This window comes from Triticum urartu, chromosome 2A (assembly GCF_056163025.1).
Source record: "Triticum urartu cultivar PI428250 chromosome 2A, HENAU_Tu73, whole genome shotgun sequence".
NCBI lineage: Eukaryota > Viridiplantae > Streptophyta > Magnoliopsida > Poales > Poaceae > Triticum > Triticum urartu.
The window spans coordinates 103800673-103870169 of record NC_141874.1 but is presented as its reverse complement, the minus strand read 5'-3'; the positions used below and the strand labels follow the sequence as shown (position 1 = coordinate 103870169).

The following is a 69497-nucleotide window of genomic DNA, read 5'->3' as shown; positions in this document are numbered from 1 at the left end:
GCATATATACAGAGAGAAGTGATATCGACCACCTCTCCTTCTCCGAGAGATTAGTCGAACAACAAGTTCTCGTATATCTATCTGACACTACCGGCTACACATATACAATAATTATCTCTTACAAATATAATCATACGGACTCAGGGTCCACATAGAATTCTCCGTCTTCAGGGATCACGTGGTCAAGAAAGAATGCCGCCAATTCCTCTTGAATTGCTCGCATGCGAGCTGGTGCTAGGAGTTCATCCCGCTTCCGAAACATCTAATTTGAAGAAGGGGGTCAATACATATATATATATATATATATATATAAATGAATGAAACTCAACACAAATGATGGTAATAAAATAAAATTGTGAATGTTGTTATTTACGTACTTCATATTATTCGTTAGAGTACCCGCCCCGCTCACAGGTCGTGTGGCGGATGGACTCGCAGATGTAGTATCCACAGAAATCATTCCCTTGTTCCTGCCACAACCACTTTACAAGAAATAGAGGTCAATCAAACTTATAAGCAAGAATGCTAAATGGTATTGATGAAACTAGCACTTGAATCACTAGGAGATGCACGGAACATGCTACTATAGTACTTACTTTCGGGTGTCTAAATTCCAGCTCCTTCGGCAGTCCCGGAACTGTTTTGGTGAATTTTCTCCAAACCCTACCGGACAAAGAAAACAATTACTTGATATCAGGAAATGAACAAAATTGCTGATATGGTGGATAATGATCGATTTAACTTACTTCTTGAGGATTTCAGTCATGTCCGCATACTCCTTGGGATCTTTTCGTTTAGAGTCCAAGACGGTTACTACTCCCTGCTCAAGCTTAATCTCTAGGAGAATATAGTGGAAACTGCACACACATGCATAACTCATGAATTACATTACTATAACCTTGACTAATATATAAGGGCAACCGAATACGCACAAGACAGTAACACTCACCTGAAGTTGTAAGGAAAGAGTATTATATCTTTGTTTTGATTTATTACGAACGATCGTAGCGAGCTGGCCTCGGTAGCTGCGGGATGAAGTTTAACCTGAGTTGCATCTATGAGATATGTGTTAATGAACCCAATATCACCGACTTGTCTATTCTTCAATTCGGCGATCTTCAATCTGCATAATATAGTGAGGATGATTATAAATACATGCAATGAAAGAGCTAAGCTATATAGAGAAACTTAATGACAGAAGTAGTACTACTTACAGACAGTAGCAGGCGACCGTTGTTTTATCGAGGTCCAATTGATTGAAAAACTGATAGAACTCCTCAAATGGAACAGGCAACAGATCAATTCCAACGAGGTCATGCTCCTTTTTAACTTTCACATACAAAGTACTCCTCCCCCCAGAGTCTCTGCAGATTTTCAAGTACCAATCATGCAATCTTCGCATCATCGTTGATAGAGATCTTTCATCTTTGACGAGAGGCTTCCCGTACTCGTATCTTTGTATCCGCACCTCCATGGGTTCATAATGTACTTCGTCGGGAAGGTAATCTGCAAGATTGCTATAACCGGGCACCATCCTCGGATCATTATCGACGTTGTGGCTAGGCACCTTGAGCGGGGGGCACGATTGCTTCGCTTGTTCGCCGAGCTGGGCAATTTGTTTCCCAGCTCGTCGTTCTTTCAGCCTTTGATCACTGACAGTACTTCCCGACCACTCCGCTTCGGCAAATTCCTTTCCAATAATGCGGTCATAGTTTCCTTTCGGCGGATCAGACTTCGGTGGTTTTGTCAGGGCAGCCAGAGTGCGCTTCACTTTCACCCGATCTACCTTCTCCTCCGGAGGTGGATGTTTCTTTGCTTTCACCCCTTCAAAGAAGTTCCTCACTTCTTCTCGAGCGATCTCGGTGTTCTCCTCCAGGGTCCTCTCATATGGTAACTTCTCTGGAGTCTTCAGAGAAGGACCGAATCTGTATGTCCTCCCGCCTCTGGTTGTACTGCTAGACGCCGACCGAGCAGATGGAGCGGTTGTCTTCTTTACTTGCTTAAGCGGCGGAGGAGAAGGACTACGACGCGCCGGAGCAGCTGGAGCGGCGGCAGGTCTCTTCCGCCCTTGCTGACGAGGCGGAGAAGGAGGAGGTTGGCTGCTCGGGCGCGTCGGCGCAGGCGGAGAAGGAGGCGGAGTGCCGCCACGCGCCGGAGAAGGAGCCGGCCGAGGGCCCTGATCGTCACTCGCCGGAGGAGGAGGCGGTGGAGGCGTAGTGCCCTGACTCGCCGGAGGAGGAGGAGGAGGAGGCGGTGGCGTCCAGTTCGGAAGGTTGATGAGCTCCTTCCGCCATAGGCATGGAGTCTTCAAAGCAGACCCCAGCCGAGTCTCCCCTTCACCGGTAGGGTGGTCAAGCTGGAGGTCCTCAAATCCCTCCGTTATCTCATCCACCATCACCCTAGCATATCCTTCTGGAATCGGCCGGCAGTGAAAAGTTGTGCTGGGTTCAGTAGGATAAACAGAGCCAACAGCCGCCTTGACCTTCAAATTCATCCATTGCGTCATAAGGTGGCAATTTAGACTCCGTTATAGCATCCACGGGATAGCTGGCAGGAGCCGTCAAGGCATGTCCAGCTGAAGCAGCTCGGTGGAAGCCACGCTGCTTCTGCGCTGAGATGGCGGGGTAGCTTCGGGGGAGGCTTCGGCAGTACGTTTGCTGCGATTTGCTTCTCGTTCCTCTATCGCGTCTACCGTTGCTTGCAGCGCCTGTATTTGGGTCTGCTGCACTTTTTTCCTCCTCTCATGGGATTTGTAACCGCCTGCGTCCGGAAACCCAACCTTCCACGGAATGGAGCCTGGCGTGCCTCGTGTCCGTCCAGGGTGCTCAGGATTCCCGAGGGCCATTGTGAGCTCGTCGTTCTCTCTGTCTGGAAAGAACATCCCTTCCTGCGCTGCTTCGATATACTGCTTAATCTTACTGACTGGTATGTCCATTTGATCGTTCGTCCAAATGCACTTCCCTGTTACAGGGTCCAGTGTTCCGCCAGCCCCGAAGAACCAAGTCCGGCAACGGTCTGGCCAGTTAATTGTCTCTGGTTCGATCCCTTTATGAACCAGATCATTCTCAGTCTTGGACCACTTAGGCCGGGCTACGAGGTAGCCACCTGACCCCGTGCGATGGTGAAGCTTCTTCTTCGCAGCATTTTACATGTTTGTCGCCGACATCTTCTTACTCTTTTCTGATGTCTTGTGGGCCACAAATGCGGGCCAGTGATCTCTGATCTTCTCATATCTGCCCTTGAATTCTGGTGTCTCATTATTTTTGACAAACTTATTCAGCTCTTTCTTCCACCTCCTGAATAGTTCTGCCATCCTCTTCAGAGCAAAAGACTTGATTAATTTCTCTTTAACTGGGTTCTCTGGATTATCCTCAGGCGGTAGGGTGAAATTTGACTTTAGCTCAGTCCAAAGATCATTTTTCTGCATATCATTGACATAAGACACCTCAGGGTCTTCTGTAGCCGGCTTAAACCATTGCTGGATGCTTATCGGGATCTTGTCCCTAACCAGAACCCCGCACTGAGCAACAAATGCGCTCTTTGTCCGGAGGGGTTCAATAGGTTGGCCGTCGGGCGCGATTGCTATGATCTCAAACTTTTCATCCGAGCTCAACTTTTTCTTCGGGCCTCGTCTCTTTACCGAAGTTGTGCTCGATTCGGAGGGCTAGAAAAAAGAACAAAGACTTAATTAATATGTGTACATACCAAAACAATGAATGCATCAATCAGCTAGTCAGCATAGGCTTAACTAATATATATACCTGGCCGGACTCGGTTCGGTCACCGGAGCCGTCATCACGGTCTCCTTCTTGCACCGGCATTGGGTCACCGGAGCCGTCCTCATGTTCTTCTTCTTGCACCGGCATTAGGTCACCGTAGCCAGCTTGTTCACCCTCTCCTTCCAGACCATCGGTTTCGTTGAGAAACAACGAGATGGCATCACTTCCTTCTGCGATTATGTCCCTCAACAACGCTTCTTTTGTTGCTTCGTCTAGGACGGTGTCCATAGTTTCTACAAATATTTACAACATGGCAATTATTATTCAAACATGACAGATGGATATATTAGTACCAAACGTAGAACTAGCTACCTAATCATAGTAAGCTATCGGGAGGGGGTATATATCGACAACGACGATACTACATCTATGTCCCTCGACGACCCTCGTTCCCGATAAAAAAAAGAGGAAGAAGAAGAAAAATAAGAGGAGAAGATCTCCTCTATTCTTTCTTCTCCTCTTTTTTTTCTTCTTCCTCTTCTTTTTTTATCCTCTTCTTCCTCTCATGTTCGATAGGATCGCCGAGGGGTCGGGAGGTTGCCTAGTGTCAAGGGATTGAACAAAACCATGTCTTCATCATTAGGCGAAAGTAACATGTGCATGATGGTACGAAGCTCTTCAAAGTTGTTCTGGAACGGAGTCCCAGATAGGATAATTCGCTTTTTGATACAAAGTTCAGCAAGAGCCTTCCGAATATCGCTATTTGGAAGGCCTTTGCTGAATTCGTACCAAAAGGCAGATTATTCTATCCGGGACTCCATTCCAAAACAACTTTGCAGAACTTCGTACCAACATACCCTGGTTACTTCCGGCTAATGATGAAGGCATGGATTTCTTCAATACTTTGACACTAGGAAACCTCTCTCTACTTCCGGCTAAGAAGAAGAAGAAGAAGAAGAAGAAGAAGAAGAAGAAGAAGAAGAAGAAGAAGAAGAAGAAGAAGAAGAAGAAGAAGAAGAAGAAGAAGAAGAAGAAGAAAAAAAAGAGGAGAAGAAGAAAGGAATAGTGGAGAAAATAGAATATATTCTATTTTCTCTTCTTCTCCACTATTCCTTTCTTCTTCTCCTCTTCTTTTTCTTCTTTTTTCTTCTTCTTATTTATTTATCCTCTTCTTTTCGGTAGAGGAAACCCTAAATAGCTAGCAAGTATCGTGGGTGTGAGATACATGTGGCCTTCGGTGTCAGACACTACATCCACGTCCCACAAGTGACGTGGGCGTCGAAGCCCGCGCCACTTGTGGGATGTGGGTGTAGTGTCCGACACCGACGGTACATGTATCTCACACCGACGATACTTTCTATTTAGGGTTTCTCCTCTACCGCTCCTCGACCTCTCGATGACCCTCGTTCCCGATAAAAAAAAAGAGGAAGAAGAAGAAGAAAAAAGAAGAAAAGAAAGAATAGAGGAGAAGACTTCCTCTTCTTCCTCTCCTCTTCTTCTCCCTCTTCTTCCCCTTCTTCCTCGCCTCTCTCATGAATGTCCGACGTTCTCGACCCCCCCCATGTGTCGAAGAAAAAAAAGAAGAAAAAAAAAGAAGAGAAGAAGAAAGGAATAGAGGAGAAAAGAGAAAATAGAATATATATTCTAATTTTCTCTTCTTCTCCTCTATTCCTTTCTTCTTCTCCTCTTCCTTTTCTTCCTCTCCTCGTCTTCTCCTTCTTCTTCTCCTTCTTTCTCTACTTATTTTCCTTTTCCTTATTTTACTTTTTCCTCTCCACTAACATCATCATATATATGAAAAAATGCATATATGAAAAAAAAACATCATCATATATATCATCAACAGAAAAAAGACATCATCATATCATCAACAGAAAAAAACATCATCAACATCATCATATCATCAAAGGAAAAAAACATCATAAACATCATCATCTTATTTAGTTCTCTCGACCCCTCGTCCCTCTCTCATGTTGTCGGGGAGGGGCTATATCGACCTCTCCGCTCATGTTGAAATTATCGGGGAGGGGGTATATCGACCCCCACCCCCCTCATCATGCATATATAGCTACCACATACATATATACATTGAAAAAAATTATATATATGCAACAAAAACATTAATACACAAATGAACAAAAAAATACATATATGAACAAAAACATGATGTGAAAAAAACATTAATGTAATAAATCTAATAAGAAATTAATCTAATAAAAAACATGCTTTGAGCCGGATGGGCGCGGCGGCTCACAGCGGGGGCTCTGGTGATGGCGACGGCGGGGAAGGCAGGGGCGATGATGGCGACGGCGTCGGCGGGCGGGGGCGGGCCGCGGGAAGGGGCTAGGGCGTGGGGCAGGGGCCGGCGCGGCGACGACGTGGTCGGCGGCAGGGCGGCGCGACGACGGCACCGGAGGCAGGGGCGGCGCGGCGACGGCGTCGGAGGTAGGGGCGGCACGGCGACGGCGTCGGGGGCAGGGGCGGCGCGGCGACGGCGTCGGAGGCAGGGGCGATGATGGCGACGGCGACGAGGAGCAGCGCTGGGGCGTCGGGCACGAACTGACGGTGAAGTTGTAAAATTTTCACAAGTCCAGCTTATATACCAAAAGCATTGGTCCCGGTTGGTGCTACGACCCGGGACTAATGCACCCCTTTAGTCCCGGTTGGTGCCACCAACCGGGACCAAAGGCCAATTTTCGGCAGCCCAAAGGGCGGGAAGCGGCGGCCTTTGGTCCTGGTTGGTGGCACCAACCGGGACTAAAGGGGTGCAATGGTCACGGTTGGTGCCACGAACCGTGACTAATGCCCCCTTTAGTCCCGGTTGGTGCCACCAACCGGGACCAATGCCCTTGTGCTGCCAGCGCCCAAAAGTTTAGTCCCACATCGCTAGCTGAAGGGCACCGGCACTGGTTTATAAGCGCTGTTGTGCCTCCCCATTCGAGCTCCTCTCTAATGCAGGCTTTCGGGCCTAAACTTGCTACTGCCTGTGGGCCTATTGGGCCTCCGCGGGCCTGAATCCTGGCCCATGTAGGGTTTCTAGTCATATTCAGGCCGTGGAGGCCCAGTAGGTGGCATTTTTTTTTGGTTTTTTCTTTTTTGTTTCTACATTTTTGGTTTTTTATTTTTTTATTTCTACTTAAAACTAAATACTTACAGTTTTTTAGTGATTTCTTTTTGCTTTTAGGTCACAAAAATTATAAACTTTCTGTTAGTGCCATTAGTTTTAAATTTTGAATAGTTTAAATTTGAATTTTTAAAAATTTGTGTGAATCACTAGTTTATGAATAACTTTACTATAAAAATAGAAAAAAAAAATTCTTTGCTATTTATTTTTTATTTATACTTACAATTAAATACTTATAGTTTGATTTTAGGTCACAAAAAATATATTCTTTTTGCTATTGAAGAATATTATAGTTTTATTTTAGTTGATCATAACATAATATTTTAATTGATTGTTTTTATTTTCATAAAAGTTTTGTAGTTCATTCTGTTTGCTATTAATTCATTCTTTGAGCTAAATGACTCTGAAATTGGAAAGCATTTCAAAATGAACTCTGAAAAGGTTGAAAGTTGGCATGGTATCATCATTTCACCCACATAGCATGTTCCAAAAAGTAGAGAGGGTTACGACAAAAACTTGATGCACTTCGTGTACAAAATGGACAATCACTTTCGAAGTATCAAAGTTCCGAACCATAAGACATCAAAGTTGGGATGGTATCATAATTTCACCCACATAGCATTTGCTTATTGCGGGAGAAAGTCTTCACTTTTTCTTCGCTTGTGTCATTTGCTTATTGCGCCGTAACCATGGATAATCTTCATTGTTTATCAGGATGCTTGGGTCAGCCTTGACATTGAAGGGAGGAATTTCATGAAACTTTTCATAATCTTCAGACATGTCTGTCTTGCCGTCCACTCCCAGGATGTCCCTTTTTCCTGAAAGAACTATGTGGCGCTTTGGCTCATCGTATGATGTATTCGCTTCCTTATCTTTTCTTTTTCTCGGTTTGGTAGACATGTCCTTCACATAGATAACCTGTGCCACATCATTGGCTAGGACGAACGGTTCGTCAGTGTGCCCAAGATTTTTCAGATCCACTGTTGTCATTCCGTACTGTGGGTCTACCTGTACCCCGCCGCCTAACAGATTGACCCATTTGCACTTAAACAAAGGGACCTTAAAATCAGGTCCGTAGTCAAGTTCCCATATGTCCACTATGTAACCATAATATGTGTCCTTTCCGCTCTCGGTTGCTGCATCAAAGAGGACACCGCTGTTTTGGTTGGTGCTCTTTTGATCTTGGGCGATCGTGTAAAATGTATTCCCATTTATCTCGTATCCTTTGTAAGTCAATACAGTCAAAGATGGTCCCCTGGACAACAAGTACAACTCATCACAAACAGTGTTGTCACCTCTGAGACATGTTTCCAACCAACTGCTGAAAGTCGTGATGTGTTCACATGTAATCCAGTCGTCGCACTGCTCCGGGTGTTTGGAGCGCAGACTGTTCTTGTGTTCATCGACATACGGGGTCACCAAGGTAGAGTTCTGTAGAACTGTGTAGTGTGCTTGAGACCAAGAATATCCGTCCCTGCATATTATTGAGTCTCTTCCAAGAGTGCCTTTTCCAGTCAGTGTCCCCTCATACCGCGATTTAGGGAGACCTATCTTGTTAAGGCCAGGAATGAAGTCAACACAAAACCCGATAACATCCTCTGTTTGATGGCCCATGGAGATGCTTCCTTCTGGCCTAGCACGGTTACGGACATATTTCTTTAGGACTCCCATGAACCTCTCAAAGGGGAACATATTGTGTAGAAATACGGGCCCCAGGATGACAATCTCGTCGACTAGATGAACTAGGATGTGCGTCATGATATTGAAGAAGGATGGTGGGAACACCAGCTCGAAACTGACAAGACATTGCGCCACATCACTCCTTAGCCTTGGTACGATTTCTGGATCGATCACCTTCTGAGAGATTGCATTGAGGAATGCACATAGCTTCACAATGGCTAATCGGACGTTTTCCGGTAGAAGCCCCCTCAATGCAACCGGAAGCAGTTGCGTCATAATCACGTGGCAGTCATGAGACTTTAGGTTCTGAAACTTTTTCTCTGACATATTTATTATTCCCTTTATATTCGACGAGAAGCCAGTCGTGACCTTCATACTGAGCAGGCATTCAAAGAAGATTTCTTTCTCTTCTTTCGTAAGAGCGTAGCTGGCAGGACCTTTATACTGCTTCGAAGGCATGCCATCTTTTTCGTGCAAACGTTGCAGGTCCTCTCGTGCCTCAGGTGTATCTTTTGTCTTCCCATACACGCCCAAGAAGCCTAGCAGGTTCACGCAAAGGTTCTTCGTCACGTGCATCACGTCGATTGAGGAGCGGACCTCTAGGTCTTTCCAGTAGGGTAGGTCCCAAAATATAGATTTCTTCTTCCACATGGGTGCGTGTCCCTCAGCGTCATTCGGAACAGCTAGTCCACCAGGACCCTTTCCAAAGATTACGTAGTGTAAATCATTGACCATAGCAAGCACGTGATCACCGGTGCGCATGGCGGGCTTCTTCCGGTGATCTGCCTCGCCTTTGAAATGCTTGCCTTTCTTTCAACATTGATGGTTGGTCGGAAGAAATCGACGATGGCCCAGGTACACATTCTTCCTGCATTTGTCCAGGTATATACTTTCAGTGTCATCTAAACAGTGCGTGCATGCGTGGTATCCTTTGTTTGTCTGTCCTGAAAGGTTACTGAGAGCGGGCCAATCGTTGATGGTCACGAACAGCAACGCCTTAAGGTTAAATTCCTCCTGTCTGTGCTCATCCCACGTACGTACACCGTTTCTATTCCACAGCTATAAAAGTTCTTCAACTAATGGCCTTAGGTACACATCAATTTCGTTGCCAGGTTGCTTAGGGCCTTGGATGAGAACTGGCATCATAATGAACTTCCGCTTCATGCACATCCAAGGAGGAAGGTTATACATACATAGAGTCACGGGCCAGGTGCTGTGATTGCTGCTCTGCTCCCCGAAAGGATTAATGCCATCCGCGCTTAAAGCAAACCATACATTCCTTGGGTCCTTTGCAAACTCATCCCAGTACTTTCTATCGATTTTTCTCCACTGCGACCCGTCAGCGGGTGCTCTCAACTTCCCATCTTTCTTTCGGTTCTCACTGTGCCATCGCATCAACTTGGCATGCTCTTCGTTTCTGAACAGACGTTTCAACCATGGTATTATAGGAGCATACCACATCACCTTCGCAGCAACCCTCTTCCTGAGGGGCTCACCGTCAACATCACCAGGGTCATCTCGTCTGATCTTATACCGCAACGCACCACATACCGGGCATGCGTTCAGATCCTTGTATGCACCACGGTAGAGGATGCAGTCATTAGGGCATTCATGTATCTTCTCCACCTCCAATCCTAGAGGGCATACGACCTTCTTTGTTGCGTATGTACTGTCGGGCAATTCGTTATGCTTTGGAAGCTTCTTCTTCAATATTTTCAGTAGCTTCTCAAATCCTTTGTCAGCCACAGCATTATCTGCCTTCCACTGCAGCAATTCCAGTCCGGTACCGAGCTTTGTGTTGCCATCTTCACAATTGGGGTATAACCCTTTTTTGTGATCCTCTAACATGCGATCGAACTTCAGCTTCTCCTTTTGACTAATGCATTGCGTCCTTGCATCGACAATGACCCGGCGGAGATCATCATCATCGGGCACATCGTCTGGTTCCTCTTGATCTTCAGCAGCTTCACCCATGGCAGCATCATTGGGCACATCGTCTGGTTCCTCTTGATCTTCACCAGCTCCCCCCGTTGCAGCATCACCGTATTCAGGGGGCACATAGTTGTCATCGTACTCTTCTTCTTCGCCGTCTCCCATCATAACCCCTATTTCTCCGTGCCTCGTCCAAACATTATAGTGTGGCATGAAACCCTTGTAAAGCAGGTGGGAGTGAAGGATTTTCCGGTTAGAGTAAGACCTCGTATTCCCACATTCAGTGCATGGACAACACATAAAACCATTCTGCTTGTTTGCCTCAGCCGCATCGAGAAACTCATGCACGCCCTTAATGTACTCGCGGGTGTGTCTGTCACCGTACATCCATTGCCGGTTCATCTGCGTGCATTATATATAATTAAGTGTCCAAATTAATAGAAGTTCATCATCATCGAGAGGAGAAAGCTTAAGTAGTGTGGCTCGGGCATTCCATCGAACACCTCATGTGCATAGGAGGTGAGCTAGAGCACCACAAAGCCCTCTCCCCCTCGGCCAGAAAAAACAGAGCACTGTGCTCTGCTCTTGCGCGAGGGGGTATATATAGGCACCTCATTGGTCCCGGTTGATGACATGAACCGGGACTAAAGGGAAGCCTTTGGTCCCGGTTCAAGCCACCAACCGGGACCAATGGTGGTGGGCCAGGAGCGAGGCCCATTGGTCCCGGTTCGTCCCACCAACCGGGACCAAAAGGTCCAGACGAACCGGGACCAATGGCCCACGTGGCCCGGCCGGCCCCTGGGCTCACGAACCGGGACCAATGCCCACATTGGTCCCGGTTCTAGACTGAACCGGGACTAATGGGCTGAGCCGGCCTGGACCATAGCCCTGTTTTCTACTAGTGGTTGTAGGGAGGGTACCCTTCCTGTCCATAGCTCGTACGGTGTTTTGGGCACCGACTTGCTTGGTACTCTATTGAGAATGTGAATGGCAGTTTTAAGCGCCTCCATCCATAATCCCAATGGCAAGTTGGAATAACTCATCATGCTGTGCACCATATCCATAAGTGTACGATTGCGCCTTTCAGCTACTCCATTTTGCTGAGGTTCACCCGGCATTGAATACTGGGCAACTATGCCAGTCTCCTGTAAGAACTTTGCAAAAGGTCCAGGGACTTGGCCATATGGAGTGTGTTGACCGTAGTACTCTCCCCCACGGTCGGACCTTACTATCTTTATTCTTTTATCATGCTAATTTTCAACTTCAGCTTTGAATATTTTAAATTTATCCAATGCTTCAGATCTTTCTTTGATTGGATAAATATAACCATAGCGAGAGTAATCATCTGTGAATGTTATGAACGAGTCATATCCATCCACATTTTTCACCGGAAATGGTCCACAAATGTCGGTGTGGATGATTTCTAGTGTGCTTGAGCTATGGATTGCACCTTTTTTGATTTGTTTTATATACTTTCCTTTAATGCAATCTACACGTTGTTCTAAGTTTGAGAATTCTAACTGTGTAAGAATTTCACTTTTGACTAATCTTTCTATTCTCCCCTTCGAAATATGGCCCAAGCGACAGTGCCATAATTTCGATGAGTCGAATGTTCTCTTTCTTTTCTTTTGTTCTTTATTCGACGCAGAAACATGTTCATTCACATTGCATACAGAATGCACTTTTTCACGAAGTGATAACAGATAAAGCTCATCATGTAGTAAAGCATTACCAACATAAGCATTATTATACCAGATGGCACACTTGCCATGTCCAAAATAACACTCATAATTTTCTTTGTCCAAACATGAAACGCTAATTAAGTTTCTATTACATGAAGGAACATAAAGAACATCTCTAAGTAGAAGCTTGAATCCATCAGCTAACTCCAAGGAGATGTCGCCGACAGCTTCAACTTCTGCTTTTATTCCATTGGCTACTTCAATGCCTCCTTCTCTTCTTAGCGTAGTCCGGGTCGAATGGAATCCCTATAAACAATTTGCAACATGAACAGTTGCCCCTGAGTCAATCCACCAAGTATATTTCGAAAACTGTGTGTACAAGGATTCATTTACTAAGGAAACAATGTTGTTACCTTGCTTTGCCATTAAGGACTTCAGCCAAACAGGGCAGTCTTTCTTGTAATGCCCGGTCTGCTTACAGTGGAGACAAGTGTCTTTGTCCACTGGGAAAGATTGTTGCTGACGCTGATACTGATAGGGAGCTTTTCCTTGTGGCTTTGAAGGAGAACTTTTGTTGTTTTGATTGTAGTTCTTTTTCTTATGATCCTTCACATAGTTGAGTGTTCCACCATGTGAAGCTTTTAGTCTGTCCTCTTCTTGGACACACATAGCAATTGTCTTTTCTATGTCCCATGTTCCAGGTGACATATTATAATTCACAACAAAAGTTTCAAACTCCTTTGGTAGTGAAGCCATGACAAGGTGGAGCAGGAGCTTTGGTTTGATCTCCAGATCCTCGTCCATAGGCTTTAACTTTGCTGCCATATTGCTCATCCTCAGGATGTGCTCTCTTATTCCACCACATGTGTATTGTTCTGTCACAAGTTGTTTTAACACCTGGGTGGCATATATCTTTGAAGAGCCAGTGAACTGGCTCTTTATCTTTGTCAGCAACTCAGCTGCTGAAGTGCACTCTGCAATGGAGCCCACAATGGTGCTCTCAATGGTATTCTTTATAAAGGCCATGCATTTTTTATTTGCATTGACCCACTTTTGGTTGGCTATGATGTAGGACATCTCCAAAGGAGCATAATCCCCTTTCCTTTTAGCCCATGCAGCATCATCCTCAGTAGTCTCTCTTACTGGCTCTGTAGGTCTGACCGGTTGTGGTTCATCTAGAACCCAGTCCAGATCAGCACAAACAAATGCCAGTTCAACTTTCTTCCTCCACTCAGTGTGGTTGTCACCTCTGAGTGTCGGAACTTCTTTTAAGCAACTCATCAAGTGAAAGCCTCCTGAAATCACAATTTAAGTGACATCAATATAACAATCATATGCATTAATCTAACGTTGGTCAAATTAAACATATAATTGTCTATGCAATTAAATCTATATTACCGTTGGCAAAATATTAGAAATAAATGCACCTTTAAATTTCAATAATAAAACATGATCATGTTATTAAACAACGTTGGTCATAAAAAATAACATAATCATATTCATTTTAATAATCACTTTAACATGCTCTTAAAAACTTAATACTATATAAACTTTTATTTTCTGTGTAAAAGAGCATTAATTATGTATTTACGCAGCGGAAAAACATGAATAAAAATTCACGAACTTTTTACTTTTTACGGAAACTTTTCTATGACCGAATAAAAATCATGAACTTTTTTAGTTCTACAGAAACTTTTACTTTATAAAATACATGAACTTTTCTTTTTCTGGAAATTTTCTATTCTTTAAAAAACAGAAAATAGCAGTAGCACAGCGCCGGCCTGCTCGCGCACTGTGCGCACCTGTCCTGGCCAAAAACGGCCCAGCGCGCGCGGTGGCGCCCGCAGCTGGCGGCCTCGGCCCAGCCTGGACTGCTGCCAGTCCTTCCCTCTCGGCCCAATAGGCCCGCGGAGGGCTTAGGTTTTCAACCGGGACCGTCGAACGGGATCGGACGATCGCCCGTGCTTCTCTGTCGAACAAAACGAGCCAGCGCCCGCGGGAGGGGGAAACCCTAGTCATTTTCTTCTCCTCCCCCACGCCGCTCTCTGCATCTCTTGCACCATTCCTTTCTCTCTCAGCGGTGAGGCAGAGAAGATCTGCAGCGCTCCGGCCGGCCGCCCCGGCCGCCGGCGACGGCGGCGAGAGCCACCGTGCCGCGCGCGCCTCTCCCTTTCTTTTTTTTCTTTTCCCCCTTTTCTTGCTCCTGTGGCAGAGAGAGAGAGAGCGACGCGGCTGGGCCTCCTCTGCTCCCCTGTAGCCGGGTTGGGGCTCCGTCGGCGACGGCGTGCAGCCACCGCACCGCGCGAGAGCCACCTTCCCTTTTCCCCTTCCATTCCATGAGAGAGAGAAAAAACAGAGAGGCTACCCCTTTTTCTTTTCAGCGAGAGGAAGAGCGCGGCCAGATCGCGTCGTGGCTATCCTCCTCGTCGGTCGCGCGTCCTCCCTAGCGGTGAGCGCGCCGCCGCCGAGGGATTTGGCCGCGGTGCTAACCCCCTGCTTTTTTGTGTGTGTCTTTCTCCTTTCTTTTTCGCGAGCAATTGCTAGCTCCGGTGGTTCTTCGTCCCCGCACCTCGGCTTGCCGATGCGTGTGGGGATCGAGAGGAACAGGCGCGGCCGTGCGGTGGCGCTCTTTGCCGGTGAGGCCCAAGGCCAAAATCCGGTGGTTTACTTTGCCCTGTCTAGGGTTCTTGGGGGTAGGGATCTCCTTTTCTTTTCTGTTTTATCTTTTTACCGAAAAACATCTAACCAAGATGGCCTGATACCATGGTTAGATCCACTGGATCGATGTAGGCTAGATCTTTCTGGTCACCTACCTTCCTTGGGTGCGGATGAGCTCGATCCAGAGCCGGCCATGGTGAAGTAGAGGCCGGTGGTAGCAGAGAGATCGAGATGGAGAGGTGGCAGTGGTGCTTCCCGTGAGCACTGCGATTGCCCTAGATCGGAAGGGGATATCGGTGGGGAGTCTGGCGGCGCGGTGAACCTCGTACGTGCGCCCCGGCCCCCACCTCTTTATATATCGCAGGTCACAGGGGCCCACCAACCATAGAACGGCTGGGCGCCCTCGATCAGGGCACGAATAGATCAGGGCCCGATGGGCCGTTGAGCCCGCTCGGTGGAGAGATCAACCTAACACAAACCACTTATAAGCTGCATTAAACTGAGACTGGAGAAAATTTTGTAGTGGAAATGGCACTACACTATTCAGTTGACTCAAAAGAAAATCATAATGAGGATGTGTGCACCTAGAACATTGCTCATCAACCAATTGAGCAGACTCTATATGGCTTTTAGTGGAAATCCCACCTTTTTTCTTCAGAAAATACATACCCAAAGAACAGAAGAATTCAACAAGTTTGGCATATGAAAGCAACCATCTATTCATCCATAAATGTTTTCTTGGAACGGCCCGCCATCACGGCTGCATTTGCCAATAAATGTCAGAGGTGCATGCTAATTGATAGTCAATCAAAGCAATTCCAGAGCAGAGCTCGAACTTACAGTAAGCAGAGGTCGATGATTATAGGCTGAGTTCAAAAGTTGTACTGTTCTCATAAAAAATAATACTGTAACAGGCAGGTCCGTGAGGAAGAATGTCCAAAAAAACTGTTAAAAATGATTCTGAGCCTGAATAGTACATGAACATATGCCCAAAATGTAGTTCACCTCTTTGCAATGGTTACAAAAGAAATAAAGCTCAGTAGTTTTTCTTCTAGAACTCCAGTTCCTATGGATCAATCAAGTAAATGAACACCACTCAACAAAGCATATGCACTCGTGTTCATTGTCACTGAAAAATAAAAAAAGGAAAAGTGAGATAGTACTTAGTGTGGCGGCAGGTGTCCAGAAAAGAGCAATCTGCTAGATTTGTATCAGTATGTAGAGCAATAATAAGGCGAAAGTGAACTTGCTCCAAATGAAAGAAAAAGTTGGACCTAATTATCATTAATAGCTAAAAATATCTACTGAAACCAAACTGATAATTAGGTCAGCAATGTATGAAGAAAATTTTACATAAAGACCTTAAATAGAAAGTGAACTGTTTCAAGCATAGTATGAAGAAAATTTTACATAAAGACCTTAAATAGAAAAAAAAAACCAAACTGGTATTATATTTGCATCTCTGAACTGAATAAACATTTAACAACTATATTATTTTTCAGTTCAAAGACATGTGTTAGATAATGTCCATCAGTAGTCAGAACAGGTCACTAAGAACACCTCAATTTTGCACCATCGAGAAGCATACAGAGATCTTCTTGTCCAGGAAGCTCGTCCTCGTGCACCATCACTTCCTCACTTGGCAGAACAAATTAATCCAGCAAGTTAGTGATCCTAAAAGATTAGCACCACAATCTTTGAGGCAATAACACAAGCACCTGGTGCAGCGGAGAGTGTTGTGCGCGTGGGTCGCCTGCTCGTGGAGGTGTCGAAAAGCCAACGGGGAGCGCGCCAGTTCTGTGTGGTGGCAGCGGGGAGGTCCGGCGAGGAGAGCAGGGAGGGAGGCGATGAGGCCCGGCGATGTCGGCATCTGGGAGGTTGTTGGCGATGTTGGTCGGGAAGGGACGCGACGTGCGGGCAGCAATGGGGTGCCAGGCGGCTGTTGGAGGTGGATGGCGAGGCTCCGGCCGCCGTCCTTCGGGGAGCCTTGGTCGGCCAACGACGGATCTGGCGACCTGGTCTCCCACATCCATGGAGGCCACCAAGCAGAGAAGGACGGTATCGATGGGCCACTCCCTAGACCTCTCGGCGCCCGGCGCCCTCAGGAGTAGGGGCGGCGACCGGAGCAGTCGTCGGCATGGGAGTGGCGGCGGCCGGCGCGGGAGGCAGGCCGGCGAGGGAGGGGAGGCGTGCGGCCAGCGCGGGAGGCGGGGGCGGCGAGGGACGCTTGCGGCCGGCGTGGGAGGAAGGAGGAGCGGAGAGGTCCTGCGGGCGTGGGCGTAGTGCGCAACGGTTTTTTTCCGAAAGGGTGTGTGGGTTAATGATCGTGGCTTAAGCGTGGCTTGTTGCGTTAAACACGGAGATATTTTAGACCCTTGGATTTAGTAAATAGACGGTTCGGATTATTTGGATCCGCCTCTCTCTTCTTTTTATAGGGATAGTAGATGCGTGGTTGGCCGTATGTGTGGTTGTGCAATGTGTATATTGTGTAGCACGTACGCGTTGTCGTGATGTACCATGGGACATAGAGACGACCATTTAGATACATACACTATTGGATGAAGCCTAAGGCCCTGTTTGTTTTGGATTCCGGGACCAGATTCAGCTTTGCCAGTGAAGCCGAATCTAAAATCTGAAACAAACAACTATTTGGAATCAGCTTTTCCAATGAGGCTAAATCTGGACTTTGATTATTTTTAGTGCAATTTCCAGAAGCACCTCAAAGTGTACTCAGCTTTGCCATTGAAGCGAATCCACGGCTGATTAAAATCTAAGCGAAGCTGAAACAAACAGGGCCTTATTGGCATGTTATATATGGACGATTTGTACTATTTTATATCCGAATTTTGATGAAGTCCGTCGTGTTTGTACGAATTTTGTCATGTTAATTTATATGCGGTTTCAATTATATACGACCAGTGTTAGATGGCTGGCTCTCGCATTCGTGTTTGTCGACTGGTCCCCTCTTTTTTTGAAAAGGGGATATATTAATATCACGAATATACCAATTAGACCCGGCTTCTGTGCCAACAAGAAGTCACAAAGATACCTAGGATGCACACAACCCGAAAAGAAAAGGAAAAGGAAAAAATGGCCTCGCCAAAGTGATCATCTCCTTTGAACATCACACACAACCACCACCAAAGACAACACCCGAAAAATATAAAAGGCCTTCAAATGTGATGCCTTCAAGAAGGAAATCCGAAAAATATAAAAGGCCTTCAAATGTGATGCCTTCAAGAAGGAAATAGTACACAAGCGCCGTCGTCGCCCGATCCAAGATCATATGTTTTCACCCTGGAGAAAGACTGGGCTCTCAAAACAATACCTTCAACAAGGCAATTGCGAGGCACAAACCAATGAAGGCCAGACCTTAGATTTTCATCGTGAAAGTCATGACTCGGCACCCGAGGAGCACCACCAAAAATGAAATCTTCACGTGCTGCCGCCCCCACTTGACACTATTGCTACTGGAAGTTATCAAACATCTGGCTGACTCCATCGCCTACAAGGCCCCATCCGCCTTACTGATTCTCCGATCTTAGCCATCAAGACTTTCTCCGCTGCTGTCTGTGCCATGGAAATCGAGATGCCAACATGTCCCATGGTGTCAACAAACAACAGAGCTTCGCGACACGCCCTCCCGGAGCCATGTAGGCTGATATGGACATGCACGACCAGATACTATATGGTCCAGATATCCTTGGGCAAGATCTTCGGCAGTAGTTCTGGAACACGTCGACAGCTGGATCGAGGAGGATCGATCATGTTGGTCGTTGTCGTGATGCGACAAGAGTACAAGGACCACCACCACACCGCGGCCTCCATCATCTTGACGCCATCGCCGCCATGACGGAGGACACCGACCCTCGCTGCTCACAGCCCGCGACCCCAAGTGCCAGATCTAACGGAACCAGCACCAGCCGCCCCGCCATCATGCCCCGCTGCCCTGCCCCGCCACCTTCGCCACGCAGCCGTCGCCGCATCCAAGGCCCGCCCGTTCGAGACGTTGCGACAACGCCCTGCGGGAGCGTCGTGCTCCACGCCCGCTCGCCACATCCCGCGCCGTAGCCACCAAGGAAGGAGGGATAAGGGCCCTACCGCCAACTGGGCTTCGCTGGCGGCACCCTCTGGCAGCAGCTGGGGGAGGGGAGGGGGCGGCAGCGGCCGTTAGGGTTTCGCCCAAACGCCCGCGGAAGCGACCTGGGCGATCTCGTATCCTACTTAAATTGAAGGAGAATTTCACTTGAGCCGTGGGCGGTACTAAACACCAGTGAAAACACGAGGCAGATGAGAGATTCTTCCCCGTTACGTACTCCCTACATTTCATAATGTAGTGCTTCCTCTATCCCCGTGCTTCAACTTTGACCGTAAATTTAACTATCAAGACCGATTGCGACGGGAGCAAAAATTATATCAGTGAATTCGTATTCGAAAGAAATTTTCAATTATATAATTTTTTCGTCCACCTCAGTTAGTCTCGTTAGTTAAATTTATGGTCAAAGTTAAACCTCGAGAAACGTGAACGCACTATATTTTAGAATGGAGGGAGTAGTTCTAATCCAATCATTCATCCAAACCTTCATGTGCAGAGGCGAAAACTAAATTGTTAAACCGGCCGATCGTGAAACACGAGCCGTCGGCGGAATGTTTAATCCCTGCGTGCGGCTGCAGGTGCCCACAAAGTCCTTTAGGTTGCACCTGCTAAAACCATCCGATTTTATGATCAAGCTGGTAGCCTGGTGGTACTTACTAGTAGTAATATAACACTTCTGCATATAGGCAGTGTGCTGGACGGCTGGCGCCTTTAGACTTTCCACCTAATGGCGCCTATAAACTGCGTAGAATGGAAAAGTAACAGGTGAAACACCATTGGGGCACGGAAGTAAACTAAACCACCCATCCTCTTCCAAAGCCGTATCATTAAGGCCTTGTATAATGCAAGGCGTTTAGAGAAGGTGCTTAGATAAATAAGTCTTGTGTTTTTATACTAGTGCTTATCTATATATTAGACGTTTAATTATATGTCTTTTCAGTAGAAAAAATAGACACCGATGCTTTAAAAAAAATCAGTTTACTTTTTTAAGCATCTCCCTAAGCATCTAGCATTGTACAAGGCGTAATGCAATCAATTAAGCGGGTGATGCGATAGTAGCTGAATGAAAAGGCAGGTCGGATGGGCCAAAGAAGTAGGAGTAATATACTACGACGAGCAATAGGAAGGAAGGAAGGCAGTCGCTTGAATTAATCCATTCTTTGCACTCCTTCCCACACCAGTATCAATACCCGCTCTAGTTCGATACTCCGCTTTCCATTCCACATGATAAGCCGAACGGACAGTAAATCTCCCAAACTTGCATAATTGCCATGCTATGAAATCTGTTTGCTCTTGGGATGGAAGCGGAATTTGCATAATCCTTGTAACGTCAATTGGCCAAAAATTGTCATGTACCAATCACATTCGGTATGGAAATTACTTTGGGATTTGAGTATCCCCCCAAAATCCATATTTTTATTTGGAGAGCTCTACACGGAATTGTGCCTTGTTACTGTAATTTAGCGAACAAACACATTAAAACTCCAGTGACTTATCCGGTGTGCAAGGTAGTTCCTGAAGACCTTAAGCACATGTTATTTATCTGTGGCAGAGCTAGAGAGGTATGGGAGGAACTCGGCCTAGGCGCGAATGTGGCCGCAATTGCTGAGCACCATAGGTCTGGTTCATTGATACTTGATGAGATAATATGCTCCAATTTACCTGGTGGTGTCTCGTTCCAGGGAGAAAATGTAGTGGAATTGGCTATGGTTGCGTGTTGGTATATCTGGTGGGAATGACGTCAAGTGTCCCATGATAAAGAGATTGGTATGCCAGCACGATCGTCTCTACAGATTAGGGGTATCGTTGCTAACTGGGTAGCAGAAAAGAAGCTAGTTCCTTCACGACAGACTAGATGGTCTAGACCAGCATCAGGCTGTATAAAGCTTAATGTTGATGCTTCATATCATGTTGACTCAGGTGCAGGGGCAAGTGGTGCTATTTTACGAGATTCGAAGGGAGGTTTTGTTGCAGCGGCCATGGAATATAAACCGAATGCAATGGACGCTCCAACGATGGAGGCGTTTGCGCTATTATTGGGACTACGACTTGCTGAGTAGATGGGCATTTTTTCTTTGTCCATTGAGAGTGATTCTATGGAGATTGTTCAAGCTATCCAGAATCCAGATGATTACCGGGCGTCAGGTACAGTAATTACTGACGATTGTCGAAGGTTGATGAGTTTTTTCGGCAAGGCGACAATAAATCATTGTGTGCGTGATGTAAACGAGTGCGCTCATACTATTGCTCGTTTTAGTTTCTTAGGTCAGGAGTCAAGGGTGTGGCTTGATAAACCTCCTGATTTCCTGATTCCGCTTATTGTAAAGGATATGATTATGAATTAATTAAAGTCGCCGAAGTTCAAAAAAAAAATCCATTCTTTGCACTCGAAGCAAGCAAGCAAGCAATCAGATTAAAATAGCAAAAAGAAAAGATAGTGTGCGATGGATCGATCTGGACGGCCATCTTCTTTCCTTTCTACTAGAACGCGGACGGGATTGATCTGCTTAATTTGCGTAGAGCCGCATCACACGGCGGGGCCGGGACGGGATCGGGATCGGCGGTCGCTTTCGGGGAACGGAACCCAACGGCGGCAGCGGTGTCCGCGCTCCGGATTCCAGCGCTGTTTTTCGTCGCTGTCTTATCCGGGCGTGCGTGCGTACGCGCGTGCGTAATAATCTGCGCGGGCTGCGGCACATTGTGGCATCCATCGAACGAACGACCGACCGAGATGGCGAGAAAAACTGTAGGCTCGTCGTCGTCAGCAGCGCTTATCGGGAGGACTGGATAGAGGATAACTGGGTCGGTTCTCCTGTGGACCATTCGTTCTCTTCTTCTACAGAATTTCACGCGCAGCTCTCCTCTGCATGGTAATGGTAGCATCACATGGCTTGTGAGGACTGCCAGCTGACAGATAGAAGTACAGAACTTACCGTGCCTGTCAAAGAGGTTCAGTTCAGTCACTCGCACAGATCCAGCTCCCCGGATCGATATCGAGGGAATATTACCAGGGATGATACTGTATGAGTGCCAGCCAGATTCGGGTCATCGGTGTCCAGATCCAAATCGAGCTGGTCCCCTGCCTATCCTTCCTGGGAGAAAAAGCTTTTACAATGGTGTTCCGCCGCACCGCACCGCACCGCCGAGCTCTCCCTCAACGATTTGCTCTGTTTCCCTTGCCGCGTCCATCGTTTCGTTGATTCTCCTTGGGCATCTTCCTCCTCCGCACTTCCGCGGGCCCATGAGCTGGCAGTAAAGCTACCGTGCTGGTTCGACTGCGCCCCACGTATACGGCGCATCTTAAAAAACACAACCAGGTTCTCGGAGAGCCACACGACACAAGACATCTTAAAAACACAAGCAGGTTCTCGGAGAGCCACGCGAACTCAGAGTAGAACGTGTGCCGCCACCGCCGCTCCATCACCAAAGCCGACCTAACACCTGTCCTACAGTCAGAAAATCGTCGTGTTAAGGTCCAGGTGAACAAACATCCCGAGCCGCCATCGCAGAAGACTTGTGTAGACAAAAAGTCCTAGAGCCAAACCATGCCCTAAACAAAACTCTCATCGACTTCGCAATCAATGGCGGAGTTTAGTGGGGGCCAACCTGGGCCATGCCCCCCCCCCCTCCCCAGCTCAAAGGAAATCAAGCCAATATCCCTGTCTATTAAGCTTATTTTTCACTAAACATCAGTTGAAAATAATTATGTTTGCCCCCCCCCCCCCCCCCCCCCTCAAGCCCATGCCCCCCTTCCCCCATATTTTTGGCTCAAGCTCCGCCACTGTTCGCAACGATGATGGTGAAAGCAGCGCAGCGATAGAGCGGGAGCACGAATCACTAGAGAGCGACCTGTCACGTTAGGGAGACACCAAGTGAAAAAAATGATACCATAGTCTCATTGTTGTCAGGAAAACAATAAGAACGTCACCCCAATGGCTGATCACAACACCACCACGGCAAAGAACATGGAGAAGAAGACCATCACCTCAATAGCAATGCACCGACACATGCAAGCACCTGCCCAAATCCAAAGGACCCGAGACGATGTAGACACCGCCTCTTAAGGACCCGAGACGATGTAGACACCGCCTCTTAGATCCAACATCGATAGACAACAGAACCACAACTTTGGTGAAAGATTTGAAACAGAAACTTATTTAACAGTGCCATATCCACCGTCGTCGACGAAGCCATAGACAGCCGAAAATCTAAGTAAGATAGTAGACTACTGGAGACAAGCGGACACAAAGTACATGCTCCCTTCCTCCTGTCGCCATCAGAGTAGCCGGTGGAGGCGAGCGAACCTCCAAGATGTGCGGTCCGAGGCATTGTAACTTGTTTGTTTGAATAACACAGTTGAAACATATTTGTGGATATTTGTGAGTATTGTTCCTTCATAAATTTTACTTGTTTTCTCCATGATGTGATAGAAGGATGTGTATTGCAGCAGTAAATTTGTATACCCACAAGTATTGTTTACTTGTATACCCACACGTGTCAAATCATCGTATAATTTCATGTTAAATGTAGAAATATTTTCTTTGAATATTTCAGATAACATGCACATCCCAAAAACAATTTATTTTTTGTAGAAATATCACATAAAAACAATATACGCATGCATGGAGAACACAAATTTTCTGGTACATACAAGATCAAATCAAAGTAGTTAAGATGCAACAAATACCAAACATATGAGTTACTAGGGAAAGGTATTCCATTTTCTCACAACCTTTGATTACAGAATTACAATGAAGTTTCCAAAACGTCTGAGTAATTAGAGGAAGGTACACCATTTATTCACAAACTTTGGGTGATATTTACAAATCTACAGTAAATATTTAGCAACATATGAGTGACTAGATGAAATTATAATATTTTACCACAACCTTGGAAGAATAACTATAACACGACACTAAAATTTTCAAAAATCTCGGAAAATTACCATCTTAACTCGTGCTTTTTATATTGCAATACATGAAAATTATTTGTTAAATTAATGTGAAATTTTGTAAGTTAAAACCTCTTTAATGGAAGTTAGAAATGTCATTTCCAGTTTATCATGAATCGAGGATTTCCAGAGTATATTACGTTTTTTTGAGACAGAGTATATTAGGTTTTTCAAAACATTTCCCAGTGAGTATATAGGCAGGAGATAAAAGACATGAGGACTAGTTGCATGAGTTATACGAGCGAGAGGAGATATACTACAAGCAGAGATCAAGAGTGGACTGGTTACAATACGACGATCAAAACACTCAGTACTTCCAGAACAGAGCCTCGCATAGGAAGATGAAAAATACGGTTAAGGCGTTACGTAGGGAGGATGGAACTAAATGTACTGATGATGATGGCATGTGTGTGATGGCTGCAAACTTTTATGAGAAGTTGTTCACATCCGAGGGGTCAAGGGATGTGGACAAGATTTTGCAACACATTGAGACGACCGTAACGGATGAGATGAATGCTAGATTGTCAGCACCGTTCACAGATGTGAAAATTGAGAAAGCATTATTTCAGATGGGACCAACGAAAGCTCCAGGCCCGGATGGATTCCCGGCGATGTTTTACCAACAACACTGGTCGTTGGTGAAAGAGGAGGTGTGTGCAGCTATTCGTGATTTCTTGGCGGGGAGGACGACACCGGAAGGTCTTAACGACACCGTGATTGTGATGATTCCCAAGGTGGCTTCACCGGAGATGCTGGCTCAGTTCCGACCCATTAGTTTGTGCAATATATTGTATAAGATCGCGTCAAAAACATTGGCAAACAGGCTCAAGTAGGTGTTGCCAATGCTGATAGCGGAGGAGCAAAGTACGTTCATCCCAGGGAGGTTAATAACGGATAACGTGTTGGTGGCCTATGAGTGCGTTCATGCAATTAGGAAGAGGAAGAGGAGGAAACCACTTTGCGCGATTAAGCTTGATATGATGAAGGCATATGACAGGGTGGAGTGGACTTTTCTCGACCAGGTGATGACACAGTATGGCTTCTCTACTCACTGGAGAGAGATGATCATGAGGTGTGTCAGGACAGCAAGTTTTTTGGTTTAGCTGAATGGTGGTCTCTCACACAGATTTCTCCCATCTAGAGGACTCAGGCAGGGGATCCTTTGTCACCCTACCTTTTTCTCTTTTGTGTCGAGGGATTCTCAGCTTTGTTGAAACACGCCCAGGAGGAAAAGAGGATCAAGGGTGTCTCGTTTGGGAGCACTGACCCCACGGTCACTCATTTGCTTTTCGCTGACGATAGTATTGTGTTCTTGGAAGGGTCTCAAGATAACTATCTTTGCCTACGTGCTATCTTGCAGGATTATGAGGGGGCTTCAGGACAGAAAGTAAACTTGGATAAATCAGCAATATTTTTTGGGAATGGGTGTGATGAGGATGAAAAGGTGGCTCTCAAGCAAACTTTGCGCATCTCTTCGGAGGCGCTCAGCGAGCGATATTAAATCACAATTTACTAAAGGGAAGGTGTCAGGTTGGGAAATCGTTGGGAAATCCAAGAAGGGAACTTTCCAGTATGTCAAGGAGAGCGCTAAAGGGAAGGTGTCAGGTTGGAAGGGACAAGGACTAACCAAGATGGCCAGGGAGGTTTTGATCAAGTCAGGGCTTCAGTCTACTCCAACTCTCACCATGAGCTGTTTTCAACTCACTAAGAAAATGTGCGGGAACCTGTCATCTATATCTTCAAACTTCTGGTGGGGTGAGGAGAACGGTGAGAAGAGAGTACACTGGATTGCATGGGATAAGATGTGCACGAGGAAGAAAGAAGGGGGGCTTGGATTCAGGGACCCGGAAATGTTTAACCAAGCCTTGCTTGCAAAATAAGCTTGGAGGTTGCTTCAGGTGCCAAACTCTTTGTGCGCAAGAGTACTCAAAGCTAGATATTACCCAGATAGCTCTATTTTTAATGCTACTTGTCCGAGTGGGGGGGTCCTTTACATCCAGGAGCATAATTCACGACCGGGAACTGCTGTTAGAAGGGCTTATTTGGCGCATTGGTGATGGATCCAGAATCCGGATTCACCACGATAACTGGATCCCGCGGAAGGGCAGCCTGAAGCCACTGGCCAGGTTTTTGTCCCGGGTATAACTAGAGTTGGTGACCTGCTGAATGCAACGGGCACGGGCTGGGATATGGCGAAGGTGCAACATATGTTTCCTCCCGGTGAAGCATGCGATATCAGGAAGATAACAGTAGGGGGGCCGATGGTGGAGGATTATCTCGCTTGGAATTATACGAAGAACGGGGAGTTCACGGTCAGATCAGCTTACCATCTTGGTATGGCGCTGAGGAAGGCTAAAAGCGGGAATCCTGGGTCCTCTTCATCGGGGGCGAGCCATAAAGCGTGGATGAATCTATGGGATACAGTGGCGCCGGGCAGGATGAAGATCCACACGTGGCGTCTGATCCGTAATGGGCTTGCGGTGGGCTCGGAGTTGCATAGGCGCAAGATCAAACCGGGAGTGTTTTGTGTTGTGTGTGGAAGGGAGGAGACAAACTTACACATGTTTTGGCGATGCCCTCATTCGGCAAAATTCTGGACCTTGGTGTGCTCGGAGTTGGGAACACCAGTGGCGATCCGCCGGAGTCAGTTCGTTCCCAGAGTGCACTATCCCAATGGCTCATGTCCTGGTTTGGTGATGCGTTGGACGATGCCCGAGCGATCACGGTGCAGGGCCTGTATGCGCCGTGGATGGCAAGAAACAACACACGTGAAGGGACGAGGATCGAGGAGGCGAGTGACATGGTTACGATGATCAAGAGGCTCATGGAGGAGTGGCAGCAGGTGCATGGTAAGGACAGCAAGACCCCTCGATCTATACCAATACAGAAGTGGAGCGCTCCTGATCATGGCTGGATTAAGGCTAATGTTGATGGTGCAACTACCAAAGAAGGAGAGAAGGGGGACGCGGGGGGGGGGGGGGTGGTTTTCCGGAATGCAGACAGAGCCTTCATTGCTGCGGCGTGTCAGAGCTACCCTAATGGTGGTGATCCAGCATTGGCGGAGCTTCAAGCATGCAGGAGAGCTGCCCAGATGGCTGGAGATCTTAACCTTGCAAAGGTACATATTGAGATGGACTGCCAAGATGTGGCACGGAAGCTGCCGAGTGAAAATGATGATCTTTCCACGTTGGGGCCAATGATTAAGGAGGTGAAAAATCTGCTAGCGACGCTGGAATGGAAGGTGACATGAGTTCGGAGGACAGCCAATGGAGCTGCGCATTTACTAGCAAAGGAAGGAGTAGCGAATAATCGTAGTATGGTCTGGGTGCATGATCCTCCAGAATGTATTTTGCAGATAGAAATCCCTGCCTTTTATGACTGAATAAAGTCGAACTAAGTTTCAAAAAAAAAACATTTCGCAGTGAGAGAAGCCCAACGGCGATGGGTGGGCCGTACACACGAATGAGAGCCTCGGGCCATAGCATCAGCACGGGCCGGCTGTGACGTCTCGACCTAACAGGACCAGCCCGTCCGGCCCACACAATGCCGCCGCCGTCTCTCCTAGCGGCCCGTGCTCATATACCACGCTGCCACGGCTCTCCCCCCCGTTCCCCATTCTCTCGGAAGTCGAGCTCCCAAACCCTAGCTCCCACCGCAGCGGCCACCGCCCCCCGGCCCCCGCCCCCTCCCGGTTCGCCGCCCGCTTCCTTCTCCCGCACCAGCGATCCCTCTCCCCTGCCCGGCCGCTCGCTGAATCATCCGCGCGTTTGATCTGCAGGTGCGCGCTTGCTGCTGCAGACGAGAAGCGGCTGAGGCGAAGAAGAGGAATCGACCATGGCGACCCGTAAGCTCCCCGTCCCTTTCTCCAGTGCGAGTTTTGTCCCCCACGAATTCAGTGGCATCGGAAGGGGCGGCTGTGGCTGTCGAATCCTCTCGGTTTTTTCACTGTTCGGATTGACTGATTGGTTGGTCGCCGCGGCTGCGGTGCGCGTTTAGGGGATGTTATGGAGTGTCGATTTCGTGGCTAGATGTTGAGAACAGTTGGTATTTAGGCAGCATATTAGAGATGTTGTAGGTTGGTCCTTTCGAAAGGATTCTCAACTGTCTGGATATGATTTATTCTTCGGTATCTAGGATTTAGAGTTCGAATTAATGTTTAGATTAGCTTTGAGTTTGTGATGAGCAGCTGTTTGTTGCGCACTCTGATGAGAGATTGCAGTTAAGTTAACCACATCCCCATTTCATATACAAGTGGTGCTGTTGTGCTCTGAGAATATGAAATCGTGATGTTTAATCATGTGGTACACCTCCAAGTGGATGCTCTTGTGCCTGTGATAAGTGTTAGAAGTTCCTATGTGATTTTTCAGTACAAGTCATTACCCTTCTAGTCTGAGTTGCTGTACTGTTTGTGGCAACTCTGCTTCTTGTAGCCTTTGGGTTTTGACCTTGTTCTTTGCTATGTGGTTTCTGTAGGTATCCAGTTTGAGAACAACTGTGAAGTTGGTGTTTTCTCCAAGCTCACAAATGCCTACTGTCTGGTTGCAATTGGAGGATCAGAGAATTTCTACAGGTTAGCAATGGATGTTTTCTTTGGTTTAGCTCTTTGGACTTTTGGTGGAAGCAGAGGAATAACCAGCTCTAACTGATTGATCTTTTGAATACCTATGCAGTACATTTGAGTCTGAGCTTGCAGATGTCATTCCTGTGGTCAAGACCTCTATCGGTGGCACTAGAATAATTGGTCGCCTCTGCGTTGGTTAGCATTTGAACTTATATTCAGTCATTTGAGCTATTCACTCACTTGTAGTGTACTTACCACCACCTTGATGACCCCAGGAAACAAGAATGGACTTCTCTTGCCACACACAACCACTGATCAAGGTACTCTGTTACAGTACCTCAATCTACGATGCAATTGTTTGCATAATTCTGTTATGTCTTGTGTGTTGTTGACTTGTTACGTACTGCACAGTGCTCTTATGGTTTAATATGCTTTGAATACGAAGTTGCTTTCTACCAGCATGCACTTTCAAGTTGATTTTAGTACTTCAGGACTGTTGATACTATTGGAATTACATAGAAGTTGCTTAGAGATTTGGTATGTATATAGAGGCTGGTTTCTTCAGGCACTTGTAATGTATCAGTTCTTAGAAATCTTGCAACTAGAGAGGCATGATTTCTGTAGGCAAGTGATATTATGATTTTCGTGATGCTTATTATGTTTATGGGATTTCAAAATTTTCTAGAGCTTCAGCATCTGAGGAACTGCATACCTGATCAAGTGGTTGTTCAGCGCATCGATGAAAGGCTGTCTGCCCTTGGCAATTGCATATCCTGCAATGACCATGTTGCGCTCACACACCCTGACCTTGACAAGGTATGCCTATACATCCCTAGTGATGTCTGTTTGCTGACCCTGTGCCTTTCCTAGCTTACCTTCAACTAAACTATCTCCTGTTTGGTTCCCCAGGCAACTGAGGAGCTTATTGCAGATGTGCTTGGGGTTGAGGTGTTCCGTCAGACGATTGCAGGAAATATCCTTGTTGGCAGCTACTGTGCATTCTCTAACAGGGGTGGACTGGTATGTTGTTGCTGCATTTGCATACCTCTGATCTACATGTTTCTGCAAAAATTGGTTAAGTTGTTAATGTGCAATTCCTTTGTGGCACAGGTCCATCCTCACACATCCATTGAAGATCTTGATGAGCTGTCCACACTCCTCCAAGTCCCTCTTGTCGCTGGAACCGTGAACCGTGGTAGCGAGGTCATTGCTGCGGGCATGACGGTGAACGACTGGACCGCCTTCTGTGGCTCAGACACCACGGCTACCGAGCTGTCCGTCATTGAGAGCGTCTTCAAGTTGAGAGAAGGCCAGCCCACGGCGATCGTCGATGACATGAGGAAGTCGCTGATTGACAGCTATGTCTAAATGATCAAAGGGCATGCGGTGCGGTGTGGTTGGTTCTTGAGCTGTACTCTTGGTTGACAGTAGCAAAAAAAACGTGCCTGTCTAAGCTGTTACTTCTGTCTGTCTTCTGAATCTGGAACTACACACTTATATGCTTTGTACTCGTAAAGCTTACGGTATTGGAAGACGTGCTCTTGCGCTTTTGTGATATTAGAATCTTATAACTGCGAGTGATGTTGGTTTTATATTCGAGCATTGCCCAACTTTGGCTACATCTACATTGACGATTCATGCATTGTTGTTTTTGCAATTGGAAAAACATCTTGCTCCGTTACATAAAAAATATGCACAGGTCCTCAGCTGTGTGATGGCAGATCAAAATGATAATCGGCACATGCCTTTTGCTCGCTTATTGTATACGGGTACAAAACCATTACACATACGTAGTGGAAATAAAACAGCACAGTACACCTTTACCATAATAATCAACACATGGGCCGAGAACTTGGTATATTGTAGACTGAATTAGGACGCTCCGCCGATGCGGCCCTGCTTGGCGGCGGTGACGGTGATCTTCATCCCGGCCTGGCAGTCGCCGGGGACGCTGGAGATGAAGTAGTTCGGGCCGAGGGCGAGCGTGACGCGGTCGGCCCCGGACTTATACACCTTGGCGCCGCTCGGCGCGGCGCACGCCCGGTACCCCTCCGCCGACACGGCCACCACGTCGTGCGCCGTCGGGTCGTAATTGAACACTGCATGCACACGTACCCAAATCCGCATGCATCAACCACCAATTTTCATGCAGCAGACATCGATCCATGTATGTATGTATGTATGTATGCATGTCCTATCTCTAGTTACATCTAGAAACAGAGGATGTACGTACCAAGGACGTCGCGGCCCTTGAAGCGCTTGCCGTTGGGCCAGGAGCCGGCGCTGACGGACCAGCCGCCGCCGTCGCCGACGGTGAACTCCGCCGACTCCGCCACCCCCGCGTGGAGGAACGCGCAGACGAGCAGCACGCCCACCACCACCGCCATGTTGCCGCCTGCAATTCCCCGCGCCGCCATTGCTAGCTAGCTACCGAATACCGATCAGTCACTAGCTCGAGTAGAAACAGAGCAGATTGTCAAGTGTGGACTGTGAAGGGTACGGTGGCTGTTGCTACAATGGCGTCGCCGGCGTGGTTTTATAGGCTCGCCGGAGTGCAGACGTGAGTACGTGTGAGGCCAAGTGTGCGGAAAGGAGTGTGGAAATCAAGTACTGCCGGCAATATACTACGACCCCGCATATGTTTTTCCTTTCTGAAAGCGTAAAGTGGAAAGGAATTTAAGGGTTGGACCGGCCGCCGACGATCAACCGACAATAATTGAGTTAGGCTAGTCATGGTGGGGTAACTTAGTTAGTAACTTAATACATCCCGAAACAATTTTGCTTATGTGGCAAGTATTTAATGAGGAGAGAGGTGCTTGGAGTAACATAATATGTTACTGTAACATAGCGCTTCCCGAGGTAAAATGAGTCTATAAGTCAATAAATGAAACCAACTATGACACTACTACTAAGATACTTTGCACTATGGGGTAGTAACTTAGACTAGTGTCATGCATATGACACTAGTCTAAGTTACTCCCCACTATGACCAGCCTTAGAAGAATGCCTTGTTCCATGGAAGCATGCAAGGCGTGGAGAAAAACGAAAAGTGGCGTCCTGGACCCATGTATAAGTATATAGTAATAACTAGATTAGACCATACTCTCGCACGTTGCTGCGGGATTTAGTTGCAATCTATTGTTGTGAGATTTGATGGTATGAAATATGAATGTTTATTATTATTATTATTATTATTATTATTATTAATATATTAACTAAAACTAATAATACATATTTGCATTTGATAATTTTATAGTTAGTTTTTATTGAGTATAAGTCGCATAATATAATGAAAAACCTTTTCACATATCGTGTCGTGGTGAGCTTTTGTTGTGGTGGGATTTGTCCATGTTGAGTCGAATAGAAGTAATGGGGATCAACTGATAATGATCATCAATGTTGAGGTGGGCTTTTAATGAGATGGCATGTGTTCATGTTGAGATAAATAAAAAGAAGTGGGGATCAGCTACTTAGGCACTTTGTATAGGTCATATGCAGCTACTGAGATAAATAAATGAATTATGGAACAAAGGATTCCATATAAAACATAAAAGAGTAAAATGCATCGTAAGTCCTAAAATTATTGGTAATGTGTCAGTTTAGTCCTATAACTTTGAAACTGCAGCTTGGGTCCTAAAACTATTGAAGTGTGTCAGTTTAGTCCTATAACTCCATAACTGCAGTTTTTGGTCCCAAAACTATTAAATGTGTGCCAGTTTAGTCCTATAACTTCAAAACTGCAGTTTTGGGTCCCAAAACTATGCAAGTTTGTTCGTCTCAGGTCCTAAGCTTTCATGGCCAGCATCTATGGTACTCCCTCCGTCACGGTTTAGAAGGCGCACTTGAAAATTCTCTGGGATCTAGGTGGTTATCTATTGGTTGTGAGATGGGTTAAAAAATAGCATTCACACTACGCATGCATATAGAAATAGTATATCGGAGTACTAATTAGCCACTAGAAATAAATGCAATACGCCCTAAACCTTGTCTATTGTGGAAACGCACGCAAATTTAACTGTGCCTTCTAAACTGTAACAGAGGGAGTACATTTTTTCAAAAGAGCACTTTATATGTGTTTACTCCCCCAAAAGTGGTCCATACGCTTCAACATCATAGTGTGTGTTGTAACTTGCATGCCCTCCACCTTCGCGCCCATGAGCTACAAGGCAACCTCGCTAAGAGGTTTTGGCGTGGATGCCGAGGAGACCCCGAGCCGGTCAGCATGGAGGATGACATCCCTCTCCCTGGGCGCGGCCACTGAAGAGACATCAAGCCAATCAGGATGGAGGACGTCACCCCCCCCCCCCCCCCCCCCCCCCCCCCCCCCTCCCCCTCTCATGGCATTGTCCTTGCCCCTATACCCTTGCTGTAGAGTTGGTCGTGCATGTTGTTGCTTGTGCACAAGCATGGCCACACTGGGAAATAGTCACTAGTGCGGGACGACGCAGAAGTTAACCTGGTAGGTCCATTGGGTCAACGTCGCAACAATTCAAGCATCTCCAAGCGACACAACGGTAGGTCAATGCTAGCTATGCAAGCTTAGGACCTGAGATGAACAAACTTATATAGTTTTGGAATCCCAAACAGCAGTTTAAAAGTTATAGGACTAAACTGGCACGCTTCCAATAGTTTTAGGACCTAAAACTGCAATTTCAAAGTTATTGGACTAAACTGACACATTTTCAATGTTTCAGATACATTTTACTCGAAATAAAAAGCACACCAGATTCAGTAAATGGTACGAGACCACTATATAAAGCTCCGTGGAAAAAAAATGCCACTTCATAGATATATCGAGGATCTGCGCGCAGGTGTCAGAGTAAATAAATGGGTAAAGCAATCAGCAATGCTGAGGGTCCATCACACACATAAATGGGGAAAGAAATGATGTGCCTGAATCTCATCCAGAGTAACAGTCAATCACACACTTAAAAGAGATCTAACGGAGAAACAGTCAATCACACACTAAAGAGAGTGCCAATGTGACTCTGGTTTGTCCCACTCTACCAGGGAAGATTGGTAAGTTGCTTGTCTTGGCATTCTGAAATGCAATTCATGGCTAGTTCTCTTAGCTGTTCTTCCACGGTCTCCATGGGAAGGGAACCATCGACGACCTTCATGACAGAAAAAGAAATGCAGTAAGCCATTGAGGTTCACATGAAAAACGGTTGCAAAAGAATCTACGGCAGGGTTCCTCAGTTTGTTCTTCCATAAATTCTAGACATGTATACTGCTTCACTTCAACTTGCACCTCCTTGACTATATACCTCACATGGACTCTGAGTTGCGAGCAAACGTGGCAAAGCAAATACAGGGCCCTATGTCAGCACGTTTTTGTGTGGCATAAGTTACCTTCCATGTCGAATCACGGAGTGAATAGTAATGCTCAGCAACTCTCTTTTGGAACTCAACTCTTTCGTATCTTTCACCCCCATAGCCTCCTCTTTCGGCCGCTTTCTGAAACAGGAATTTCAGATTTACCTTTATGAAATTCGGATTACCCGAGTAATCAACTGCAGAGAAGGGTACTTTTTGCTACAGATTCTAAGTGTGCAAAGAATATGCTCAACTACAGATTTTTCATGTTTCCTACCTTAAGCAGAATGACATACAACTGACACATATTGTTTGTTTCGTCACTGAATATAGATGAACATCTTAGGTGCATCACCATCACTGAGTTTTATCTGTATGGTTGTTTGATATAGGATTATGGGCATATGGTGGCCATCATCACCCAGTATGAGGGAACTGAACCATTCAAAGGTACAAAAGCATGAAATAAGCATTGCAAGCAATGCATAACCTAAATATTAGTTGCTTTGAACCCATAGAAAGAATTAGGAGCAATGCAGTACCTCTGGTTGTACATCAAGATATATTACAAGATCTGGAGCTAGCAGTCCAACCTCAGGGGCCTGCAATATTAAAAAATAGGCAATACTTGTCAGCATTTCACACATAAGAAGGCGCATGCCTCAAGCTTGTTAAACAGGTATCTGGCTGACCTTGCACCACCCAATATCAAGTCCTTTAGCAGCAGAAAATGCCACTCCAGAATAAGAGTAGCGGTCAACGATGAGTGTGGTTCCACCAAGTAGCTTGCTCTCCATCAAACTTCTGTACATGACAAACCCAACAAACAGCTCCATATTCAGAACCATACCAACATCTGAACTATTGCACACAGTGTGCATACTACAGATCACATAGGCACCACCCAAGAATTTCTTTCGACCTGAATACCTATTAGACTGCATAAACTGAGATTTCACAACACCAACAAACCTTTTCTCCCAGCGGTTCGCGCTGAATAGCAAATGGATGGTCCGGTCATCGAGCTGCGACTCGTTGGAAAGGTACGCGGAGATCATCTTCCCGACGCTGGTGTCTCTGTCCGGGAAGCGCCACCCTTCGGTTGCGCAGCCCTTCCCTTCCAGAAAGGACAGCAGCCGGGCGCACTGCGACGACTTGCCGCTCCTGTCCAGCCCTTCCAGGACTATGAGCGCGCCGCGGCCGCCCTTGCCGCCGCCGTTGTCCATCCTCGCACCCTGGAACGCGGCCCTGCGCTGCGGGAACAAGCCGAGGCCACGTGGAGCCGCGATGCTGGCGGCGCCCCTGCGAGGAAGATCGCACGCACACAGTAAGCTCAAGGTTGTATGCACGCGGACTGTGGTTGAGGGGAGCTTCAGTCTTGGAGCCTCACCTGCTCCAAGAAGCTGCTCTCCCGGCGAGCCGAACCAACGCAGTCATGCACAGGCGAGTACACCTACGATTCCGCCCTCTATCAGTGCTGTTCCAGGCCTCGACGCTCTATTCTTACAAGCGCGATGGTGTGGAGGGGGGAAAGAGGAGATGAGAGGAGATCTTACCTGGGCCGGGTAGCGGCGGACGGCTGTCTCCGGTGGATGGCGGCGGCGCCGACGGCGAGAGGAAGGGGGCGAGACGAAGGGCGGGTTGGTGGAGACCGGAGACTCGGGTCTTCTCTACATCTTATGGGCCGGGCCCACCTTGCAGCCTCTCTCTTTCGGATATCACGGCCCGGCCCAGCCCAATCACTAGCCTCATCCGTCCAGGGCTTAAGCTTTCGCCTAGGGTTTAACCGAGCCGCTCGCCGCTGCTCCTCCCTCGACCAAGAAGCAAATTGGCCATGGCGACCCAGGCGCGCGAGCTCCCGCCCAAGCCTGAGCTGCCCCGGGACAACGGCGACGACTACGAGGACGACGAGGATGAGGAAGAGGAGGAGGGGTGGGACGACTGGGAGTCGGACGGCGACGACGCGGCGGGCGGCGGCGGCGGCCTCCTCTGCCTGTTCTGCAGCGCGCGGTTCGACTCCGACGGCCCCCTCTTCGCGCACTGCGGCTCCGAGCACGGGTTCGATTTCCACAAGCTCGTTCGGGAGCTCGGGCTGGATTTCTACGGTTGCATCAAGCTCATCAATTTTGTGCGCTCCAAGGTGCGCCTCCTCTCCCCCCTTGCTTCCATGACCGCGCCGAGCAGCTTCTCAGCTCGATTGTTTCACTATCGATTACGCACAGCGCGAAGTTAATTGCTGTGCTAAAACTTTTGTGGTCGTATGAGGTTACCAGTGTCAGGAACCAATCCACTAGTTCCATTTCATGGTTGACTTAGATAGAAATTCTGGTGAATTTTGTGCTTGTTTGCTGCATTCCATGGCTTATGGGCCTTATGATTGATATATAGGCTGCGTCTATAGCAATTTTGTTGAATTTTGTGCTTGTTTGCTGCATTCCATGACTTATGGGTCCTTTGGTATGTAGGTTGCAGAGAATAAGTGTTGGAGCTGCCCAGAGATTTCCCAACTTGAGGGGAAGGTTCCATGGGCGGAGGACTCATACCTGAAGCCATTCATGGAAGATGACTCGCTGCTGCACAGTTTGTCCATCTTTGATGATGAAGATGACGAGGACTGTGAGATGCCAGTGGAAACAGGGGAGTGTTCAGCGGGCAATGGGAGGTCAGGTGAACTGCAGGGGAATGGTCTAAACACCATTATCGACGATTGTTCTGACATCAGTGCTAGGTTTGAGAAAGCAGTTACTACTGAAAGTAATGGTGGAGATAACAATGGGTCTCTTTCAGAGGAACAGACTGATAGGCAGCTGAAGATTACACGTGCTAGTGTTACTGCCAAGGAAATTAAAAAAGTGGATGACAACTACTTTGGGTCTTATAGTTCATTTGGCATTCATAGGGAGATGCTGGGCGACAAAGTACGTGAACTCTTGTCATATGTGATTAATAGGTTCCTTCAACATATGCGTGTTGCTTTGATTTCACATATGGGCTATTATGATTCACAATATCATCTAACTCTCCCACTGTGCCCAACCTTTTCAGGTAAGAACAGACGCTTACAGAGATGCCCTTTTGGACAACCCTAGCCTCATGAATGGAGCAACTGTACTGGATGTTGGTTGTGGTACAGGAATTTTAAGGTATGTAATGTAGGATGCGAAATGCTTTTGCAATCGTGGTTTACTTTGTCTTACCATGACGCCTGATGCTTGGTGGCAGTCTCGGGTTCAGCCCAGGCACACTGCGCATAAACTACTGAGAAAGAAAAACACTGGTAATAATTATGATTTGTACAAGTAAAAGTAAAATAATCACTTCTTTTGCAATAAATAAATAATAATAATCGCTTGACTAGGTCCAGTATGCTCAATAGCTTGTTAGCGAGAGTTCTGATTTGGTTTAAATTTCTAAATGCAATATTCGATTCGAACTGATTGCATGTGGTCTAGTGCTCATATCATCAAAGTGCAAGGCTGGTCTTTAACTGATATCATTATTCTTAATAGTGAATTGTCATTCTGTCCCTGCCTTTGGGCTGTTGCTGACAGATTCTTCTCATAGTCTTTTTGCAGCGAAGGCTGGTGCATCTAGAGTTGTTGCGGTTGATGGGAGTGCAAAGATGTCTTCTGTGGCTACACAAGTATGCTTTTCCCAATCATAATGCCAAACTTCTGGTCTCTTTGTACCATGATTTCTGTCTCACAGTTATAGAACAAATGCAGGTGACAAAAAATAATGGTTTATTATATGACGAGAATGCGCAAACAAAACAAAAAGGTAGCCCTCAAGTGATAAGTGTTGTGCATACCAAGGCTGAAGAGCTAGACCATAAAATAGTAGTTCCACCCAATGGCTTTGATGTGTTAGTAAGTGAGTGGATGGGATACTGCCTATTGTATGAATCCATGCTCAGTTCAGTCATATATGCACGCGATCATTTCCTAAAACCTGGTGGTGCTATTCTCCCGGATACTGCAACAATTGTAAGTTTGTAGCAATGCTTGCCTATATTGTTTGTCTCCAGTTTCTGCAGTTGATAACTTGTTTCTTCTGTTCCATAGCTTGGTGCTGGTTTTGGGAGGGGTGGAACTAGCTTACCATTTTGGGAAAATGTGTATGGCTTTGATATGTCATGTATTGGCAAAGAAGTAACAGGGAGTTCGGCTCGATTTCCTGTAGTTGATGTACTTGATTCTAAGGATATTGTGACAGATACTGCTGTACTCCATGTAAGTCCTAGGAACTCTGAATACTTATTTCACTTCTCAATCTTCCTCATTTTTGCTGAAGATGATTGCTATATGGAGCTAAAGAAGTTAGTTTTTATAGACTTATGGATATAAATTCTATATTTCACTACTAAGTGTAATTCACAGAGTCAATGTACTCAAAGGCTCCTGATAAAAATAAATGTACCAAAGAATCAATAATTACAATATTTGATCCACTGTGCTCAGATGTCCTAACAATGCAGGTATTTGTAATCTAACATCTTGGTTTCCTTATTGTATATGCAGTATTTTGATCTGGCAACTATGAAGGAAAGTGAAATGGATTTCACCGCGAGCTTGGAGCTAAGGCTTCCTGAAAGCGGTGCAGCTGCTGTACCAGGAGTAACCTGGTGCCATGGCATTGTCTTGTGGTTTGACACTGGCTTCACGGACAGATTCTGCAAGGACAAGCCTGTGGTCCTGTCCACCTCTCCTTTCTCCACACCAACTCACTGGTCGCAAACAATCTTCACCTTTGAAGAGCCCGTAGCGATTACAAATGAGAAATCAGTCGTTGGCTCATCTGCATCAGTTGGCTCAGCAGAGTGCCCAGCTGCCACGATCAGATCCCGCATCAGCATCGTGAGGGCCTCCGAGCACCGCAGCATAGACATATCAATCGAAACCACCGGAATCAGCTCAGATGGCCAGAAGCACAGCTGGCCAGCTCAGATCTTCAACCTTTGAGCGAAGTGCTGCCCTTGTGATGAAATTTTGCCCTTTACCTTTTCCACCGTCGGAGCTGTTCGGTCACCCACAGCGATTCTTCGTATCTTTAGGTTGAGTTGAAAACTTCTCTATGGTGGTAGGGAGCACTTGGTCCAACTGAAGTTCAGGTGAAGATGAAAGCGGGCTGAAGGTATACTTTTTAGTGGCCAGTGTGAGTTAGTGTCCTGTGAGATGTGTGTACCTGTGAAATGAACCCGGGCAAATTTGAATGTCAATCCACCAATGTAAGATGTTCACATGATACAAGTGGAAATGTTCCACTTTCGTAGTGGGAGTACATCACCATCGCTGTTCCTTAGCTGCATAATAAACTGCAAAATGTAGGGTTTAATAGCGTTATGTGCAACTTCTTTTGTGACGAGCTTTTAAAATGAATATTCTTCTGGAACAGAAGTTTTTTAGATAATTTTTTACACAAAGGAAAGACTGCGAGACTGAAACAAGGGCTTTGATGGGTATGTTCCGTCGACGCAGTCCTCTAGTAGTGTACTAGTGTGCTAACGTCGTGTACAATGCAAGGTGCTTGGAGAAATAAATCAGATTTTTTAAACACCGTGTTTATATGTATCGGGCAGACACTTAATTAGACGTCTCTCCTGTAGAAATAGACATCGGTGCTTTAGAAAAATCCGGTTTATTTTTTAAAACACCTCTCGAAGCATCTAGCATTGTACAAGGCCTAAGAAAGAAGTCTCCGTGAAAAAAAGGCTGAAGGAAGAAGTGGTTTGAAGCAGTCGTAGCCCTCAACGAGGAGTGTTAGAAGGAGAGAGGGATTGGTGGAATTGTTGTTGTATTGCTTGAGCCTCATGGGTATATATATAGGAGTACAATGACCAATTTGGAGTACAAGACAAGGCAGGAACAAATCCTAGTCTATCATATACTTCCTAATAAACATTATACTCAACATCCCCCGCAGTCACAACGGTAGCGACGCAGACGATGAGACTGGAGAAGAATCCGAAGGTAAGCCGATGGACACCCCCCACAGTCGTAACGGTCGATGTATCGCGGAAGTCATGGCTGGAGTGAAAACCGACGAGGTTGCTCAAGCAAGGCGATAGCCCTTTGTGCCGTTTGTCACGGTAGCCGAGAGCGCAGGGTGGTGTAGCCGTGGTCGAGGTACCCGTGCGAGGGACCCGTGGTCGATGTCGAGTCGGGGTGGCCGGTGTCGAGGTAGTCGCCGTGGACCGGGAAGAAGAACGGCGGCGGCAGCGGCCTAAGGAGGCGGCACCCGGCGGCTAGAGAAGGAGCGCGACGGTGGTGCTCGAAGTAGGCGATCATGAACCCGACAGCGTGACGAAGACCGGCGTGGACGGTGACGTTCCCGCGCCAAGGGAGGCGGCGCGACGCATATCACGTGTAAGTCAATGCGTGTGGACGGCGGTGGACCGCGGGCCACAACGTTACGGCCCGGAGGGGCGACGCAACGGCGGCGGGCAGGTCGGGGCGGCGGCGGGGAAGACCTCAGGGCGGTTGCAGGGATCGCGTGCCACGCTCACTACGGCCCAACGGGGCAACGCAGCGGCAGCGCGAGGGTCGGTGCAGCCTCGGGAACGACCCTGAGCGGACGGCCTCGGTGCGGCTGTTGACCGCGGGCCGCGACACTACGACCCGAAGGGGCGACGCAGCGGCAGCGCGCGAGTTGGTGCAACCACGGGAACGGCCACAGGGCGGCGGCGGGGATCACGTGCCGCGGCACTACGGCCTGGAGGGGCGACGCAGCGACGGCGCGGATCGGTGCAGCCACGGGGAGAACCACGGGGCGACGACGCTGCGGCCCGACGGGGCAGCGCAGCGGCGGCCCGTTGCTCGATCGACGAAGGGGCGCGCTGAACTCGAGGACAGGGCGGTGATGGCCGACGTAGATCGACGAGCGGGCCGACGCGCGGACGACGGCCGTTAGGGGCCGCCTGTCGCACGAGGCTGCCGGGTCGGTGAAGAGGCCGGCCGGCCGCGTCGGTGTCGGAGTAGAGGCGCGCGGGGATCGACGGCGGCGGCAGGCGACGCAAACCGATCAAGCATAGACCGGAAAACCAAAAAGAAAAACGTCGATCAAAACGACCGGCAAGAGAGTGAAAAAACCCGGAGCAAGGGCTCGGGAAAAGGACTTTCTAGGGCAGCCGGTCAACACGACCGGTGGGCGAAGCCTAGGTACGGGCGGCACGGCCCCCGGTGGTGGTCATGGAGGCAGATCATCCCAGGGGCGGCGCGCGGGTGCGGAAGCGGCGGCGGCGGCTAGGGTTTAGAACCCGGCAACTGATACCATGTTAGAAGGAGAGAGAGGGATTGGTGAAATTGTTGTTGTATTGCTTGAGGCTCGTGAGCATATATATATAGGAGTATAATGACCAACTTGAAGTACAATGTTTCCTAATGATGAGACTGGATAGAGGGCTGCAAATGATGAGTGGTCTGCAGTGTTTCCTAATGCCTCGATCCAGAACATGGAGTATAATCATTTGGACCATAGGCCACTATGCTTAGATACAGACTACTTTGGTGGCTCGACGGGTGGACACAATGCAAAAGTGAAAAGGTTTGAGGCACGTTGGTTGAGAGAAGAAACCTTTGATGCTACTGTTCGTGAGGCATGGGAGAAAGTAGAGGCAGACCCTACTGCCCATGGCATGTATGAGAAGCTAAATAAAATGCACGAGCGATTTCATGATTGGGACCAGCGGCTTCTGAAGAAACCAAAGAAGAGGCTGAGAAGAGCTCAGAGAGAACTTGAGAAAGTAATGGCGGGGCCAATGAATGATGAGAGCGAGGTGAAGAGAAAAGAACTAGCTGAGCTAATTGAGTATTTGCTTGAACTTGAGGAGATTCAGTCTCGGCAAAGATCGCGTGCAACTTGGCTCATGAGTGGGGATAGAAATACAACTTTTTTTCAGGCCTTTGCGTCGGCGAGGAGAAAAAGAAATTTCATTAAGAAACTAAAAAGTGCTGGAGGCGATTGGATAGAAGGTATGGCTGAGTTAAACCAACATGTGCAGAACTACTTCTCACAGTTATTCACGTCTGAGGTGCAGCATACAGATCCAAGTGTGTTGGAAAAAGTTCAACCGAAGGTGACATATCGGATGAATACCTTTTTGATGGCTCCATATACGGCTGAAGATGTTAAAAAAGCCGTGTTCAGCATAGGAGATTTGAAGGCTCCAGGACCTAATGGACTCCATGCAATATTTTTCAAAAAGTATTGGCATATTTTGGGAGAGGAGATTACCCAGGAGGTATTGCTTGCTATTAATGCTCGTCAGATCCCGGAAGAGTGGAACAGTACAACCATTATTATGATTCCAAAGGTGGAGAACCCTGAGCTGGTAACTCAATTCAGACCCATCAGTCTATGTAATGTTTTATATAAGATAATATCTAAAATGCTAGCCCTCCAGCTTAAGAGTATTCTACCTGACATAATTTCTCTCTCGAAAAGTGCATTCGTTCCGGGTAGAATGATAACAGATAACATTCTTATTGCCTATGAATGTGTGCATAAAATCAAGAATAAAAGAGGTGGCCAGACTGGGTTATGTGTAGTGAAGTTGGACATGCATAAGGCATATGACAGAGTCGAGTGGTCTTTCCTGCATGATATGATGGTGAAGCTAGGGTTTCATGAACAATGGATTGAAATGATGATGGCATGTGTGAGTTCTGTCAAATATAGAGTAAGATTTAATTCACAAGAGACAGATGTTTTTGTTCCTGGCAGGGGCATCAGGCAGGGGGATCCCCTATCCCCCTACCTTTTTCTCTTATGTGCAGAGGGTCTTTCTAGTCTACTGCAGTTTGAAGAAGAAGCTGGTGGCATAGAGGGAATCAGGGTGTGCAGGAATGCATCATCAGTATCACACCTTTTATTCGCTGATGATTCTTTGATTTTCATGAAAGCAGATGTGTTAAATGCAGCTTCCTTACAGCAGATTCTAGAAGCCTATTGCCAAAGCTCGGGACAAATGGTGAGTCTGGCAAAGAGCAGCATTTTCTTCAGTCCTAATGTACCTGAGGCCTCAAGGGCTGAGATCCGTCAGGAATTACATGTTGATACTGAGGCTTTATCCGATAAATATCTTGGACTTTCAGCAATGGTAGGAGCAGATAGGAGTGATTGTTTTAGACACTTCTATGAAAGAATTAAGGAGAAACTTAAGGGATGGATGGAAAACAGTTATCAACTGGAGGGAAGGAGATCTTGCTAAAATCTGTTGCACAGGCTATCCCAGTGTTTGCTATGTCTGTCTTCTGTCTGCCTAAAGGCTTATGTAAAGAGATCACTGACCTAATATCACAGTTTTGGTGGGGGGATGATGAGGAACATAGAAGAATGCATTGGTATACACGGTGGAAACTTTGCTACCCCAAATGTGAGGGTGGTATGGGGTTTCGTGATCTGTACTCTTTCAATCTGGCTATGCTATCTAAACAGATTTGGAGATTGATAACCAACCCAGACTCTTTGTGTGCGAGAGTGTTGAAGGCAAAATACTTTCCAAATAATTCGTTGCTTCAAGCCACATTAAATAATGGAGCGTCGTTTACCTGGCAGAGCATCATAAAAGGTCTGGAAACTTTCAAACTGGGTTACATTTGGCGAATTGGTACAGGGGAGAATGTGCAAATTTGGTCTGATCCGTGGATCCCGATGAGTCCGGACAAGCGAGTTGTGTCGCCAAGGGGGCAAACTCTGTTGACTAAGGTAAATGACCTCATTGATCCAATGACGGGGAAGTGGGATGAGGGGTTAATTCGATCAATATTCAATCATGTGGACACCACTAGAATTCTCCAAATCCCACTCAACTATGGTGCATTTGATGACTTTATAGCTTGGCACCCGGAACTGCGAGGGTTTTTTTTCTGTTAAATCAGCATATCGGGTACAGTGGATTCATACTTTTCAGAACCATGCAAACATAATGGGTCGCCCAGGAGGGTCTGCAGCACCGGCAGTATGGAGAATGCTATGGAAGCAAAAAGTCCCTCGTAAAATTCAGATTTTTGGATGGAGGGCATTACATGGAATAATCCCTTTAAAGTCGATTCTCGTTAACAGACATGTGGGAGGGAATGGAGCTTGTCCTATTTGCCATCAAGCAGCAGAAGATATCTGCCATCTCTTGTTTGAATGTGTCAATGCAAGAGAACTCTGGGAGCGACTCAGCATGACTAGCATTATTCGGGATGCTTTGCGGATCGATCGATCAGGATCGGTAGTCCTGGAGCACTTACTCCTTCAGCCAGAGATGATGCTTGCGATCAAAACAAACCTATCGGTAAAGCAAGTCCTTTTGGTGGCATGCTGGTACTTGTGGTGGATACGACGTGAATTGACACATGATGGAAAGCCACCACCTGCTACGCGATGGCATACTTCGGTGTTGGCAATTGCAAATAATTTTTATGAAGCTTCTCTACCTAGATCAGGGACCAAGCATCTGGGGTGGATGAAGTCAGATATTGGGTATGTGAAACTAAATGTTGATGCGGCCTTCTATCCAGATGAAGGAAGAGGGGCAACCGCGGCTGTGATTAGGGACGGAAAAGGCAACTTCCTTGCTGCACATTGCATCTACTTAGACTATGCTGCTGATGCAACGATGGCTGAAGCTATGGCAATGAGGGACAGGCTCATATTTGCTAACTCTTTGGGATTTCCTCGGGTGGAAGCTGAATCGGACTCACAAGTGGTGATAAATTATTGTGACGGACAATCCATATGGTGGGATGCGGCAGCTGCAATCTTTGCGGAATGCCTGGATGTGTCTACTTCGATCGGGAAGGTCGTCTTTAAGCATTGTTCTCGTACGCTTAATAAAGCAGCGCATGTGCTTGCTCAATTTTCTTATTATAATAAGACTTCTGTTAGTTGGACTGAGGAGCCACCGAGCTGCCTAGTCCCGGTACTTGTGGATGATGTACTGCCTTTGAACAATTAATAAAGCAAGCCATGATGGCCTTTCCTAAAAAAACTTGAAGTACAAGACAAGGCAGGAACAAATCCTAGTCTATCATATACTTCCTAATAAATATTATACTCAACAAGGAGGACCCAAGTCTAAAGGGGGCACTACCATATGAAGATATGATCGATGTTTTGGTCACAACGTGGGCGAGGCGAAAAATAATTGTTTAGCATGAAGGATTAGCTAAAGTCACAACGTGGGCACTACCATATGAAGTACAAGACAAAGCAGGAACAAATCCTAGGATTTAGCATGAAGGATTAGCGTGACAAGTGAATAAAAATAATTGTTTTACGAAGATTGATTTATTCGCTTAAGTCAACACACTAGGTCTAGGAGTCATATTCGCTCCTAGGTTTGGATGAAGTGCAGGTGAGACAAAATATAGAACACAAATGTGCAACCTCCTACATGCTTATTTAAAAAGAGAGACTCTCACTTAAGATGAGAAACTTGATACTAAGCAACTTTTATTTGGACGAAGTTCATATTGGAAAACATTACCGTGTACTTGTCGGTGGAGTGTGTCAAGTTGAAGCAACCAAGCGGTTCATGGGGATCTTTTATACGGTTAGCACCATCTCATACATATAACCACATAAAGTCCAAGCTCGTGTGAAAACAACAACAAACATAAAAACATCGGTTCTGATTTTCATATACCCAACCGGCAAAAAGAAATAAAAGAGAACATAATTGCTATAGAGAATTACAGGTTACAGAGTTTCACAGGTAATTAATGCTAATTAGAAAGCAAACGAACGGTTAGAAAATATCTCTGCCACCTCAGACGAAAAAAATGAATCAAATGGATTTTTGCTCTGGTACAAGCGGCGGTACGACTGGGAGCGGTCGTACCAGGACCGCCTGAAGTAAAATAGTATAATAATAAAGAGTTCATTTGTATCCTCGAGAACAAGTATAACTACTCAAACATGTAAACAGGAAACATAAAGCAGAGGGTCAAGTTACAAGCCGACATCGAGCCGAAGAAGGGAGAAGGTGTGTGATAACCCATAAATATAGAGGATCAATTGTAGCATCTTTCGATAAGTAAGAGTGTCGAATCTAACGAGGAGCTAAAGGTAGAACAAGTAATCCCTCAAGTTCTATCGACCACCGATACAACTCTACGCACACTTGATGTTTGCTTTACCGGAAACAAGTATGAAACTATTTTGTAAGGATAAAACTATGAGTACTTTGCGAGAATAAAACTACGAATAAATTGCAAGGTAATAAAAGTGGTTAGTTTTTGTCAATAAGAAAGTCATTTGTCCCTAGGCAATCGATAACAAGTACCGATAATCATTCTTATAATTTTATACGAGGGAGAGGCATAAGCTAACATACTTTCTCTACTTGGATCATATGCACTTATGATTGGAACTCTAGCAAGCATCCGCAACTATTAAAGATCATTAAGGTCGTGAAACCCAACCATAGCATTAAGTATCAAGTCCTCTTTACTCCCATACGCCATAACCCACTTATCCACGTTTAGGCTGCTGTCACCCCCCGCAACACTAACAATAAGTAAACCATGAACATATTGCAACACCCTACAGCAAGGACCCCTCACGTTTGTGCGAGACGGAGGGCACAATAGAACAGCACCATAAATAAAATATACAATCATACCAACCAAGATCACAATTAACCCATAGGACAAAACGGATCTACTCAAACATCATAGGATAACCATAGATCATTGAGAAATAATATACGGAGTTGAGCATCAGTTTAAGTAGAGATTACAACGGGGGGAAGAGGTGTTACACCGTTGCAAAGAGGGGGAGAGAGTTGGTGTTGACGGTAGCAAGATTATTGATGTAGATCGCCGTCCCGATCGTTGCCCCCGGCGGCACTCCGGCGCCACCGGAAGCGAGGGGGAGAGAGCCCCCCTCCTTCTTCTTCCTCGGCCTCCTCCCTAAGTGGGAGAAGGGTTTCCCCTATGGTCCTTGGCTTCCATGGCATGGGAGCGGTGAGAGCCCCTCCGAGATTGGATCTCCCTTTCTGTCCTCTTCTGTTTCGCACTCTCCAGATCTAGCCAAAAACCGTTTCTTATATTCCCGGAGATCCGTAACTCCGATTGCGCTGAGATTTTAACACGATTTTTTTCCGGATATAAGCTTCCTTGCGCCTGAAGTACAGCTCCAACCGACGTACGAGGTCGCACAACCCACCACCGCGCGCCAGGGGCCTCTGGCGCGCCCTGGTGTCTTGTGGTCTATGTGGGCCTCCGTTTGCGGCGATTCCAACTCCCAAAAATCACATATATTCTAAAATAATTCTCCGTAAATTTTTATCGCGTTTGGACTTCGTTTGATATGGATTTTCTGCGAAACGAAAACACGCAACAAACAGGAACTGGCACTGGGCACTGGATAAGTAAGTTAGTCCAAATAAATCATATAAAATGTTGCCAAAAGTGTGTGAAAGTTGTATAATATTGGCATGAAACAATCAAAAATTATAGATACGACGGAGACGTATCAGCGTGGTGGTGATGGCGGCGTGGCGGCGCTAAGGGTAATGGCGATGATGATGGAATAGGCCATGGTGGTGATGGAGGCGGCGCCGGTGGAGATGGCACCAGCCTGAAGGTCGGTGCGCAAGGTGATGGAGCCTTCTCTTTTTCCCTTGGACTTGTCTCTTCTTCTATGGTGGCGGAGATGGAGCAGTAGAGATTGATCTTGGATGGTGACGACTTGTGGAAGATGATAGAGATGAGCTGGCGGCGTCTAGGGTTGAAGGTGCATATATAGGACGCCTCCTCGGTCTCCTCCGTTGATGTGATGCATCCAAGGGCTCAAGGTGAGCCAAATCCTCTCCCAAACCCTCCTCATTGGCGAAGGATCTCGTGGGAACAAACGGAGACGAAATCGATGAAGAATTATGTCTGAAAGAGCAACTTTTAGGCTTGATTTCACCTGGTATGACTGCCGACACGACCGCGCGGGGGCTTACTATACGCCGCCTTGTGCTCTGGACTCATCGGTAAAATAGGCATAATTTCCTCATCCGAACTTCGTTTTTGAAATTCTTGGGCTTGTTGGAATCGTGAGAGTGACACCGACGCGCGGGTGGTATTATATCTTGATTTGGAGAGTTTTGAAAAAATGGCTATTCCCACTATTTGAAACGTAGTATGGTGCCGGAAATCCTCCATATTGAACCCATCTTTTGTCCTTTTGTCGTGCTTAGTCCTAGGTTGCTCCAAAACACCCATAGACATGAAAAAACAAAGAAAATTAATAAAAAACAAATAAAAACACTAATATGCAATTCTCATGATGAAAAGTGTGAAAATTGGTAATCATGCATAATGGACACATATTTAGTTCAATGAGGCATGATATATGCAAAGAAAATGCAACAAATAAGCTCTAAAAATGCGCGGAATATAGATTTATCAGTGCTTGACCTTCACAGCCTTCGGCTCCTCCGAGAAGGAGGAGATCATCATCTTCACTGACGAGGAGGAGTGGCCATCGCAGCAGTTGCACCTCCTCGCGGAGACATCGACGACAGACAAGGGGTACCATTAGCAGATCAATCGCATGATTGAGTGGTTGTTGTGCTACTGTGGTTCGCCGCTGCCCTGGCCGCCACCAGCCTGCGTCAAGGAGGAGATGGCGTCGCCGCCGCGCTATTGCATCAAGGAGGAGTCTGTGTCGCTGCCTCTCCACTGTGTGAGGGAGGAGTTGTTGTCCCCCCGTGCAACCACGGCGTCCAAATCTGATGACGCATGATGAATGAGCCGATGTTGTCGGTGCACAGACGGTATGGCTGCTTCTACCAACTGACAACGCCGCTGCGCCACGACTGGCGTGGCAAGGCCGTGAAGGATCAGGTGTCATCGACGATCACAAAGGCGTGTGGGTGCCTCCTCCACTACCTGGTTGTCATGGTGATGGCAGCCCCTCCTCATTGTGCAACATCATCATGCTTGAGGAGAGGGCGACCAGGCAGGCGACGCAGCGGGAGTGGCGCAACGCGGCACACCGCTCAGTGTTCATGAAATCCGACGCAGCGTCGACATGGGTCTGAAGGAAATATGCCCTAGAGGCAATAATAAAGTTATTATTTATTTCCTTATAATCATGATAAATGTTTATTATTCATGCTAGAATTGTATTAACCGGAAACATAATACATGTGTGAATACATAGACAAACAAAGTGTCACTAGTATGCCTCTACTTGACTAGCTCGTTAATCAAAGATGGTTATGTTTCCTAACCATGAACAATGAGTTGTTATTTGATTAACGGGATCACATCATTAAGAGAATGATCTGATTGACATGACCCATTCCATTAGCTTAGCACCCGATCGTTTAGTATGTTGCTATTGCTTTCTTCATGACTTATACATGTTCCTATGACTATGAGATTATGCAACTCCCGTTTTCCGGAGGAACACTTTGGGTGCTACCAAACGTCACAACGCAACTGGGTGATTATAAAGGAGCATTACAGGTGTCTCCAAAGGTAGATGTTGGGTTGGCGTATTTCGAGATTAGGATTTGTCACTCCGAGTGTCGGAGAGGTATCTCTGGGCCCTCTCGGTAATGCACATCAATTAAAGCCTTGCAAGCATTGCAACTAAATGAGTTAGTTGCGGGATGATGTATTACAGAACGAGTAAAGAGACTTGCCGGTAACGAGATTGAACTAGGTATTGGTATACCGACGATCGAATCTCGGGCAAGTAACATACCGATGACAAAGGGAACAACGTATGTTGTTATGCGGTCTGACCGATAAAGATCTTCGTAGAATATGTAGGAGCCAATATGGGCATCTAGGTCCCGCTATTGGTTATTGACCGGAGACGTGTCTCGGTCATGTCTACATTGTTCTCGAACCCGTAGGGTCCGCACGCTTAAGGTTACGATGACAGTTATATTATGAGTTTATGCATTTTGATATAACGAAGGTTGTTCGGAGTCCCGGATGTGATCACGGACATGACGAGGAGTCTCGAAATGGTCGAGACGTAAAGATTGATATATTGGAAGCCTATGTTTGGATATCGGAAGTGTTCCGGGTGAAATCGGGATTTTACCGGAGTACCGGGAAGGTTACCGGAACCCCCCGGGAGCTAAATGGGCTATGATGGGCCTTAGTGGAAAAGAGAAGAGGCAGCCCTACATGGGCTGCGCGCCTCCCCCTTCCCCTAGTCCTATTAGGACTAGGAGAGGTGGCCGGCCCCCTCTCTCTCTCTTTTCCCCCTCCGCGAATCCTATTCCAACTAGGATTGGGGGGGGGGGGAATCCTACTCCCTGAGGGAGTAGGACTCTCCTGGCGCGCCACACCTTGGCCGGCCAGCCTCCCCCCTTTGGTCCTTTATATACTAAGGTAGAGGCACCCTAGAACACACAAGTTGATCCACGTGATCTATTCCTTAGCCGTGTGCGGTGCCCCCTGCCACCATAGTCCTCGATAATACTGTAGCGGAGTTTAGGCGAAGCCCTGCTGCTGTAGTACATCAAGATCGTCACCACGCCGTCGTGCTGACGGAACTCTTCCCCGACACTTTGTTGGATCGGAGTCTGGGGATCGTCATCGAGCTGAACGTGTGCTCGAACTCGGAGGTGCCGTAGTTTCGGTGCTTGATCGGTTGGATCGTGAAGACGTACGACTACTTCCTCTACGTTGTGTCATCGCTTTCGCAGTCGGTCTGCGTGGGTACGTAGACAACACTCTCCCCCCTCGTTGCTATGCATCACATGATCTTGCGTGTGCGTAGGAAATTTTTTGAAATTACTATGAAACCCAACAGTGGCATCCGAGCCAAGGTTATTTATGTTGATGTTATATGCACGAGTAGAACACAAGTGAGTTGTGGGCGATATAAGTCATACTGCCTACCAGCATGTCATACTTTGGTTCGGCGGCATTGTTGGACGAGACGACCCGGACCAACCTTACGCGTACGCTTACGCGAGACCGGTTCCCCCGACGTGCTTTGCACATAGGTGGCTTGCGGGCGACTGTCTCTCCAACTTTAGTTGAACCGAGTATGGCTACGCCCGGTCCTTGCGAAGGTTAAAACGGAGTCTATTTGACAAACTATCGTTGTGGTTTTGATGCGTAGGTGAGACTGGTTCTTGCTTAAGCCCGTAGCAGCCACGTAAAACTTGCAACAACAAAGTAGAGGACGTCTAACTTGTTTTTGCAGGGCATGTTGTGATGTGATATGGTCAAGACATGATGCTGAATTTTATTGTATGAGATGATCATGTTTTGTAACCGAGTTATCAGCAACTGGCAGGAGCCATATGGTTGTCGCTTTATTGTATGCAATGAAATCGCGATGTAATGCTTTACTTTATTACTAAGCGGTAGTGATAGTCGTGGAAGCATAAGCTTGGCGAGATGACAACGATGCTACGATGGAGATCAAGGTGTCACGCCGGTGACGATGGTGATCACGACGGTGCTTCGGAGATGGAGATCACAAGCACAAGATGATGATGACCATATCATATCACTTATATTGATTGCATGTGATGTTTATCCCTTTTATGCATCTTATCTTGCTTTGATTTACGGTAGCATTATAAGATGATCTCTCACTAAATTATCAAGAAGTGTTCTCCCTGAGTATGCACCGTTGCGAAAGTTCTTCGTGCTGAGACACCACGTGATGATCGGGTGTGATAGGTTCTACGTTCAAATACAACGGGTGCAAAACAGTTGCACACGCGGAATACTCAGGTTATACTTGACGAGCCAAGCATATACAGATATGGCCTCGGAACACGGAGACCGAAAGGTCGAGCGTGAATCATATAGTAGATATGATCAACATAACGATGTTCACCATTGAAAACTACTCCATCTCACGTGATGATCGGTTATGGTTTAGTTGATTTGGATCACGTAATCACTTAGAGGATTAGAGGGATGTCTATCTAAGTGGGAGTTCTTTAATTAACTTGATTAACTGAACTTAAATTTATCATGAAACTTAGTACCTGATTAGTATCTTGCTTGTTTATGTTTGATTGTAGATAGATGGCTCGTGCTGTTGTTTCGTTGAATTTTAATGCGTTCCTTGAGAAAGCAAAGTTGAAAGATGATGGTAGCAATTACACGGACTGGGTCCGTAACTTGAGGATTATCCTCATTGCTGCACAGAAGAATTACGTCCTGGAAGCACCGCTGGGTGCCAGGCCTGCTACAGGAGCAACGCCGGATGTTATGAACGTCTGGCAGAGCAAAGCTGATGACTACTCGATAGTTCAGTGTGCCATGCTTTACGGATTAGAATCGGGACTTCAACGACGTTTTGAACGTCATGGAGCATATGAGATGTTTCGGGAGTTGAAGTTAATATTTCAAGCAAATGCCCGGATTGAGAGATATGAAGTCTCCAATAAGTTCTATAGCTGCAAGATGGAGGAGAACAGTTCTGTCAGTGAGCATATACTCAAAATGTCTGGGTATAATAATCACTTGATTCAATTGGGAGTTAATCTTCCAGATGATAGCGTCATTGACAGAATTCTTCAATCACTTCCACCAAGCTACAAGAGCTTCGTGATGAACTATAATATGCAAGGGATGAACAAGACTATTCCCGAGCTCTTCGCGATGCTGAAAGCTGCGGAGGTAGAAATCAAGAAGGAGCATCAAGTGTTGATGGTCAACAAGACCACTAGTTTCAAGAAAAAGGGCAAAGGGAAGAAGAAGGGGAAGTTCAAAAAGAGCGGCAAGCAAGTTGCTACTCAAGAGAAGAAACCCAAACCTGGACCTAAGCCTGAAACTGAGTGCTTCTATTGCAAGCAGACTGGTCACTGGAAGCGGAACTGCCCCAAGTATTTGGCGGATAAGAAGGATGGCAAGGTGAACAAAGGTATATGTGATATACATGTTATTGATATGTACCTTACTAATGCTCGCAGTAGCACCTGGGTATTTGATACTGGTTCTGTTGCTAATATTTGCAACTCGAAACAGGGACTACGGATCAAGCGAAGATTGGTTAAGGACGAGGTGACGATGCGCGTGGGAAACGGTTCCAAAGTCGATGTGATCGCAGTCGGCACGCTACCTCTACATCTACCTTCGGGATTAGTATTAGACCTAAATAATTGTTATTTGGTGCCAGCGTTAAGCATGAACATTATATCTGGATCTTGTTTGATGCGAGACGGTTATTCATTTAAATCAGAGAATAATGGTTGTTCTATTTATATGAGTAATATTTTTTATGGTCATGCACCCTTGAAGAGTGGTCTATTCTTGTTGGATCTCGATATTAGTGACACACATATTCATAATGTTGAAACCAAAAGATGCAGAGTTGATAATGATAGTGCGACTTATTTGTGGCACTGCCGTTAAGGTCATATCGGTGTAAAGCGCATGAAGAAACTCCATTCTGATGGACTTTTGGAACCACTTGATTATGAATCACTTGGTACTTGTGAACCGTGCCTCATAGGCAAGATGACAAAAACGCCGTTCTCCGGTACTATGGAGAGAGCAACAGATTTGTTGGAAATCATACATACAGATGTATCTGGTCCGATGAATATTGAGGCTCGTGGCGGATATCGTTATTTTCTCACCTTCACAGATGATTTAAGCAGATATGGGTATATCTACTTAATGAAACATAAGTCTGAAACATTTGAAAAGTTCAAAGAATTTCAGAGTGAAGTTGAAAATCATCGTAACAAGAAAATAAAGTTTCTACGATCTGATCGTGGAGGAGAATATTTGAGTTACGAATTTGGTGTACATTTGAAAAATTACGGAATAGTTTCGCAACTCACGCCACCCGGAACACCTCAGCGTAATGGTGTGTCCGAACGTCGTAATCGTACTTTACTGGATATGGTGCGATCTATGATGTCTCTTACTGATTTACCGCTATCGTTTTGGGGATACGCTCTAGAGACGGCCGCATTCACGTTAAATAGGGCACCATCAAAATCCGTTGAGACGACGCCTTATGAACTGTGGTTTGGCAAGAAACCAAAGTTGTCGTTTCTGAAAGTTTGGGGCTGCGATGCTTATGTGAAAAAGCTTCAACCTGATAAGCTCGAACCCAAATCGGAGAAATGTGTCTTCATAGGATATCCAAAGGAAACTATTGGATACACCTTCTATCACAGATCCGAAGGCAAGACTTTTGTTGCTAAATTCGAAAACTTTATGGAGAAGGAGTTTCTCTCGAAAGAAGTGAGTGGGAGGAAAGTAGAACTTGACGAGGCAACTGTACCTGCTCCCTTATTGGAAAATAGTACATCACAGAAAACTGTTTCTGCGACACCTACACCAGTTAGCGAGGAAGCTAATGATGATGATCATGAAACTTCAGAACAAGATACTACTGAACCTCGTAGATCAACCGGAGTAAGATCCGCGCCAGAGTGGTACAGTAATCCTGTTCTGGAAGTCATGCTACTAGATCATGATGAACCTACGAACTATGAAGAAGTGATGGTGAGCCCAGATTCCGCAAAGTGGCTTGAAGCCATGAAATCTGAGATGGGATCCATGTATGAGAACAAAGTATGGACTTTGGTTGACTTGCCCGATGATCGGCAAGCAATTGAGAATAAATGGATCTTCAAGAAGAAGACTGACGCTGACGGTAATATTACTGTCTACAAAGCTCGACTTGTCGCAAAAGGTTTTCGGCAAGTTCAAGGGATTGACTACGATGAGACCTTCTCACCCGTAGCGATGCTTAAGTCTGTCCGAATCATGTTAGCAATTGCCGCATTTTATGATTATGAAATTTGGCAGATGGATGTCAAAACTGCATTCCTGAATGGATTTCTGGAAGAAGAGTTGTATATGATGCAACCAGAAGGTTTTGTCGATCCAAAGGGAGCTAACAAAGTGTGCCAGCTCCAGCGATCCATTTATGGACTGGTGCAAGCCTCTCGGAGTTGGAATAAACGTTTTGATAGTGTGATCAAAGCATTTGGTTTTATACAGACTTTTGGAGAAGCCTGTATTTACAAGAAAGTGAGTGGGAGCTCTGTAGCATTTCTGATATTATATGTGGATGACATATTGTTGATTGGAAATGATATAGAATTTCTGGATAGCATAAAAGGATACTTGAATAAGAGTTTTTCAATGAAAGACCTCGGTGAAGCTGCTTACATATTAGGCATTAAGATCTATAGAGATAGATCAAGACGCTTAATTGGACTTTCACAAACAACATACCTTGACAAAATTTTGAAGAAGTTCAAAATGGATCAAGCAAAGAAAGGATTCTTGCCTGTGTTACAAGGTGTGAAATTGAGTATGACTCAATGCCCGACCACTGCAGAAGATAGAGAGAATATGAAAGATGTTCCCTATGGATCAGCGATAGGATCTATCATGTATGCAATGCTGTGTACCAGACCTGATGTGTGCCTTTCTATAAGTCTAGCAGGGAGGTACCAAAGTAATCCAGGAGTGGATCACTGGACAGCGGTCAAGAACATCCTGAAATACCTGAAAAGGACTAAGGATATGCTTCTCGTATATGGAGGTGACAAAGAGCTCATCGTAAAAGGTTACGTTGATGCAAGCTTTGACACTGATCCGGACGATTCTAAATCGCAAACTGGATACGTGTTTACATTAAACGGTGGAGCTGTCAGTTGGTGCAGTTCTAAACAAAGCGTCGTAGCTGGATCTACATGTGAAGCGGAGTACATAGCTGCTTCGGAAGCAGCAAACGAAGGAGTCTGGATGAAGGAGTTCATATCCGATCTAGGTGTCATACCTAGTGCATCGGGTCCAATGAAAATCTTTTGTGACAATACTGGTGCAATTGTCTTGGCAAAGGAATCCAGATTTCACAAGAGAACCAAGCACATCAAGAGACGCTTCAATTCCATCCGGGATCTAGTCCAGGTGGGAGACATAGAGATTTGCAAGATACATACGGATCTGAATGTTGCAGACCCATTGACTAAGCCTCTTCCACGAGCAAAACATGATCAGCACCAAGACTCCATGGGTGTTAGAATCATTACAGTGTAATCTAGATTATTGACTCTAGTGCAAGTGAGAGACTGAAGGAAATATGCCCTAGAGGCAATAATAAAGTTATTATTTATTTCTTATAATCATGATAAATGTTTATTATTCATGCTAGAATTGTATTAACCGGAAACATAATACATGTGTGAATACATAGACAAACAAAGTGTCACTAGTATGCCTCTACTTGACTAGCTCGTTAATCAAAGATGGTTATGTTTCCTAACCATGAACAATGAGTTGTTATTTGATTAACGGGATCACATCATTAAGAGAATGATCTGATTGACATGACCCATTCCATTAGCTTAGCACCCGATCGTTTAGTATGTTGCTATTGCTTTCTTCATGACTTATACATGTTCCTATGACTATGAGATTATGCAACTCCCGTTTGCCGGAGGAACACTTTGGGTGCTACCAAACGTCACAATGTAACTGGGTGATTATAAAGGAGCATTACAGGTGTCTCCAAAGGTAGATGTTGGGTTGGCGTATTTCGAGATTAGGATTTGTCACTCCGATTGTCGGAGAGGTATCTCTGGGCCCTCTCGGTAATGCACATCAATTAAAGCCTTGCAAGCATTGCAACTAAATGAGTTAGTTGCGGGATGATGTATTACAGAACGAGTAAAGAGACTTGCCGGTAACGAGATTGAACTAGGTATTGGTATACCGACGATCGAATCTCGGGCAAGTAACATACCGATGACAAAGGGAACAACGTATGTTGTTATGCGGTCTGACCGATAAAGATCTTCGTAGAATATGTAGGAGCCAATATGGGCATCCAGGTCCCGCTATTGGTTATTGACCGGAGACGTGTCTCGGTCATGTCTACATTGTTCTCGAACCCGTAGGGTCCGCACGCTTAAGGTTACGATGACAGTTATATTATGAGTTTATGCATTTTGATGTACCGAAGGTTGTTCGGAGTCCCGGATGTGATCACGGACATGACGAGGAGTCTCGAAATGGTCGAGACATAAAGATTGATATATTGGAAGCCTATGTTTGGATATCGGAAGTGTTCCGAGTGAAATCGGGATTTTACCGGAGTACCGGGAAGGTTACCGGAACCCCCCGGGAGCTAAATGGGCCATAATGGGCCTTAGTGGAAAAGAGAAGAGGCAGCCCTACATGGGCTGCGCGCCTCCTCCTTCCCCTAGTCCTATTAGGACTAGGAGAGGTGGCCGGCCCCCTCTCTCTCTTTTCCCCCTCCGCGAATCCTATTCCAACTAGGATTGGGGGGGAATCCTACTCCCGGAGGGAGTAGGACTCTCCTGGCGCGCCCCTTGTGGCCGGCCAGCCTCCCCCCCTTTGGTCCTTTATATACTGAGGTAGAGGCACCCTAGAACACACAAGTTGATCCACGTGATCTATTCCTTAGCCGTGTGCGGTGCCCCCTGCCACCATAGTCCTCGATAATACTGTAGCGGAGTTTAGGCGAAGCCCTGCTTCTATAGTACATCAAGATTGTCACCACGCCGTCGTGCTGACGGAACTCTTCCCCGACACTTTGCTGGATCGGAGTCCGGGGATCGTCATCGAGCTGAACGTGTGCTCGAACTCGGAGGTGCCGTAGTTTCGGTGCTTGATCGGTTGGATCGTGAAGACGTACGACTACTTCCTCTACGTTATGTCATCGCTTCCGCAGTCGGTCTGCGTGGGTACGTAGACAACACTCTCCCCCCTCGTTGCTATGCATCACATGATCTTGCGTGTGCGTAGGAAATTTTTTGAAATTACTACGAAACCCAACAGGGTCCTCGCAGACCCTGACCTCATGGATGCCTGGGCCCGTGACTGGTCAGTGACCACCACGGAGACGTCTGCATGTTGGCTACGCCACCTCGATGGGGAGCTCGCCATGATCGGTGATGAGTAGTTTCTCAATGACAACTTCGCCCGTGCCGGCAGGGGCAATGCCAGGGCTCCCCGCTCAGGGCCGGCGTTGGCCAAGGGCCCTCCGCACAACGCAGGAGGAAGCAGAGCGACTCCTTCGCGAGCGCTAGGCGATGGTCGGGCAGGGCTGCCGCGCCCCCACACCCTCCACTGTTGGAGGGACCACTCTGACGACGACACGAATGATGACGGAGGTGCCGCTGGCCGGCTACTTGTATGAGGTCAACTTCCGCTAGAAGCTAGTTTTAGTTTTTTTAAGGTTTTTGTTAAACGGACAAAATATCGTCCATTTTATGTAAATTGTGTCCGGACTTAGATTCATGAATTTCGTCCAAATGTGTTTGCATTGTAGATGGACGTTTACGGCGTTGGATGACCGGCTCATATATCATTGTCCGCGAACACATCTAGGAAGAAACACGTGTCCGTTTTAGAGAATAGTGTTGGGGATGTCCTTAGGAACGTCCAGGAAGATGAAAATAAGAGAAACATCATACAGTAGAGTGAGGTGGTTCAGATTTTTCTCATGCCAACAGACATTTCTCTACCAACAATCAGGTTGGGTTAAACATAATCTGCCCAACGCCAACAGTTGATTCATCGCTTCTTCCCTGCCCCATCAATGCTAACTGGTTCATCATTTAACTCTACTTGTGATCTGTATTATTCATCTCAGTAACCACCGATGCGTTAGCAATTTCGTATAGCATGAACCTTTTGTCAAAAGGACGAGCCCCCTTGCATCATGCCTACAAAGTCCGCAGATACGGTCATGCATCGCCAAACAACTCATTCTCAATCAACAATCAGGTTGGGTATTTTCAAAAAAAAAAAACAATCAGGTTGGTTTAAACATAATCTGCCCAACGCCAACAGCTGATTCATCGCTTTCTTCCCTGCCCCATCAGTGCTAACTGGTTCATCATTTAATTCTACTTGTGATATGTATTATTCATCTCAGTAGCCACCGATGCGTTAGCGACTTTGTATTGTGTTCATGAATGACATGCATATCATGGGACGCAAAGTTCCTTTGCTCGTGAAATGAAGCACGAACCTTTTGTCAAAGGGACGAGCCCCCTTGCATCATGCATACAAAGCCCACATATACGGTCAAGCATGCATCGCAAAACAACTCATTCTCGATCATCAAGTATCCCGTCATCGTGTTTACTCTAGAAAGAAAAGGTTCAACGAAAAAAACTCAATGACATTTGACTGAACACCTGCTAATCGTGGTATTCGCCATGGTCGACGTCGGCCCGGGAGTAGAGGGTGCCTGGCTACGGAATGATCCTGGATGGATGGCCGCAGCCGAAGGCGGGAAAGCGCGTGAGTGGGATGGTTGCAGGCGCACGTTGAAGGTGCTCTAAGGGCATATCCAACAGCAGCTCGCTAATTTCCTCTCGCATCCATCCGCGGACAGGGGGGCCAGTCCGCGGACATGGATGCGGGAGGCCACCATCCAATGGTGCCCGCATACATTTCAAACACTTTTGCAACAAACTGGATGAAAATCATGCAAGCACAATTGATTTAATACAAACCAGACGAAAACATTTATGTTTTGGTCATATTTAAATTAAAAAGGTAAAACTATGTGCACGTACGGCCGCGCGGAGCTCCACTCCCATGACATAGGAACACTACATTAGTCTACTGCCAGCCATGACGGATCCCTTTGTCTTTCCTATGTCCGGCAGCCCGAGTCCTGGAGGAATATTATTTCCCCGTATCTTCCCTATGTCCAACAGTGCCACTCATCGAAGTGGCAAAGAGCGTGCTTCAACCAGAGGGGAAGGGTGCTTTCGTGGAGCCCACACGGGGCCCGGGATGGTATGAGATAAAGAACCAGGCAGGTCAGCGGTTGTATAAGCCGACAACGCGCCGATGTTTGCCTTCCTGGGACGCAAGAGGCGACAACCTCCCGTGTTCTACTTCCCTTGATGTTGGCGGCGGACACGGGCGCTGACCGTTGACTCTTCGATCTCCGCGCAACCAGCTTCTTTCTCTGCCGGCAGGGTGCGGCTACGCGTGCGTTGACGATGGATGGCACGGTCGCAGGCACGGGAGGCGTGGTACGATGTGGCATCGTCTACGGCAGCGACAATGCCCACGCCACCGTGCTTCCCCATGTGCCAGCCTGGAGCAACTCGCCACTCTCCGAGAGCTGACTTGGAGCGGCGAGTTGCTGAACCACGCGCTCCGGGCTGGCAAGGGAGGTGGAGCAGCGAGCTGCCTTGCTCGTATCTGGCCGGCCCGGTTAGCCACCCAGCCGATTTTTATGCGAAGAATTGTTGCTCTTCCTGCTCGTCGAATGACATCGAAAGGGTGGAGAAAATGGTGAAAGAAAAAGATGGGGAGCGACAGAGTGGTGCGATTCTTGCCCGGTGTCTCGCCTCCTTTAAATAGCGGACGGGTGGGAGGAGTTTGCCCAGCGTTGTGTTTAATGCCAGCCCGCTCGTGAATGGACAGGTGGCCGAAGTAGGTTTCTCGGCTCACACGGGTTTAATGGAGGCGTTTAAATGCGGCGAGGAGGCGTGTTCAACCTGGCGTGCAGAGTGCGGCGGTCTCGGCTGGCGCGCCGCTCAATGGTGAAGGCGGTGAGAGGTTGCATCCGCTCTGAGCCGTTTTTAATGTGCAGCGGCGCGCTCTACAGCGGCATGAATGCGGATAGCTGGCGCCGGGCAGTAACGCGCGCAGGCGAGGTAGCAGGGGGTTTGGGTGAGTCAAGGTGGTAAGAAGCGGGCGTGGTTGCTGTCCGAACATCCATAAAACCCTACTTTTATCTTCGGTTCACGGAGAAAACGTATCCAAACCTGCGAACCGATAAAGGTCCGCGTTAAATCATTTTCGCGGTCGTTGTTAGAGTCGGTGACTGAGAGATGCCCTATGGAGGCAAGTATAAACCTTACCTCAGTCCACCGTCGGCCGTCTCTCGGATCGAGTCACCAGCTTCTCCGTCGCGGCCAGATCCAGTCGATGGGCGGCCACCAGAACAGTCGACACTGGCGCGGCTGCATCTGGAGCCGCCACACGCCACAAGTAGTGCTGCCACGCATTATTGGTCTTGCTAGTCTAACCACAGAGCCGGTCCTATCTCGGACACTTTCCGTCATTCCGTGCCCACGACGAGCTGCTGCTGCTGCTGCTGGTGGCTAAAGCCACTAGCTGCACATCTTTTTAAATCCACTCGATGCAGCGGAATCGATCAGGACAAGATTTCTCCTCTCATCTTTTTAAATCCTCTCGATGCAGCGGAATCGATCAGGACAAGATTTGTCCTCTCGATATATATGCTGCTTACCCTAAAAAAAAAGATATATATGCTGCTTGTGGTGGATGGATCTTTTTTTTTTCCGTTGCTTGGTTCATAAGATGGTTATTTTTTCCCTTACTCAGCAAGCTTGCTCGTGTGACCCCATTTTATTTTATTTTGGAAACGTAAAGCTTGTGAGGCGTGCCGATCAGGTATCGTCGTGAAGCAAGCATAGGATGCTCCTCCCCCACCACATGCGTGCTGTGATGATGCGTGCCCCAGAGCCAGATCTCGGAACCGGGTCGGTGGTTTTAGGCTGCTTCCAATGGACCGATGCTTAGATGAGGTGCTAAGCATATTAAATAGCTTAGCAACCAAACTCCCCAATGCATAGGTGCTTAGCTTCTTGTAGCTAAGCTCTCTTCATTTAATAAGTCCAAGGATCTTTTGTAGTATATAAACTTTGTGGTATATTTGTGCTACGTATTAAGCAAATAATATCCCTTGAGGAAAACACATGAAAATATAGATGACTTGAGTCCATACATAAAGTGCCAATAAGATATTATGAAAATACATGAAATTACACCTACAATTAAAAGTGCTTAAAATAAATGATGATAATAATCTATTTTGGCCCAAACTTTTTCCAAATATGCTCTACCAAATCAGTTTTGAGTGCTCTATGAGTCCCGCGATCTCGGATTCTTGCATCCCTTTGTAGCACCTGGGCGAATACCGGTATGTCGCCGTGTGTGAATACTGATGGTAGAACAATGGATGTACCCGCCTCCTTGTTCAAATCAAGAATATTAGCCGCCGCTTCTTCTTCATCCTCGACTACCATATTGTGAAGAATGATGCAAGCTATCATGACCTTTTGGATATCACCCCGGTCATACAAACGTGCAGGACGACGCAAGATAGAGAATCGACCCTGCAAGACACCAAAAGCACGTTCCACATCCTTCCTTGCCCCTTCCTGATGTGCAGCAAACAACTTGTGCTTCTCTGTCTGTGGCATCGATATTGTCTTCACAAAAGCTGCCCATTCTGGGTATATATCATCTACAAGGTAATAACCATGTTGATATTCCTTGTCATTTACAAAAAAGTTCACTCGAGGAGCTTGGCCTTTCAGCTGCTTGATAAACAATGGTGATTGATTCAGCACATTGATGTCATTGTTTGACCCAGCAATACCAAAGTAGGCATGCCATATCCGGAGATCTCGCGAAGCAACTGCCTCCAGAATAAGACTAGGCCACCCTTTCTCACCACGAGTAAATTGGCCCTTCCATGCAATAGGACATTTTTCCCACCGCCAATGCATACAATCCAGGCTTCCTAACATGCCAGGAAACCCACGACTTTCGCCAATGCAGAGCAAGCGCTCTGTATCTTCAGTGTTGGGGCTTCGTAAATACTCTGCAGCATAGGTATCAATCACTCCTTGCACAAAGTTCTTCAAGCAATCAACCGCGGTAGTCTCGCCAATCTTGAGATATTCATCAAGACTATCTGCAGGTGTGCCATAAGCCAATTGGCGTATTGCCGCCGTGCACTTTTGCAGTGGAGAGAGCCCTTCACAGTTAAGCGCATCTGTCCTTGTGGTGAAGTATGGAGACCACTCACCTAGTGCATTGACGATGCGAAGAAAGAGAGGTCGTCTCATCCTGAATCTTCTCCGAAATTTTTTGGCGCCGTAGAGAGGATTGTCGCAGAAGTAATCTCGTACAAGCTGTTGATGTGCTTCTTCACGCGGTCTATTCACGTATATCCTTGGACCACTCCTGCTAAGTGCTCTTGCTTGAAGAGCCTCAAGTGTTCCCTTCAACTCCACAGCAATCTCCTCGGCGAAGGAGTCTAGCAGGTCCTCCTCGGCTAGGAATTCATCAAGTGTGTATAACTCTGCTGGATATGTAGTGTTTCTGGCATCACTATCATGTTGTTGATCTGTATCATCAAGATCATCTGATGGATGGTTATACATAGGCCTGAAACATGTAACAAACAAGACAACAAGTGTACACATCAGAATAAGATCGAACCAAAAAAAACAGTTGGGCGACACTGTTTAGATTCCTGAACCAGAGAACAATAACATGAAAGTTAAGTGATGAACTTCTAGTGATAAAAACAGAATTGCGTTTGATTTCTTAAAAAAAGTTTGTGTCTAATTATTTGTATGACAAGATAGCATCAGTGCAAATTTTGCTTCATCTACTAAAAACAGAGTAATTTTGTACACCGTAATCTTATTCTGTCTGAACCAATTTCTCATAGAACTTCAAAACTGAACTGAACTCAGTTTGATCATATATAAAATGATTGCTACAGACGTATCTAGATGTAGTATAATCAACTACGTTCCTTCCAACTACAAGTAACTCCAAACTAAACTGAACTGAACCATTGTGTATTATGAGCTGAACTAGTATGTTCTGAAATCAATTAGAACATTCTGAACTGAACAAAAATTATGAATTGAAATCAACCAGGTCTTCTTGGCCAATTACCAGTCAAATTTTGGCCACAGCCCAAGTTTGATGCAGAGAAAAATCTCATCTAAGCAAGAATGGGAGGGACAAAGCATGAGGCACACTAGGATACAGAACAAAAAAGTATTCTGATTTGTGAAAGGACAAATACCATCGAGCAGATTGTGGCTGGCCGGCGGAGCTACCAGCGACGGCGAACTGAACCGAGGACGCTGGTGTTGTCCCAGATATCTTCTCCCGCGACTGGCCGGAGGAGCTACCGGTGGCGGCGAGCTGAGCCGAGGGGGTCCCTGATACTTTCTGCCGGCGGTGGTCCATGGAGGCAACGCCTGAGAGGCGTGGCAGCGTCGCGGGGCGAGGAAGAGGTGGCTATGCCGGGGCGGCGGCGCAGGGCGAGCGGGTGGAGGAGGCCAAAGGGGAAGACGGTGAAAAGAGAAGAGGCAAGGCTGTTCGGCGGCGTGCACGGTGCATATGATCGAATTAACTGCGTTCCGCCTAGGTACGAGCGCCTGGAATCATTTCTTCGTGAGGGTACCGATTTGCTCTCTCTCCTTATTAATTAATATGCCACGTCTGATTTTTGCCTATGTGGCAGGCTTAGCACATGTCCAAGGTGGAGCATTGGGAGGGGCCTTTCGTCACGCCGGGTCCATGCTGTCTCCTCCCCCACGAAATTCTCTCAAGTACCCACCACAGGGCTTACTGTAGCATGCAGAAGCCACAAGATGCAGCAGCCCTAGCAAGCATGCAGAAGCCACAAGACGTTTTACTTTTACATGCGGGTTAACCGCTGAGGTCTACCCCGCAAAAAAAAAGAAAAAACGCTGAGGTATCGGTACTACTGTTATTATGGTTTTTTCACCAAGTTGCGATGAGGTTTGTGGGAGACAAGTGGGGTCGCTTTATACGGCGTGCTTAAGTCAATCTCTTGACCCGATGTAACGAGCTAGACTCGCCCGCGGTTCAAAATTTGCTGGGATGAAGTTTTATTACTCCCTCCGTTTTTACAACTGGAGTATTTAGTTCGCGTATTAGCCACTTAGCTGCATGCGCTAGTTCATATGAAAACGTCCACCAGGGTTTTTGTTCTTTTTTATTTCTGTGGGCGAGAACTTTCTTTCTTTCTTTTGCTGGAGTGTGGACGAAAACTTAGACGGTGGTTAAGTTGATATTCCATGCAGCGCGATATGGAGTATACGCGATCTGTTGAGAAAAGTAGCTGGTATTTACTATGGCAGATTACTACTCCCTATGTAACTTAATAATATAAAAAGTTATAGAGATAGTATTTATTTCCTTCTACATATAGCGGCCGACTGGTTTGGAATTCATTTTTTTAAATAAATACTAATAAGACTCATCCATATCGATCAAGCCAAATAGTATAGTCACTCCATCTATAAAAAAAAATGTAGTCACCCTGGAAAATACATCGAGGTCCCTAGGGGCCAAGCATGCTCTTCCTCGTGAACGGCCAATGACCCGTTCCTCCATCGCCGAAGCCGGCATGTTATTGATCGCGGCAGGACCAGCATGGTGAAGAAGAAATTGTTATTGGAGCTTCCGAAGGACTGCACTAGATATGCCTAAACTATTTCAGACAATATTGGACAAGTTTCTTTTCAATCGGCTTGAAGGCGGAGGACCAAATTGCAAAGGAAGGGAAGCCGCCACCTACCCCGCGTCTTCCTCTTGAATGCTCATGCTTAATTTAGGGTGCATGCTTTGTCTTTCGCGGTATAGCATAATGATGTGTTGGATGTATTAGCTGTTCGGCTAGCTGGTGTATATTTTTATGTAATGTAGTATGTATGTATGTTATTTACAAAAAAAAGAAGAGTTTGTACCACCGGTGCAACCTAACAACAAACTTCCATCTTCCGAGTCGCAACGACGCGTCATCCTAACAAACTCTATCAAAACACGCAATGTAGAATGTAGCCGCTCCCACTTACCGCGCGGGTCCACGCGTTGCCTGACCCACTATCAGCCGAAGCCATCCACGAGGGTCAAACCAACCACCTGACGCCCACCGAAAACCCTTATTTTTTGGACAGGACAAGTCGTTCATTTGCAACTAGCCCTCCCAAAAAAAAAGTCGTGCATTTGCAACTGCTCCTCATCCTCTCGCCATGGCTCCGCCTCCGCCTCCGCCTCCGCCTCCGGCTACGGACGAACGAACCGTGTCTGCCGGAGACACGCACGAAGCCGGCACATGTGTGGTGGTGCTCGCCGTCGGTACCTCCCTGCTTCTCTGTGTTGTCCCTGTCTACATCTATCTTCTACAGGGGGCCTGACTGGCCGGTGGACGCCATTAATACACCATTGATGCCGTCCGTCCCAGCGTGAATAATTTCTCTTCTCTTGCCTACGCAGGTCCGTCTCTTGGTGCGACCAAGTGCTTGCATGTTTACAGGAGTAGGTATGATATGGATCGAGCCGAGGATTCACCACACAACCTTCGGTTTCCCAGTTTCTCTGCTCTGGTTTGCCGATGGATGGAGACGAGCTTCTTTCTTCTGGCCGGTAGATCTGGTTATGATCCACAAATTCGGTTTTCGATCTGCTACCGTACGTGTATGTATCACCCTCTCCCTCTTTCTCCTCGGCTTTTTAGCGAAACAAGATGAATTGAACACATCTTTGTGGTTTCTCTCGCTGATGCGGTTGTGGATTTCTTTCTTTCCTTTAGATAATAATATATGTCTTCCCTCCATCTCGTGCATGGAAGTATGTTTGTGTTGGAGACGGCCGGTGATGGACACGGATCTCATCACACGATTCACAGTCTAGGCTTTCGAGGTGAGCCAACTGTGGCCTTTTATGTTTTCTCTGCTCCTTTTCCCATGGAAACGACTTCTACTCATCTTGTGATTTCCATCTATTGATATATTATGTGTTCCTTCTTGTTTTTGCCAGATGCAAGCGATTTTTTTTCCGACAAAGGGTTAGGCGAATACGACGATCCCCTAAGTTTCCGATCCTTTTCACTCGAAACTCTCTCGCCGGCCGGCATCAACAGGCGCAATACAAGGTGTCCGGCAGCCGCATAGGAAGCATAGGGAGCGTGTGTATATCAGTTTGTAATTTTGGAAACGTATAATGATGATTTTACTGTGTCGTCGTGAACCTTGCTGTAAAGAAAGATAATATGTCCTAAAAAAATTGGAGTACTACCTTTGCTGTTTTGCACTATAGTTAATGATCTCTTTATAGTACTACTGTACTACTAGTTTGTAGTCCAAGTTTTGGTCTGACACTATATTCTACTCCCATGTCTTTGTTTTTCTAGGTCGATCTACCAGTTGGAGCTAATTAATGGTGTTGCCCTGCCCCCGCCGGTTACCGGGCAGAGCTTTCGGCCGTCGGCCAATGTTTCTGCCCAACAGTTGGTGTCCAACACCGGCGGAGAGAAAACGACCTTGGACAAGAACTAAAGCTATCAAGGTGCCGTTTCCTTCCTATTTTACATCTCATCTTTTACATACTCCTTCCGATTTCTTTCTACACATGTACGTATATTTTACTCAAAAAGAGAAGGGGGATTACACAAAAGCCTACTAGTGAGTGCTATATCCCTTCAAAGCTGAATTGTTGAACCGGTGGGTCTAGAATCAAAGAGACCCTAAACTTTGATGTGTTGAGGTAGCTGCTGCATGTGATGGATATTGTTTGGGCAGCAGGTTTAGTTGATGGCCAGCCAAGAACAGCGAGGTATCATAGGCACACATGTCTGTCACGATACGGCGGACATCAGAAACAACAATGTCTAGGCATAATATATTTTTTGTTTCAAGGGAGAAATGTACTGTGATTATCTTAGTTTTTTATGAGAAAACTATAAATCAAACTTGTTACCCTTGGCTTACATGACCAATAGGAGGAGAAACAAGTGAGTGTGGGTGGTTGATTGGAGCTGAAGTGATGGCGAGCTTGATGATAACCAACCATCTTAAGGCTAACCTGCGGCCAAAATGGAACTTGTGCCGTCGGGCTTATCTCCTCATGTTAAATAACGCACTAAATACAAGGTTCCAATGTTTAGAGATGTGCACTAGTGATAAATGGTTGTACTGTACGGTGATCCTAGCTGTAAAGATAATGCCGATTTTTCACAAAAAAAAGAGATAATATCGATGAGCATATGCTGCTGCATGCGAAAACAAATTTTATGAATGCTAAAATAACAGGATTTTAATAGAGATGTACTTGTTTGTGTCCCTTGGTTGTCTGCAAAATTTTATTGGAAAAACACAAATATTGTGACCTGTGTTAAAAAAACGAGTTGAGTGCCAAATTTGTTGCTTGTTTTAAGCATTAAACTTTGCCTTTTTTATTGGGAAAACATATATTGCACGAGTATTGACCATGGTAACAAAAAGACAAGTATACGAGATTTTAGTTTTTTTATATTTTATTTTCTATTTATTCGAATTTAACTGCCAAAACTCCATGCCCAGATAATATGGAGTGCATTCATTTTACTTTCTAATAGAGGATTTGTTGTGACTATATGCTGTATCTCTTTGCTTGTTCAGATCCGTCTGTAGGCCTAAGGAGTGTGGCGGCCTTGGTGTGCTCAATCTTGCGAATTTTTGCCAAGCACTCAGACTCCGCTGGTTGTGGCTCGAGTGGACGGACCCTTCTCGCTTGTGGGTTGGGCTTGGAAATCCATGCGACAAGGACGACAAAGCTTTTTTCTACGCCTCCACTACTATCACGATTGGGGATGGGGCGCGCGCCCCTTTTTGGGAGTCCCCATGGCTCAATGGGAGGAAACCAAAAGATATTGCCCCGCTTATTTTTGACGCCTCCAAGAGGAAAACCTGGAAGGTCAGGGAGGCATTATCACAGAATGTCTGGATCATCAAGATCAATATGACGACAATATTCACACTCGAGCACATTCGGCAATTCCTGGATCTTTGGATCCTCCTTCGCGGAGTGCAGCTACAAGTGGGCGTGGAGGATACCATTTTGTGGAAACACACGGCCTGTAGGAGCTACTCGGCGTCTTCGGCTTATAACGTGCACTACTTGACAATCACCCGTTCTGCCATGTACAAGGTGGTCTGGACAGCCTGCCCCCCCCCCCCCCCCCCCCGAAAGTAAAATTTCTTGCATGGCTTGCCATCCAAGACAGGTTATGGACATCCGTTTGCTTGGCCAAGCGAGGGTGGCCAAACAGTGGCCCGTGCACCTTCTGTAGGCGTGAGCAAGAGACCGTTGAGCACATTTTCTTTCAATGTAGATACACCTTGAGAGTTTGGGAGATGGTCAGAGCTTGGCTTCAACTCATTGATTTGGATACTTCAGATTGGGCGGCTTACAGGAGCATCCATGAGTGGTGGTATGAATCGGCTTCCGCCCACAGTGCTCACAAAAAAGTGATGCCGTCTATCTTCATGCTCGTTTCGAAAGCAATTTGGGATGAGAGGAACGCACGGGTTTTTCGAGGCCGCTCCGCTCCAACGTTTACCACCCTCCAAGCAATCAAGCACGAGGCGACGCTATGGGTCCTGGCAGGGGCAAAACATTTGGGTCCTCTGATGCCGGGAGAGTAACGGCTTGTATTTTCTTTTCGGCCTTTGGCCGGTGCCTGAAAACCTTGTTAAACCTCCTTCTTATTTAATGAATGGGGCAAATTTTTTGCCTCCGTTTCAAAAAAAAAGATCCTAATGGTGTGGCGACGCGTGACGCCCTGCCGGTTACGGTACATGAGCTTTCTTTACATCGCACCAGCCAACGTAGCACTTGGTGTCGACCACCAGCGGAGGAAAAACGCAACTCAAGCCATCGACGTTTTCTTGTACGTTGTATACTTCCTATTTCCCTGTTCTGATTTCTACATAGGGGGGTGCCCTCAGTGATAGGTATTAGAAGGGGTAGCGTGCTTTCCTGCACCGAAAAAACCATGGCATTGATCATCCTTAATGTTTGAATACATCGAGAGTTATAATGCTATCTTAGGAACATATCCATATGTAGTTTAAGAAGTGTAATACATATATGAGCGGTTGCAATTTGCAAGGTCTAGTCTTCTCAAACAAAAGTTGAATTAATAAACAAGAGAAAAAAAACAGCAAACAATTATTTATATGAACTACATCGATGGTAACAATAATAA

The 69497-nt window shown here is 46.5% G+C and overlaps 7 protein-coding genes across 8 annotated transcripts; 3 read left to right on the top strand and 4 right to left on the bottom strand.

Moving 5' to 3' along the window:
• Positions 1-12203: 12203 nt before the first annotated feature.
• LOC147984112 (uncharacterized) lies at positions 12204-15104 on the bottom strand. Its single transcript, XM_087539681.1, has 3 exons — positions 14951-15104; positions 12551-13432; positions 12204-12443 (listed from the first exon to the last, which is right to left on the bottom strand). The coding sequence occupies exons 1-3, from the start codon at positions 14988-14990 to the stop codon at positions 12397-12399; spliced, it is 969 nt and encodes a 322-aa protein (XP_087395807.1). The 5' UTR covers positions 14991-15104; the 3' UTR covers positions 12204-12396.
• Positions 15105-27398: 12294 nt separating this feature from the next.
• LOC125536076 (eukaryotic translation initiation factor 6-2) lies at positions 27399-29995 on the top strand. Its single transcript, XM_048699202.2, has 8 exons — positions 27399-27533; positions 27621-27686; positions 28316-28412; positions 28513-28598; positions 28679-28723; positions 29089-29219; positions 29313-29423; positions 29514-29995. The coding sequence occupies exons 2-8, from the start codon at positions 27677-27679 to the stop codon at positions 29769-29771; spliced, it is 738 nt and encodes a 245-aa protein (XP_048555159.1). The 5' UTR covers positions 27399-27533; positions 27621-27676; the 3' UTR covers positions 29772-29995.
• Positions 29996-30115: 120 nt separating this feature from the next.
• Positions 30116-30978, bottom strand: LOC125536077 (chemocyanin-like). Its single transcript, XM_048699203.2, has 2 exons — positions 30637-30978; positions 30116-30502 (listed from the first exon to the last, which is right to left on the bottom strand). Exons 1-2 carry the CDS (start codon positions 30818-30820, stop codon positions 30276-30278), a joined length of 411 nt encoding a protein of 136 aa, XP_048555160.1. The 5' UTR covers positions 30821-30978; the 3' UTR covers positions 30116-30275.
• A 2189-nt stretch (positions 30979-33167) lies between these two features.
• Positions 33168-35402, bottom strand: ZEU1 (P-loop containing nucleoside triphosphate hydrolases superfamily protein). Of its 2 annotated transcripts, XM_048699200.2 has the most exons (7): positions 35276-35402; positions 35110-35172; positions 34692-35021; positions 34412-34523; positions 34262-34321; positions 33756-33860; positions 33168-33517 (listed from the first exon to the last, which is right to left on the bottom strand). In XM_048699200.2, exons 2-7 carry the CDS (start codon positions 35154-35156, stop codon positions 33407-33409), a joined length of 765 nt encoding a protein of 254 aa, XP_048555157.1. In that variant the 5' UTR covers positions 35157-35172; positions 35276-35402; the 3' UTR covers positions 33168-33406. The 2 variants fall into 2 exon arrangements, with proteins under 2 accessions (XP_048555157.1, XP_048555158.1); XM_048699201.2 differs by lacking the exon at positions 35110-35172 and having other exon boundaries at positions 35276-35400.
• Positions 35403-35408: 6 nt separating this feature from the next.
• PRMT3 (protein arginine methyltransferase 3) lies at positions 35409-39080 on the top strand. The gene is made up of 7 exons (XM_048699198.2): positions 35409-35859; positions 36185-36637; positions 36765-36862; positions 37284-37362; positions 37445-37705; positions 37784-37951; positions 38240-39080. Exons 1-7 carry the CDS (start codon positions 35554-35556, stop codon positions 38678-38680), a joined length of 1806 nt encoding a protein of 601 aa, XP_048555155.1. The 5' UTR covers positions 35409-35553; the 3' UTR covers positions 38681-39080.
• A 22313-nt stretch (positions 39081-61393) lies between these two features.
• Positions 61394-63863, bottom strand: LOC147984111 (uncharacterized). The gene is made up of 2 exons (XM_087543373.1): positions 63522-63863; positions 61394-62866 (listed from the first exon to the last, which is right to left on the bottom strand). Exons 1-2 carry the CDS (start codon positions 63686-63688, stop codon positions 61498-61500), a joined length of 1536 nt encoding a protein of 511 aa, XP_087399499.1. The 5' UTR covers positions 63689-63863; the 3' UTR covers positions 61394-61497.
• A 1547-nt stretch (positions 63864-65410) lies between these two features.
• LOC147984110 (uncharacterized) lies at positions 65411-69021 on the top strand. Its single transcript, XM_087543374.1, has 6 exons — positions 65411-65608; positions 65747-65950; positions 66071-66172; positions 66290-66404; positions 66663-66817; positions 67909-69021. The coding sequence occupies exons 1-5, from the start codon at positions 65503-65505 to the stop codon at positions 66805-66807; spliced, it is 672 nt and encodes a 223-aa protein (XP_087399500.1). The 5' UTR covers positions 65411-65502; the 3' UTR covers positions 66808-66817; positions 67909-69021.
• Positions 69022-69497: the final 476 nt, after the last annotated feature.

Bases quoted from the DNA above. Each gene is read 5' to 3' on its own strand.
- ZEU1 (XM_048699200.2), bottom strand. From the start codon at position 35,156: ATGACTGCGTTGGTTCGGCTCGCCGGGAGAGCAGCTTCTTGGAGCAG. The intron at 34,322-34,411 runs GTCAGCCAGATA...TTAATATTGCAG, and splicing joins TTGATATTGGGTGGTGCAAG to GCCCCTGAGGTTGGACTGCT. The intron at 33,861-34,261 runs GTACTGCATTGC...TTCCTGTTTCAG, and splicing joins ATCTTGATGTACAACCAGAG to AAAGCGGCCGAAAGAGGAGG.
- LOC147984111 (XM_087543373.1), bottom strand. From the start codon at position 63,688: ATGGACCACCGCCGGCAGAAAGTATCAGGGACCCCCTCGGCTCAGCTC. The intron at 62,867-63,521 runs GTATTTGTCCTT...TACATGTTTCAG, and splicing joins CAGCCACAATCTGCTCGATG to GCCTATGTATAACCATCCAT.
- PRMT3 (XM_048699198.2), top strand. From the start codon at position 35,554: ATGGCGACCCAGGCGCGCGAGCTCCCGCCCAAGCCTGAGCTGCCCCGG. The intron at 35,860-36,184 runs GTGCGCCTCCTC...TTTGGTATGTAG, and splicing joins TCAATTTTGTGCGCTCCAAG to GTTGCAGAGAATAAGTGTTG. The intron at 37,952-38,239 runs GTAAGTCCTAGG...TTGTATATGCAG, and splicing joins CAGATACTGCTGTACTCCAT to TATTTTGATCTGGCAACTAT.
- LOC147984110 (XM_087543374.1), top strand. From the start codon at position 65,503: ATGGCTCCGCCTCCGCCTCCGCCTCCGCCTCCGGCTACGGACGAACGA. The intron at 65,609-65,746 runs GTACCTCCCTGC...TTGCCTACGCAG, and splicing joins TGTGGTGGTGCTCGCCGTCG to GTCCGTCTCTTGGTGCGACC. The intron at 65,951-66,070 runs TGTATCACCCTC...TTAGATAATAAT, and splicing joins GATCTGCTACCGTACGTGTA to ATATGTCTTCCCTCCATCTC.
- LOC147984112 (XM_087539681.1), bottom strand. From the start codon at position 14,990: ATGGCCGGCTCTGGATCGAGCTCATCCGCACCCAAGGAAG. The intron at 13,433-14,950 runs GTAGGTGACCAG...TTGTGATTTCAG, and splicing joins CTCATCCGCACCCAAGGAAG to GAGGCTTTCACTTGATGAGT. The intron at 12,444-12,550 runs GTAACAACATTG...AATTGTTTATAG, and splicing joins GTCCTTAATGGCAAAGCAAG to GGATTCCATTCGACCCGGAC.
- LOC125536076 (XM_048699202.2), top strand. The intron at 28,413-28,512 runs GTTAGCAATGGA...ATACCTATGCAG, and splicing joins GGATCAGAGAATTTCTACAG to TACATTTGAGTCTGAGCTTG. The intron at 28,724-29,088 runs GTACTCTGTTAC...AAAATTTTCTAG, and splicing joins ACACACAACCACTGATCAAG to AGCTTCAGCATCTGAGGAAC.
- LOC125536077 (XM_048699203.2), bottom strand. From the start codon at position 30,820: ATGGCGGCGCGGGGAATTGCAGGCGGCAACATGGCGGTGGTGGTGGGC. The intron at 30,503-30,636 runs GTACGTACATCC...GTGTGCATGCAG, and splicing joins CAAGGGCCGCGACGTCCTTG to TGTTCAATTACGACCCGACG.